The sequence below is a fragment of the Uloborus diversus genome, chromosome 3, assembly GCF_026930045.1.
Source record: "Uloborus diversus isolate 005 chromosome 3, Udiv.v.3.1, whole genome shotgun sequence".
In the NCBI taxonomy this organism is placed as follows: Eukaryota; Metazoa; Arthropoda; class Arachnida; order Araneae; family Uloboridae; genus Uloborus; species Uloborus diversus.
In genome coordinates this window covers 125,334,654-125,406,742 of record NC_072733.1, presented here as the reverse complement: position 1 = coordinate 125,406,742, position 72,089 = coordinate 125,334,654, and the positions used below count along the sequence as shown (strand labels likewise).

At 32.5% G+C, this 72,089-nt stretch overlaps 1 pseudogene; it reads right to left on the bottom strand.

Annotated features, from left to right (window-relative positions):
• Positions 1-31,844: 31,844 nt before the first annotated feature.
• On the bottom strand, positions 31,845-45,964 carry LOC129218628 (flavin-containing monooxygenase 5-like; annotated as a pseudogene).
• Positions 45,965-72,089: the final 26,125 nt, after the last annotated feature.

Here is a 72,089-nt window from a genome sequence, read left to right as displayed (position 1 = left end):
ATTCATCTCTCGATCAGGTTTATTTTAATCCTTTTAATAAACTGTAAAGTACGAAAGAGTTTCATTAAAAATTAATTTTATACTAAGCATGTCAGTATGATTTTTTTTTTTTTTTTGTTCAAACGGAGATACCGTCAGTAACGGATTTTAGGGGGGGGGGTACAGGGGGCCCGTGCCCCCTAAAAGGATGAATTAATTTCACTATTTTACTTATTACATTTTAATTGACCTTTCTTTTGCATTTTTTTAACACAGTGAATTAAAAGGAACACAAAACACACACAGCATATTTTGAATAAAAGCATTTTTGTTTGCTAAAGATGTATTTCTGGAGTCATAGGCCCAGAGTTGCAGAATGCATTTAACACACTGGTTTCGAATTCAAGGGACCATATTATCGCTATTCGTCCACTAATTCTTCTTTGATGGAATCAATAAAACATTAAAAAAAAAATGTATAGGCCCACCTAAAAGAGTCATTTTTAGCCAGGAACCTATTTGCGAAATATTATAATAAATTTCTTTTTCAGCTTATAAAAAATGCAAAATGAGAGAAATCATTTGGTAGTTTCTTGGAAAAACAATGATTTTTAATGGAAACGGCATGTAGTATCAATATGTTATCTCAACTGTATCATGTCTTTAAGAACAAATCAGCAACTGTTCTGAAATTCACACAGAAATGGCTTCTGAATTCTTCAGTAAAACTCATATGTTATGTAGCTATGATTTCCTTTATAAATTAATTTAAAAAAACTCAAATGAGGCATGGGTTTAGTCAATAACCTTGCCCACATGTTATAATCATTGTGACAATGTTCCTAAACAAAGCCGCTCATTGTCTAGCATCTCGGTGACATTATATTGGGTTTAGTATTTAAAAGGTTTGAAACGTTAAAGATGTTTTCCGTCCACATTCAAAGTATATAAGTGCATAATATTCGTGTACTTAGAAATAGATTCATTGACCTGAAGGAATCCTAAAAAAAAAAAAGAAAGAAAACACGCACATTTAAAAATAAAATCATTAAAACTTTGTTATGAAACGTCGAAGGCGGGGGGGGGGGGGGTATTCAATTTCCCGTGCTGCCTCCGAAAGATTTTTCTGTATCCGCCCCTGGATACCGTAACACAAATTGCAATTAAAAACCCTCTACCCTTTTTTCCGAAAGCGAATTCAGTATTCAGAGCTTTACTTTTAATCTTCTAGTTTTAGCCCCTTAGTCCAGGATCTGACAGCACATGGAGTAGGAAAATTTGAGTAGGGAGATTTTTTTAAGTGTTTAATTGGTGTCTTAGAAAGTATTTTGGACTTAGTTGAATAATCTTTATCTGGTACATTTCCCTGCTACGACGTCATCAGGCCCGCTGCTAGGCGTCTGAGCGCCCGCGTGCGAAACCTATTTTGGTCGCCCCCCCCCCCATATCATGGGATATTCGGCCCCCTCCCCCGAGGGTCATGAAAATTTATTTATTTATTATTATTATTATTATTATTTATTTATTTTATTTATTAATTTATTCATTTTTGAAGTAGGTTGAAAAAAACTTATTAGCTTGATTTACCCAGCGAACTCCCCTCCCCCCCCCCCCAAGAAAAAAAGAAATCTCTTTGCCTGTGCAAAATTTTCCATGTTCTATGCTTCATAACACACGAGATACATAAGTTGTTCTTTTATTGCTACGTGAGAAAGCAGAAGATGAATGACACTTTGCCACTTTTGCAATTTATAGATTCTTCTCTCAATTAGCTTATTTTGGTGATTAGCTAGCACATAACGCTTACTAGTAATCAACCTGTTGCTTCAGTATCTTAAATGAAACTTTTCAGTAAAAAAAGAATAAAATTAAGTCATATTTTTGATTTAATATTTCTCTGGAGAGGGAGCTTGACATGCATAAGATAACTTAGGAGTTTAAATGTCGGCAATGAAGGTAATAAGCAAGTAATAAGCTTAGTAAGCAAATAATATGTTTAGTTTATGATCGAAAATATGAAAAACAGATCCGTAATTAATGAGACATGAAACAGTAACAGAAATAAGTACAGCAATTAGTTGTATGTTTATTTTGAGAACTTTTTTTATGCTACATTTCTATTACAAAGTTTCAAACCCACTAAAAATGTTTTAAAACAGTTACAAAAACCAATATGATTATGAGTGGTGTAGAAAATGAGTCAATACTCATATCAAGTAGAAAACATAAGGGAGTAAGTAATAGCATTTTTTGATTTGAAATGAAAAACACAAGCTATACAAAGAAAAAGAACTTCCTAGGAACTCTTACTTTTTTCGGATTGTCAAATTCGTTCAAGAAAACACAACATTTTATTCCTTCTTTCGTGCGAAATATACAAAGCAAAAGACATTTTTCCAAAAAAAAAAAAAAAAAAAGGAAGAAATAAATAAAAAATACCTGCACAGAAATTGGCATATTTTTTGCTTTCTTGCAAGTTTTTTAGTACAGAACATGTTCAATTACGAGCAACATGTGATATTTCGATTAGGTTGCATTGCTCTGAACAGGATAACCTAATGTTTAGCACATTCGGTCGGTAAAATAAACGGTTTGAAGTAAACTAAATGTTGGATAAATAAGTACATCATTGATAAAACACAGTAAAATTTATGAGAAATGCAAAAAGCACTCTGGTGAGCGAAGATCTAAAAAATGATTGCAATTGTAAAATTTTTGATATGTCAATGTCTAGCTTTTCGAGGCACGAATTTAAAAAAAAAGAAAGAGAAAAATGAAACCAGTCTTTTTTCAGATCGTTGCTAAAGTAAAATACATGTAATAAACAGAATTTATAGGGTGCGGTAGTAGAGGTATGCCTAAAAACGAATGCGACTTCACTTCTTGGGTCATTCCATACAGATTCACCAGTGGTTGGAAGTAGCGCGCTACAAGTAGCGACGCTACAGCAGTAGCTACATATTTTAGTAGTTTGTAGTGTAGCGCACTCCATTTTTAAAAAAGTAGTGTAGTGAGTAGTTCGATACAAAAAAAAAAATAGCAGTTTGTAGCGATTTCTGGAAACTACTTTAAATTAAACTTTGAAAAAAAAATCAAAGTTCAAACGAATTTGACTGGCGCAAATTTTACCCAAGTTCATCAGCGGATGCAACGATAAATGAGCCGCTCAGAAGCCAATGCGGTTAAGTCCATTTTTTGATATTTTCTGATTTTTGGAAATTTTGATGAAATAAATAATAATCTTCTTAGTTATTAAAGGATTTATTTGTTAGTTACATTTTTCTAAGTTAGACAGTCCTTTTTTTAATAGCTTCTGAATATGTTGTATAATAATTTCAGAAGCCATTGTGAATAAGTCCACCTTTTATCAATATTTTTTTACATAAACTTTGATATAAAAATTAAATTATTCTTCTTCTTTCGATATTTGTTGGCAACACTGAAAAACAAGAAATTCATAGAACAAGAAGTCATAATCCCAGACGCAGATACTTAAATTCAGATCTTTCTATTGCAAAAATGTATAACCTGTATGTCAAACAATGTAATGAAGAGCAAATTGCACAAGTAAAGGAAAAGTTTTATTAACATATATTTTCGACAAAATTTAACTTACATTTTAAGAAATCTTCAAAAGATACTTGTGCAAAATCTGATTATTTGGTAATAAAAAAACAATCTACAATAGATGAAGAAAAAAATGCAGCTGAAGTTGAACATGACGAACACTTGCGAAATGCAGAAATTGCCCGTAATAGTATGGCTAATGATCGACTAAGAGCTTGAGACGAAATATACGTGTTTAGTTTTGATTTAGAAAAAGCATTACCATTTCTGAAACTATCCACATCGGTGGCTTATTACAAGGGAAACTTATATGTATACAATCTTGGTTACCAGGATTTAAAGTCTAACGAGGGCTACGCGTATGTTTGGCCTATAACCCAAACATTGCGGGGTTCACAAGAAGTGTCATCGTGTTTAGCTAAACACATTAAATTGTACGCAAAGGATTTTCAAAACATAATGTACTCAGATTCATGTTCAGGACAGGATTGAAATATAAAAACTGTTAAGTTTACTGAAATTGGTTCAGAGTGAAGATATAAAAGCTGAATCAATTCAGCTTAAATTTTTATTAAGTGGGCACAGTTATTTGCCCAATGATACTGATTTTGCAGCTGTAGAAGCTTATGCAAAAAAAAAATCCGTATATTTAAAACCTAGTGATTGGCATCATATAATACAAAATAGTAAAAGATACAAAATAGAACCCTTTCAGAGTTGTCGAAATGAATCAACAAGAATTTCTTTCCACAAAACCATTGGAAGAAACTGTTACCAACAGAAAAAAGCTAGAAGTGGACTAACAGTCAATTGGCTTAATATGAGATGGATAAAATTGGAAAGGTCAAACCCAAGCAGCCTTAAATTCAAACATAATTTTGACGAGGATGATACCTTTCATGTAATTGATATAAAAAATTTAAAAAAAAAATAGATAGGCCAGTAAATTTAAAAAATATAACTCAACCTATATTATATCCTAATGGCAGAACAATTTCAAGAGAAACAAAAAACACATCATATGTTTATTAAAGTATATACCTCCAATTAAACACGACTTTTACAGGACATTAAGGACAACACATGAAGATCAAGATTTACATTTAAATAACTCGGAAGAAGATGGTGTTTGTTGTGATGAATAAACATAAAACTTATGACAATAAATGCTATTTTTTTATTTTTACATAAATTTCTTATCTTTTTCAGCTGCCAAAATGTATAAGTCCAAAAATTTTTAAGATGCTGTCATTATTTTAATAAATACTTACGTTTTTATTTACACATCCTGTACATATCTTGATTTTTTGCAGAGTTTACACCTCGAAAAAAGATTTTATACACTTTTCTAATTAAATTAATAAACCAAGAATTTTAAAAACTAATGTATCAAAAAACATTAATTTTCTCAATTTTTGTGTTTTGGACTTAACCACATTGGCTTCTGAGCGGCTCAAATAAGACTCATAAAAATACGAGCTGACCTCAGGCATATCATTTTGAAGCCATACGTTCTATCTCTTTGCCGCCATTAGTTTGTTTGCCATCGTAGTTTTCATATTTCGCCAATATTCGCGTTAGATAGAGCTAAGCTTAGAAAGAAATGAAAAAGAATAAGCGATAACCGCAAGTTTAGTAATTCATTTGTGTTTTCTGGCTGCCGAGAATGTCCCGTGGATGAACGTAGATTTCAATGAAATTATGGTTTCAATAGAGTAAAAGCACTTTTTCGGCGAAAACAGAGACATCGGTGATTTCACGAGTTGAAAATTTCGTGAATATTATATAAATAGATCGAAAGTTGGAAAACAAGAAATATTTCGCGAGGCTTAAATTTTCGTAATTACGACGGGCATGCGAAAATCGCGAAAATTAATGTCCCGCAAAAACAAGTACTTTTACAATATTCACTAAATAAAGAAGCTACTGTAAATGTTATAGAAGAGGATGATATATGGATGTGCCCTGGTCGGCTTACAATACATAATTACGAGCATTACATTGTTATACAGTCGAGTCCCGGCTTACGCGAGGGATGCCAAGACTCCTCGCGTATGTCGAAATTTCGCGTTGTGGAAAAATGTATGCATAAACATTTTTTAGAAACATACCAAATTTTTTAGACATTTGTAAGCACCCCTCAAACTGCTTTAAAGCATTCCTCAACTATACATTACAGTTTCTTACATGAAAAACTCAACTTTTACTGTATTTAAAAAATAAAAAAGCTGTTTTATTCAACATAAAATAGTTAAAATGCACAAAAAGAATGATTGATAAAATAAAACAACACGGTACGTACAGTATGTAGTAATAATAAACTATGTAGTAATAATAACCATAATAGTACTGTACAGTACATACAGTAATAATATTTATGAGTTAAAAAATGGAGATGATGAAGATTTTTGCTGCATAGTCAGATCGTTTTTTTTATTTAATACTTTTTAAAATACGGTTGCTTCAGATTTTCTTTTATAACGTTTCCATTAATGGCAACAAGCCCCTCTTCCCAATCTCTTTAATCCACAATGCAAGAGAGCAGCTTCCATTTTCATATACTTTACTCAGACTCTGGAAGCTTTAACATTGAAACTAAGTTCTAAACTGATACGTATATCATTTTATTTTGACTTTTAACGGTACGTATAGAAGATTGACTCATACTTATTGCGTTGCTACCGTCAACGTTTGGTAGTTGTCCAAGCATATCAAGAATCTTAATCTTCTTTTTATTGTTAGAAATTTCTTTTCCCCCCTTCTTCATAAACTTTAGATGAAACAGCTCACTAAGAGGCCATTATATTTCATCAACTTTAATGTTTAGAATGTAAAAAAAGAAAGCTGCTGAGCGGTTTTTTTATGCACTAACTACGTGATGCATAGACTAGTTTGATGTGGGAACTTTCGATGGTCAGTGTGAGGCTAATGGGATGTAATAACTCAAAAATATATATTTAGTTGTCAATAACGAAGCCGCTACTTCCTTCTAAAGAAATTCATGTTGTGGACGAGGAACTCGCTCGCGTCAGTTCTAAAATTTGTTACCCATGGAAAATTTGCGTTATTGCCAATTCGCGTAAGTTAAATCGCGTTGTAGCGGGAGTCGACTGTATTAGAGTATGATAACGGACATTTGTGGGAAAAAAAGAAATAATAGATAATTCTTCGTAATATTCCATGTTCAGATGAGCTAATTTATCAATCTAAACCTTTTTTCGTTCAATTCTCTTACGATGTGTGTGCGTATGTATTAGGGAGTCTAAAAAAGTGAAAAAGTTGAAAGTTGATTGTTCAAACTTTTTTTAGAGACTCGAAATTTCTGTTGATAAAACGTTGCCCCTATGTCCCACATGCAACACAAAAACCATTTATTCAAATTAAACTAGTATGTTGTGGACATTACGAAACTTTCTTCTATATTTTTCTTTTTTTTTTTTCTGATCCCTCCCCATGCTTGATGAGGAAGCAATATTCCCAACAAAAACAAAATTACACATGCAAAAACTTGACGACCATCCCAATGTCTGAATTATTGCAAAAGCACAGCAAAGAGCGAAAATTGAAAGTTATTTTAAAAGCCTTGCTTGAGTTAATTACAAATATTTCATTTGTCAACAAACATAAAATGGCAACAGTTAAAAATTTTAAATCATTGAGATAATATTTCCGATCATTTCCATACAATTAAAATCACGAGAAATACGCAGACTACAATTTATTACGATTTATGTTTCTTATTTTTGCATTAATAAAGCTATTTTTGTTCGCAAAAAAAAAAAAAAAAAAAAAAAAAAAAAAAAAAAAAAAAAAAAAAAAAAAAAAAAAAAATCAACACCTCTTGGAGCGATTGGCGTCAAAATTGAATCAAAGCCTGTTTACATATGGAATCGCATATATTCGAAATTTCAACCAGAACGTAGCATTACTTCTTGAGATAGGGCACTCACAATGGAAAAAAAGAACGGGCGATTGCGCTACCCCCTTTTTAGCTGTTGACACCAAAATAAAATCAGCTCTTATACCCACTAAGGGCTAATTGCCGATAAATTTTTCTTTCATTCCGTTCATTATTTCTTGAGATACAGCAGTCACAATTGACGACAAAAAACGTTCTATAGCTCAACCCCCATTTGAGTTATTGACACCAAAATTGAATCAGCACCTGTTCCTGTTGATGGCAACATATAAACCAAATTTTGTTTGATTCCGCCAGTTACTTCCTGAGCAAAAGCAAGCACGCGTAACTCAAAAAACGTCCTATTGCTCCAAACCAATGGGCCAAAACGTCCTATTGCTCCACCCAATCCCGCCAAAAACCAATGGGCACAAGTTCACATAGGGACACATATGTGTACCAAATTTCGTTCGATTTCATGCGGTAGTTTTTGCTGTAGAGCGGCCACAAAAAACTGGTCACACACAGACGTGACACACGGACACACACACACACACACACACACACACAGAAATTTTTCAAAAATGGTCGAAATGGACTCAGCACACCTCAAAACGTTCGAATCCGTCAAAATTCGAAAATTTGTACGAATCCAATACTTTCTTCTATATATTAGATATAGAAGAAAGTAAAAACATTTTGGTATCCCACACTTGGCCTAAAATTTAAAATTTTCTTCAAAAAACTGATTTTTTTCGATACATATTTTTTAAAATGTAAGTAAATTTTACGAAGTTATCAAGCTGAAAAATATTAACAGTAAAGTAAGTAATAAGCGTTAAATATAAATTTTTGCTCTGCTGCAATATTTAAGTCTCCCACATAGTACTCAAAGATATGAATTTTTTAAAGGTTATAAGTAAAGTTTTTCATTTTCATTATATTAATATTTTATTATTCATTTGCAAATGTTGATCTGAAAATGTGTTCGCTAACAATTTTTGAACTTGTTACTTTATTTAAATTTATATGTAATTTTTTAAAAGATAAAAAGAAAAAAAATCATTTTTTTTTTGAAGATAAATATAAATTTTCGGCAAAGCGTGGGATATCTAAATGTTTTTTAATTTGAATAAATATTTTTGTGGTAGATGTAGGATGTGGGGTATAGGGGCAACGATTTAACAACATAAGTTTCGAGTTTATAAAAAAGGGGTTTTTTTTTCGATGTGGCTTAGTATACAAGTGCTGGTTTACACTTTTCGATGCAAATCTGCACGTGTTGCCGTTGTTCAAATTATATGAAACTTTTTTTACAATTTTTACATAAGAGGAAAAATATAAGAGGTATGCGACTTGAGAAATCGACTTTAATTTTTTGCTGAATACCCTAGTTCAATGTGTATGCTTTTTATTTACTAATTTTTTGAAAAGTAGCGAAGTAGCGACTATATTTCAAAAGTAGTTTGTAGTTGCTACATTTAAAAAAAAGTAGTTGTAGTTGTAGTTAAATACATTTGTGACAAAGTAGTTGTAGTTCGCTACAAAAAAATGCAGTTTTTCCAATCACTGGATTCAACGGATGAGTGCGCTCGACCATTTTTAATTTTTTTTTGAAACTCAAATCCCAAAAAGATGCATATAAATGATGTTTAAAACCACTTTTATTTTTTCTCTAACCTTAACCCTTGGTTTTTTAGAGGTCATCAAAAGTCATTTTCGCAGTCAAAAATGGGACTTTTAGACCTTTGCATTTTGGCCAAAATCTATTTGAATTACATTTAAGGCAGTTAATTTTACGCGTTGATGTTAAAGTATAATAAGATGATAGTCTTACATGCTGAGTTACGTGGCTGTAACTTAATAACTAAAATAATGGCAATAGGTTAAAGTTCAAGGTCAAATGTAAAATTTTTACTCATTTCAAAGGGGTATAACTCGCGTAGGGGACGGAAACACGAAATGAAATATGGAAAAAATAATCACTGGAACCATGCTAATAAGAATATGTAACTGTTGCTGTGTGTTTGCTTACCCTTTATTGGTTACAGCCCCTCAAAGATCAGAAAAATGACAAAAAATGACATTTTTAGACCCCTGTAAACCAAAAGGGGATGGAATTAAAAATAAAATTTCTTGGCCAATTGAGTATTCCATTCAAGTACTATACATGTTATATATATTGTTTTGTGTATTTGGTTTTTAAAAAAGACACAGGTCTTTGAAATTGAGCAATTTTGCTAGTTAATTTACGCACTAAAACAGAAATAAAAAGTGTGAAAACTTCATTGCACTTTCTTAAATGGCCTATATAATACATTATACTGGAAAAACATATTTTAAGTATAAAAAAAAAAACTATTTTAATTTATAACTTAGAAATATTTGGACATGAATGAGTAGTTCATACTTGATTGACAGCTTAAGTAGTTAATTTATAGACTATCTACACACACAAATTTTCAATGCACACAAACATATGCTCTGTACATTAACATATCTAAATTGCCTTAAACATATACAAAAACATTAGATATACAAAATTTAAATTTTAAAAAGTGCGTTTTTTATTTCTTGTTTGAGTGTAGTTTTGAAAAAATGAACTCACCTAGTAGTTCTATAGTTGTAATGGTGACTCAAGTATATGGCGTTTTGGAATGCTTTACCAAGGCACACTCATAACTTGATACTTTGAAAATGTACTAGGAGCAAGACAATGACAGGGGTTCTAAATTTAGTGATCAACACAAGCTATGTAATAACTTTTTTGACAATAATGGGTATTTTCTTTTAATAGTCTTTTTACTAACACACTATTCTTCATACCTGCTAGGGGATAATAATTTTAGTGATAATATTTAAATACGGTGGCATAAAGTGGTGATTAAATGATATATTGGGAATTTTATTTGCAGAGTCAAACTTTTAAGCTGTCAATCATGTATGAACTACTCATTTATGTCCAAATATTTCTAAGTTATCAAATTAAAATAATTATTTATGTACTTAAAATATCTTTTTCCAGTATAATATATTACATAGAGCACACTATACGTAATTTAAGAAAGTGCAATGAAGTTTTCACATTTTTTATTTCTGTTTTAATGTGTGAATTAACTACAAAAAAGGCTGAATTTGAAAGACCTGTATCTTTTTAAAAAACCAAATACACAAAAAAATATATATAACATTTATAGTACTTGAATGGAATATTCAACTGGCCAAGAAATTTTATTTTTAATTCCATCCCCTTTTGGTTTACAGGGGTCTAAAAATGTCATTTTTCTCAATTTTCTGATATTTGAGGGGCTGTAATTTATAAAGGCTAAACAAACACACAATTACAGCTATATTTTCTCATTAGTGTAACTTCAGTGATTAGTTTTTGCCATATTTCACTTTGTGTTTTTATCCCCTAAGCGAATTATGACCCTTTGAAATGAGTAAAAATTTTACATTTGACCTTGAACTTTGCCCTGCTGCCATTATTTTAATTATTAAGTTACAGGTACATTACTCAGTGTGTGAGACTATTATCTTATTTACTTTAACATCAAAATGGAAAATGTTCTGCCATGATTGTTATTCAATTAGATTTGGATCAAAGTGCAATGGTCTAAAAGTCCCATTTTTGACTGCGAAAATGACTTTTGATGACCTCTAAAAAATCAAGGGTTAAGGTTAGAGAAAAAATAAAAGTGGTTTTAAACATCATTCATATGCATCTTTTCGGGATATGAGTTTCAAAAAAATTAAAAATGCTCGAGCGCACTCATCCGAATCTGTATGGAATGACCCAATTGTGAAACACATTTTATCTCATCTCCGGCTGGGGCCCGGACTCCAATGAGCAGGGATAATCATTACACAAGTCTTCTCCCCGACCTTCTGGAAGGGCAGATTATCGGCAAATGTCGTGGAAAGTTTCATTAAATTCGAACCTTATGCATCACATACGTTCATCATTTCAAAATTTTCCTGGAGGGCTCAAAAGATACATATTTGTCAATGCATATTGCAGTAGACGGTCAAAATTCGAAATCCCAAAAATCCGAAGGCACTCGCACGAAGCTTTTATAAATTGCTCAACTGTTGCTAAGGAACAGATGCATTTCGTGAAATAAATTAATTTCCTCACAGTGCATACAGGGGCGGACTGGGTCCATCTCTCTCATCTCTTGGCGCCCCCCCCCCCCTCTTCGGATTGTCCTGATCCTATGTTAAAGATTACCTTGCTTTTACGGGAAGAAGATATCGGGCTTTAGAAGACCAGCCATTTAATTTCACACCCCAATCCGGCACGTCACTACCTTTTTGGCTTGATCTCCCAACGGGGGCGGCAAAGTGACCAAACAAAACACAAGCAGAACAAGTTCTACACTGCCACTGAATAAGCCGTGAGCCCCTCTCCAGCCTCGAGGGTTGCTTTTCATTTATTTTTTCCTCTTGTCTTGATATACTTCCAAGAACATCAGGGCTATCTGGTCTGCTTGGGCTGGTAACTGAGTGAACATTGGAAAAGGTCAAAAATGGTCATGAGACTCCCTTCCGCCTGCTTTTATTGAGCACTGGTCACAGGTGGTACTAAGAATGAAGTTAAAAGAGCCTTCTTTCTTGCTGTTACTAAATTTTCTCGCACTGAATGGTCTCCTATAAGGGGGGGGGGGCATCGTTTTGAGCAAACAAAATTTTTGGAAAGTCAAAGCTGATTTTTTTTTTAATTTTTTTCCCTTGATTTACCATGTTGAAACTGATTTTGGCGCCCCATTGCCGCTTCTCAGGCGTGCGGCGCACGCCTTGCACGCCCGCTTACGGCGGGCCTGGACGTCATCAAAGATGGCGGCCGGTAGCTGTCGTAAATGCTCATCATTTCTGTAGAAGTTTGAGCAGGGAGAATGTTCAATCACATATGAGTTTATTATGTGTCTTAGAAAGTTTTTTAAACTTGGGTCGACAGCGGCCAGCTGATACATTTTCTAGATATAACGTCATTAAAGATGGCGGCAGTTTACTCTAATAAATGCTCTTATATATATATATATATATATATATATATTAGTACTTAACTGATTTGATCGAAAATTTTAGTCAAAATGCTGCAATTAGTGTTTTTAACGGGAATTGCAATGTGTTTTAGCTATTGCTATAAATTCATAGATATTTGGTTATTTTTTGTATATTACTTATTAATTGACATATGAAAAAAATAATGCAGATATCAAATGCGTTGAAACATGTTCAAATTTAAGTTTAAAAGTACAGTATAAGTAGAAAACTAATATCTAGTATAATCTAAAAAGTATATTTTAAAAATTTGTGTTACAAGTTGGTTTCAAACCGTCGGTACTACATTTGCAGAAAGAGCAACAGGTTTCTTCATTTGCTCTACAAGTTCAGGAGGATTTGGTGCGTTTGAAGCAATTACATACTGCAATAAAATCAACCGCAAATGTCTGTAAATTCTTTTTGCTCCCCCCCCCCCCCTTTTTTACGGTTGAAAAAAAAAACACCTGCCAGTGATGCAACCAGAAAATATTTGGGGAAAGGGGGGAGGCACACTTAAAACTTTCCCTATGTGAAAGGGGAGTCCCGGGGGTTCTCCCCCGGAAAAGTTTTTGATATTTTAGTCCTAAGAACACAAGTTTAAAGTGTCTCTGGTGATGTTATGGGAGAAAGTTTCGTGAGGACTTAAGAGGAAATTTTTAGAAAATAAAGTTCTAATAATGCTCTTATGGGCAATATTTATTGACGTTTGGGTAAGGGATGGGACTTAGGTACTATTTATCATCTATTTCTTTGAAAACTAGAGTGAAATCGATCACCCCTCCACCAATTTTTCGAAATTGAAGTTCCAAGACGCAGACAAACTTTGATGATGTTAGGGAAGAGGGTGCTCTGGGGCTCTCCCCCAAAAACATTTCGAAATAGAAGTCTTAAAAGACGAAGTTTTAAACACTATTCAGTGATAATAGGGAGAGGGATTTAAAGCTCTCCATTTTTCGGAATTGTAGTTTTTGCATTTTCAGATTACTGGAGCATCAGCTCACTTTATTTTAAGGGGACTGCGTGCTAAGCGCCTCAATGAATTGTTGTTTTAAAAATCCTATTTTTGGCGAATTGGATGGTATTAGAAAAAGGGAGTTTGAGGGCCTTGTCCAGAAATTTTCGGAAATTGAAGTCTTAAAAACTTCACTGTAGACCACATTTGGTAACGTTTGGAGCTCGGCAATTATTCAAAATTGCAGTTCCGAAAAAGCAATCTTAAACGATTTTTGATGTTGTCAGAAGGCGAGGTGTTAGTTCTAAACTGGAATTTTGCGAAATTGAAGCCTTGGAAACGAAATTTGAGATGCTCTTGAATGACTTTGACTGGGAGAGGGGGCTTCCAAAGCGTAGCATTTTGAAGACTTTCCTAATTTTTGGTAGTCTAGGAAAAAGAAAAAAAAGGAGGAGGGAAAAATGAGAGCAATAGGAGGTGTGAGAAGCGATTAACTGATAAACAGTTTGCAACTATAAACATTTTTAAGGCTCTTTTTAAAAGAAATTCAGATTTCTCCCCAACATTCAATATTTTTTCCTATTAAAATTACTTTGCTTTCCCAAGGCGCGTCCGTTTCTTTTCTTTAACAATATGGAATGGTTTTGAAAAAATACTGTACTAACTGTACGCAGTCTTCTGGGGGGCGGGTCCCTTCCCCCTCCTCCTTTTGGTTGCACCATTGTGGCATGGGTCTAAGCCAACAGCACAATTTTCAATAAAATGTAGTTGAAGGTTTGTGTTTTGAAATAAGATCTCAATATATGATCCTTATAGCATTTCTGTTAGTAAGCAGCAAATTCTCAATGACAATGTTCTTAGCCAGATGATTCAGCTATAACCTAAGTTAAATGTTGCACCAGATGTTGCACCAAAATCTCCAAATATTCATATTTAATAGTTGCACAATAAAGACTACAGAACAAAGTTAGCAGTATTTTTTTCAACAGTCGACACTGTTTTCCTCCATTTTGTGACCATGACGGAGAGCCATATGTTTACACGCGAGTGCTTTTAAATGCCCGCAGGAAAGTTTCCAGGCTCCCCCCCCCCCGTTTCTAATAATAGGACGAGTTATAATATTTTTAAAGGAAAAACAATTGTATGATTTTGAGCATGAAATGTGCCGCCCCTTGAAATATACCGCCTTTGGTGGTAGGACGACGCCTACAACAGGAGCCAGAAGTTGATTAACGAGGAAGCAATCAATATTCAGTAAATTATTATTTAATTTATTATAAGGACGAAACTTATTTAGGCGGCTAATGCATGTGTTCCAGTTCAGTCCCACTAAAAGTGCTTACTTATCCTGTCTCACATAAAAACACTTGTGTAAAGAATCGCTTGCTGGCTCACCACCTCATTTTACTGACATCTTTTGAAAATATGCAACTGTTTTTAAAAATAAAAGACTATTACTTAATTTCAATCGTCAGCAAAATACACGAGAAAGCAAAAAATCTCACCCATGCGATTTTATCCTATCTTTTAAAATTTTTTAGTTTTTTGCACCTATTTTCCCTGCCGAAAGCAACCAGGGGTGGACTAGGTCCCCCAAGAGGGCGTCAAGTACGTCCAAAGCCCTTTCGGAGTCCAGGTTTGTGTAAAAAGCCGAAGACGCACATTTTCGAGGGCGTAAGAAAAAAATAGCGGAAGTCGCGCATATTTCCAAGGCACAAAAAAGAAAACAAAGGTAAACAGTTTCGGAAGTGAAAAAAAAAAAAAAAATCGAAGCCGAAAGAACTCACAAAGGGGGGGGGGAGTCACACCGGTCCGTGGGCGGGTGTGCAAGTCCGCTTTCTGGAGCACCACTCGAACTTGCCGCCGCGCCGCCCGGGGCAAGAACCCCAGCATGCCCCCCCCCCCCCCCCCCCGTAGATTCGGCTCTGTCAATTACTAGGTTTCCCTAAAATAAAATCTGTGCAGGGCTGGAAGTGCTGCGAGACCATGATACCCTGTTACGCTAATTAAGACCATTTTAGCTCTTTTATACAGAGAAGTGCTCATCATGAAATATTAAAATCACTTGAAGATTTAATACATATTTAAGAAGAAATGTGTGGCTACTTCCCGATTATTAAAATCAGTAAAATATTTTGTTGAAACCTCTCCCACTTGGAAAAGTACAAATATTGTTCTTTTGCTTGATTTGTACGGAGGAAATGAATGTGTTCTAGTTCTTGGAGGGGGGGGGGGGTAAACCCCAAAATCCCTTCTGTGGCTGTTCTACTGAAAGGGGGATTCATTTATTCTTGAAAATTTTTATCAGCATTAATTTCCGAGCCGTTTTACTGTAGTTTGTGCCGCCATCTAGGAAAAACATAACAAAGCTATTTCATTATTGGATTTTAAAATTCTGTAAAACTTTGTGATATTACAGGAATGAAGTGGGCAGGCCCGTTATTTCAAATTTTTCCAGGGGGAGGGGGCAAAGGGGGTGTACTCAATGTAAATTATACCAAAAAAAAAAAGCCTCTAGAAAAAACAACGAATTGATTTCCCTTAGTCAGGTGGGGGATTAAAATTTGACAAAAAAGAAAAAAGTGGTCAATTTTCAAATATTTTCATAAAAATTAAAATTTAATTTTTTTTTCTAACACTGTTTAAATGCTTTCTTTTAATAGTGTTTTCATATATCTTTGAAAATATTTACATTACTTTACAAATTTTAGTTGGCGCATAAGCCGCAAATTTAAGTGAAATTTGCCAAAACTCGATATATTTCGCTTATTTTGCACATTGCAATATTTCCTCTTTTAGATCCCAGAATTTTTCTTTTTACAGTAAATGTGCTCTAAACAGCTCTTTTCTATGAATGTAATCATATTTTATTGCATTAACTATCCAGAACCCAACCCAAATAGGTGGTTGCACTTTGTACTCCACTCAGCAATTCCCAAGAAGAGTAGTTATTTACATTACTAATATATTTGTAAAATAACTTACATTCACAATAACTATATTGTTTTAAACAAGTTTCTACGTTCGGATCAAAGTTTGAAGTTCAACTGGTGACTCAATTTTTACATTGATGATCGCGAGCATAAAATTAGTCACATTAATCCATATCTCGTCTCATCCCAAACTACCCAACTTATCGACTCACTAACCAGTTTAATAACCCTTTCAACAGCCGTAGTGTATAAGAGGAAAACTTACTGAATTATGCATTCAACTGTTATTGTAAAATTAAATATTATAACTAAGGGAGAACTTGGTTGGAAGAAATCGAAGCATTAAAAACTGACTTAAAAAACGAGCACAAGTATATTTGATGGACATTTTCAGTATAGTATAGAAAGAAAAATGCTATATTGATCCTCCCAAAGCCGATACCTTTCAGTCATTAGCATTCCTTAACACATGCTAACGGAGTACTTTGCCTGTATATTTTTCAAACTAAAGTACTGAGCACGTAAGTTATATCTTTAAAAATTATGTCTCCATGATTCGATAAAATAAAAATTTAGAGAAAAAAACTAACTCCCGTGAATCTGTACAGTTATTTAAAGTTACAAACATCTTCAAGTCAGGTGTCTGATGATCTTTTAAACATCGTGGATCCGGTGATTCAAAGAACTTCGCCATTTTTGAGAAATTGTTATTGGTCATGGGCGTGTTGACTAAAGGCAAAATACAAAGGAATTGAATTACACTAGGGTGTACAGTACAACGCAAAAAATTACCCATCACGAAACGCTTCTCTAGCTATAAGAGAATTTCGTCCACCAATATTAAGATTTGAAGCTTCGAACTATAATAGTTAATTTGATTGACCAACGTGCTTACTTACCAACTTACCTCCACTTCAGTGATGGAGTGGAAAAAAAGGATATTTTATCATTTCTCTAGAAACTAAATATTTGCTTAAGTACGCATTCTAAAAATTCCCATATCAAACTCGGGCAGTTGAAAGATTGTGGAACTGGTCAGTGAATCTGTAGAAATTCATTTGAGGTAAGGTATTAAGACGCAGGAGATAGATTTATAAGAAAAACTTTATATTCGCCAACAGCAATGCCAAAACTGAGTTGTAAGTCCAACTTCAAACCTTGATCGAAACGTAGAAACTTATTTAAAATAACATAATTATTGTGAATATAAGTAACTTAAAAAATATATAAGTCCTGTAAATAACTACTCTTATTGGGAATTGCAGGGGGAAACACAAAGTGCAACCACCTACTTAAGGTTTGTTCTGGGTTGCTAATGCAATTAAATATAGATACATTTCCAGCAAAGAGCTGTTTATTGCACATTTATTGTACAAATAATTTATAACCGGGATCAAAAAGAAGAAATACTGCAATGTGCAAAATAAGCTAAAAACATCGATGTTTGGTTATCTTCACGTAACTTCGCTGCTAATGCGCGAACTAAAAACTGTAAAGGAATGTAACATTTTTGAAAGATGTATGAAAAGACTATTAAAAGAAAGTATTTGAACGCTATTAGAACAAAAAAAAAATTAACATTTTAATTTTTATAAAAATATTTGAAAATTGACCATTTTTTACCTTTTTTTCAAACTTTGTTTCCAATGCGCGATCTGAAGACATAAATATTAATTATTTTTATTATTTTTCTCATGTTTAGGATGTAAATACACAACTTTTTTTTGGCTATTCGAAGTTGCTTCTAGAAAATATCATTTTTTCGGCACACCCTAATGTACTGTTCAGCACATCCCAAGTTGATGTAAAATACTCACGAATCTATGATGTCACTTCCGTCCCATTACTTTCGTGACTCTACTTTCATTTTAATTTGAAATTTTATCTTTATCGGGTTAAAAATGCTAACACTAAACTTCAATGGCGCCTATCTCCTTCGAAAGACGTTTGGGACCCTTATTTTTGCCATTATGTTTTTTGTCCTGATGTGTACTATCTTCCCTTAAAGTTTTGCCCAAGAGTTCTGAAACACCCTGTATACAATTATTTTACATATTTTTGAGCAAGCATCAGTGATATTCCGGAAAAAATAAGCATTTCTTTCAAAACTGCGAATTTTATTTGAAGGTTTTTGGCTCATAACACGCAGAGTTTTCCATCAAAGCTTACCAAACTTTCAGAAAACTTGACAGCATATAAGAGAAGTAGAGTACTAAAATTTGAAATATAAATGTTGAAAATTTGATAAAATATGGACATTTAAAGCAATTAATTTTTCACTGCGCATGCACGAAAGATAGTTGAATATCTTAAAAATTCAAAAAGTTATCAGCGATCTAATGAGCCGAATTTCAATAACCCTTGGATAGGCGACGAAACGTAAGGGGTCGTTTGCAAGTTTGCAACATTTGCTTGCAATCGTTCTCTGTGATTCATGATAAAAACAGATTATTTGAGAACGATCCCTCACAATTCATCGTCTTTCCAAGAGTTATTCTAATTCGACTCATTAGATCGCTGATAACTTTTTGAATTTTTAAGATATTCATCTGGAGTTTTATGATGTGTTGGAATTTAGTTGAATGCGCAGTGAAAAATTAATTGCTTTAAATGTCCATATTTCATCAAATTTTCAAGATTTTAATTTTAAATTCCACTATTATACTTCTCTTGTATGTTGTTAAGTTTTCTGAAAGTTTGGCAAACTTTAATGGAAAACTTTGCGTGTTATGAGCCAAACACCTTGAAATAAAATTCGTAGTTTTGAAAGAAATGCTTAAATCTTCGTGAATATCAGGGATACTTTCTTGAAAGTATGTAAAATAATTCTACATAGTAATCTTACTAATTTCTGAAATTTATAGCTTGTTCTCAGCTTTTTTCGATGAATGATGATCAAAAAACACATGACATGAACAACATTACATAATTTGTTAGATAAGTATGAGAAGATTAACTTTATTTTCTAATATTCAAACGCAATACTAATACTTTAAAATTCTTAACAAAGTGCAGTTGATTTTCATTCACTTTTCAACTCCAATAACTCTAATGCGGGACCCGTAACTACCATATAAAGTCTGCACTTTGGTAGGCAGGCAAGTCTGATTGGTTTAACAAATTTCACAATTTCAGTAATTAATTTCAGAGGATGAAGTAAATAAATAGAGAAATTTACATTATTCGTACCAAACTTGAATTAAGAAATGGAAGGAAGAGCTTAATAGCTGCTTTTTATGAATAATGGTGCATTACGAAGTCGAGCGTTCAAGAAATCTGGCGCAATTTTTGCAGGGCTGAAAGAGGAATAAAAGTTTTCTTAAATGCTATAGTCAGATACACCCTGATGGGAGGTTATGGGAGGTCACTGTGACCCCCCCCCCCGGCAAAAAAAAAATCCTTATTCCACAAATTTTGCTCACGATTCGTTAAATTTGGAGAGTTTTATCTCTTCTTACAAATTGCAACGGTTTTATTGAGGGAAAACGTTTTGCAATTAATATTTGAAATATTGCAAGGCAAAATAATAAATATATCAGGATGATAAAATAAAAAAGTTTTCTTTTAAAATGGGCTTGGATGCTAAATGCAGCATTCTTTTCAATAAGAGTTGACCGTCAATCGGGGTGACTTTGCAACATACGGGCACTTTTCAAATGCTAGTTTGCATCACTTCTGAAGCTTGACAACAAACGCAAGTTTTAAACCTTTCATTGAGTGCAGTTCTTCTATCTGAACGAATAAAGAAAGTTGTCAACATTTAAAAAGAGGACAAATCCACCCCATATATGGCAAAGTCACTCCGATGACACGTTATTATTTTCCCCCCAGTTTTAATTTTTATTTAATACGTACATAGTAGGGTGTTTTTTCTTGCTTTTTCGTTTCAACAACAAAGTATGCTTATTAATGCGTTTTTAACAAACATATGTTTAGCTAACATATGAAAAGATTCTGAACTTAACCGTTCAGAATCTTTTCATATGTTAGCTATTTCTGTAGGTTTGAATAGGGTTGGTTGGGGGAAGTGGGTCACCCCCCTAAAACTGAAATATGGATAAATTATTCAAACTTTTTTGCACTAATCATGTTAAATTTCATCACAGTGATTGGTTTTGCATAGGGATTGCAATAGCGGTGTACCGGTATACCGAATACCGGTATTTTGAGTAATTTTGCAATTTCGTAATACCGGTATTTGCTGAGGAAAGTACCGGTATTTTCGGTATTAGCTGAAAATAATAAATAGTTTTAATGCAAGAATTTTCAATTTAACTTATTAAATACAGTCGGACCCCGATTTAACGAACCGCTATTTAACGAATTTCGCGATTCAGCGAATTTTTCTTTTTCCCCGACTAAAGTAAATAATAAACCCCGAATTAACGAATTATTTCAACAGCCGATTTTTTTTTTTTTTGTTAATTTAAGTTAGGAAATATTGAACTTATTTCCATAAGTTAAATCCATATTGTCCGACGCAGAAAAAGACTTTTCTTGGAAACAGTAATTTTTGACGGGCGAGGGACAACCAACGAATATTGATTCTGATGCAGAAAACGATAACGAAACTCCCATTAAAACGGTTTCTTTTTCAAATGCTTTGCATGGCCTGGAAACTATAAAAACATATTTCATGCAGCAGGATGCAAATGACACGGTATTTTCTTTTCTCCATAAAGTCGAAAGATAACTATTTCGAGTCAACTATCAAGGAAATTGTCAAAAATCTATTTACTCAGTAGTTTAAAATTTCAAATTAACTAGTGTGTAATAAGTCGTGAAATGCTAAATAAAAAGGGCACACTTTCTAATTATGAATATTTTTGCGCAGTTGCTTATTAAGGGTTTATAATAAGGTAAGTGCAGTTTTTAAAAATTTTTTTCACACCCCGATATTACGAATAACCCCTATTTAAGGTATAAAAGTTTGAGTCCCGATGAATTCATTATATATATATATATATATATACATCGGAGTCCGACTGTATTTACTTATATTTTAAATGTACATTTATTTTCCCATTATACAGAACCGAAATCAATTATTGATGTAAAAAATTTAGTTTCAAAAACATGAACTAATAGAATATCATTAAACAAAAGTATTTTGTTCACCATGTATTTATTTTTTCAGTTTCCTTGATAGATCATTTTCCCTTTTGGGAAAGTTAATTTCGAGTGTAATTTTCAATGCAACCTCCCTTGTCCGCTGAACAATTTATTCAAACCATCAATTGCAGGAATGCTTTATGATTTTTTTTCTTAAATATTTGTCTCAACTGTACTAAATTTTGACAAACACTATTTCTTGTTAGCATTACAAATGGCAATTTGTTGGCACCAGTATGGGTTTGTTGTGCCGTCTCACTATTTGGCTTCATACTTGGCAAGATAATATTTAGAAGTTATACATTGCCTTGAAAATTTGCATAGAGTAAAAGCATAAATATGTTCCACGAATTCAAAGATATTTTCAGATATTTACTAGGGCTCGACCGATGGCATTTTTTGGCCGATGGGCCGATGCCGATTGTTGGCCGATTGTTCAAAGATGGCCGATGGCCGTTGGCCGATTGTTTTCCTCCAAATGGCCGATTGCCGATGGCCGATGCTGTTGGTCGATGGCAAAAAAAAAAAAAATCTAACAGAAATAAATTGATAAAATTGTCAGGGATTTAAAGGATCATTGATTCATTCCACTTTACTTCCTTTCTACGGATAAGGAATTGTAATACTCCCCCCCCCCCCAAAAAAAAATCAGATTCCGACCTAAATTTTTATTTTACGATCATCCAATTTAAACTTCACAAGTTTTTTCTGCGCATATGTACATGCATATGTACCTAAGAACATATAGATGACCGAAATATCCATTTTGAAAGCTTCCTTATTTAAAATTATCGCAAATTCTCTTGTGATGTTTTCATGCGCGTAAACTTACGTCACTCAAAAACGTTATGAAATAGTAAGTTGAAAACTCATACGTAGGTAGTATAATCTAAAAGTTCGAGGACAAGTTGTATAAAAATTTACCGTGAATCTATCTACAAAATAGTCACCTTGAACGACTATGCACTTCTGCCACCGTTCGTATAGCTTTTAGAAGGACTCCTGGAAGACATTTATCGCAACCTCCTGTAAGGGCTCTTTCGCTGCTGCTTTGACTTCATCGTGGGGAAGAAGGCGACTTTCATGTTGAGGATTCACGGTTCGATTGGTCAATACTCTGATATGACAAACCAATAACATCACGTTTCGTCGGACTTAGCTCCGTGTGACTTTTACCTGTTCCCAGCAAAAAAAAAAAAAAAAAAACATTTGCATGGACGCCGCTTTCTTCCGTCAGGAGAAGATAAAGCTGCATCACAGAAGGTAGTGAAAAATGGCTTCCAGGAGTTTTTCCAAAAGTTATATGAACACTGTCAGAAGTACATAGTCCTTCAAGATGACCTTTTGTAGGTGGATATGCTTCGGTAATGTGAACTTTTCTGGGTAAGGTTTTATACAGCTTATCCCTCGAACTTTTGGATCGTACTACGTACAATCTGTATAGGGTGTAGTTATGCTTCTCCTTTTTTGACTGCTGTATGATGGAAGACGAAGAATAATAGCCAAAAAAAAAAAAAAAAAAATTGGAGGAAAAACAAAGAGACTGTTTAATAACCAATTGATTTTTTTTAAATTGAACATATAACTAAGATTTCAGTAATATTGTAATAATGTTTCGATTTATGTGAACTAAACATAGTTAAAAAGCATTAAATTATGTTGTTTAATCATTCAAAAAAAAAAAAAAAACTATGAAACCGTCAACAAATTACGCTATTAAAGTGGAAAGATTGCACGTAGACATTTTTTAGTCATCAAGTTAAACAAAAAAGGTAACAGATAAATTACAATATTAAATCATAATAGGAATATTTTTATACTTATTTACAGTTTATGAATAGAAAATATGGCATTTTTCATAAAATATATAACAGTGGCGTAAATTTTGCGGAAAAAAGAAATAGCCACGAAATGAGTGAGATTTTTAAAACGCAGCTACAATAAACAAACTCAATATTTACCCCAAGTTAATAACTGAATACATATACATACTACTTGATTTGATGTTAGCACACTTAATATTGAACAATTTGATTGATTTATCTTTTATGGAGCACTACAAACACGTTCAAATTAAATTTTTCAATTTAACAATAATTTTCTGAAATTTAAAAAATTGCATGGTAGAAAATCCTTGAAACTTTTCTATAACATATTATTAAACATATGATGAAAACAAAAATAACTTATTCATTGATTTTATATAAATACATAAAAATAGTTACAACAGAAAAAAAATCGATCGCTATTAATGATGCAAAATAGGTGACGCATTACAAAATATAGGTATAAAAAATAAGCAAGTATAAAAAATACGCAAAATGACATTTCTTGACCAAAATAAATAATCGCTAAATATTTAAGAAATGCTTGAAACGACGAGGGCGGATTAGGGGGTCACCCTCTAATTTTGGAGTAACTCACAATGTTAAACTTCGGCCCCAACTTCGGCTTAATTTTTTTAGTACAGAAGCGCTACCACATACGCCTCGGAAGAGTTTCTGAATCTACTTCAGCACTTCCGAAGAAAAATTCAAAATCTCTTTGTTTTCCGAATTATGTCACAATTCAAAACGTCTTTAATCAATTTCTAATTAATGCTCTAAACTCTTCCTAAACAATAGATAAAACTTGAAAAAAAAATCTCTAATTTTATGAATGGTGTTAGTTTTAAACAACTCAGAAGTACAACTTTAGTTTAATTTCAGAAATTGAGGGAGTGGGAGGAGGAGCACGCAAGTGTTCTCGGAAATACAAAAAATAGTCGCAAAAAATAGAGTTCAAAATAATAATAAACATTGAGCAGAAAAACCCTTTTAAAACTTGCACTCGAGTTTGTTTTGATGTGCAGTGGCGGATTTAAAATGTAGCAAATGTTGCAATTGCGCGAGGTCCCCATAACCATAGGGGCACCGTAGGAGTTACAACAATGCTTTTGATAAATGTTTTACAACTTCTGTGATAGAGAAATACGGCCCCAAAACGTATTTCGACGGGCCCCAATCTTGTAGCTCCGCCGAAGCGATACAGAAAAGACTGCATTACTGTGATTCATATTACAAACATCGAAAAATTAAAAATTACCGTCGGTTCAACGGGAATCGAACAAAATGAAACAAAACCGGTTTCGCCATCTCATATTTGTTTCCACGGTCTCCAATTCGGTAATTTATCACCAAATGATCGTCAGTCTGAGACGCTATATTAGTTTTGCATTGAAATAAGTAATTAATAGCCACAAAAAATCAGTTAATAGGCTTTTTAGAACATCCGATCGAAAACAAAGAGGGAAGGTCACAACTGGAACGTGCGCACTTCCCACAGGCGAAAATTTAGCCTTCTACAGCTTACCATTTTTTAGTTATGACTTATGAGAGATACATACGTGCATCCAGCCGCAAGAAACAACGCAATAATTAACGTGTTTGGTACCTGAATGCAGTATTAAAAACTCTTTCAGGGGTGACTAAAATATAAATTCATACTGAAATTTAAGTAAACAATTTTGTTTGAAAACAACAACTCCCTTTACTTTGTATTAAAAAGTAAAACAAAGGTCTTTTTTTTTTTCAAAAACATCGGCCAATTCCATCGGCTTTTCGATGTTTTTAAGGCCGATGGGCCGATGTTTCCTGCAAGTTAGCATCGGCCGCCGATGCCGATGCCGATGGCTAAATTGTTGAACCATCGGCGCCGATGCATCGGCCAGGCCGATGCATCGGTCGAGTCCTAATATTTACATAATTGTAATTGCAAGGAATTTTCAAAAGAAAGCTAAAACGAATAAAAGAAACCAACAAGATCAAATTTAGTCAACTTTATCGTAAATTTCAAACCGAAGGGCTAATAAGAAGTCAACACCCCCCCTCCCCCCTCTTTAAGAGAAATGATGTTAATATTGGAAAAGTATCGTCCCTCAGGAAAGAAATTTCAACTAGCTTTAAATTAAAAAAATAATAGAAATACACACAATACGAAAGAAAGACACACACACACACACACACACACACAAAAGGGTTTATCGAAAAATGACATGCAACAGACCAGTGCTTTCAGTGTAAAAGATTGCGCTTTTGAAAATGCTTAGACACGACGAGGCAATAATTTTTCCTTTTAGATAGGCAGCGAGAGGATTGCTTGTTTCAATCAGTGTAATTTTACCACCACCTTTAGATACACGGTCCGGCAGGTTCATGGACCTGGGCACCAAAATAGGGTAAATTTCTTCATTTCTTGCCCTTTTTTTTTGGAAATTTCCACATGAAAAATGTGTAAATTTTCTTGTGAGGAGCACCAAATTTTGCCAGGGTCTGTACATCACTTTGGCTTGATCGGGTCCTGGATATAATGAAAAGTTCAATTTTATTTTTATGGTTGGAGAGATCCCCCCTCCTCTCATTTGGAGTATTTTTGATTAGTAGAGCTCAGCGCCTTTTTGACTCGGGCGCCGTCGTATACCGCACGGCCTCGCACATAGGGATGGCGTGGCCCAGGGTGTATAACGCATTGTTAACAGTACCACCGGCCTGCGTGAATTCAGAAAGAGTAGTTTCAACTGTAGGAAAGTTGAGCACTAAAATAAGTTCCAGGCTTAGAGACTATTCAATAGATGCATTATGGTTTTTACTAGTATTGATTTTTTTATTATGACATTTGTTCCTTCATTTTATATTTTTTCACAATACGCTTTCATAATGATACAATTTTTGTACAAAATTATGAAATGTAGTGACGAAACAATGTGTTTTCAGGCACTTTTTGAGAAATTTCAAATACCGGTATTAATACCGGTATTCCGATATCACGTTCTAAAAATACTGAATAGCGGTATTGAATTTTTGGTCCGGTGTTGCAATCCCAAGTTTTGCACACATTTAGGATTCGTTGAATTTTTTTCTAGGTCATAGCACTTAGTCAAAAAAAAAAAAAAAAAAAAATCTGATTTTTTTTTTTTAACGAGTTTAAGCAACATTTTGTAAAGAAGTGTTTCCAGGTTAATTTTTATTATTTTTTTTATGATGATCAATTTTTCACGTATAATTTAACTTAAAGTTTATACAGCAACAAGAAGTTTTGTACAGAATATTATTAGTAAGTGTTTAAAAGGAAGGGTCCCACCTACCCCGTACATTTTTCCTATGCGGGGTACGTGGGTCCCCTCACTATGGGGTAAGTAGATCCCCCTACAATAATAGGGATTTTAAAATCAAAAGCATCTCTGATTAAATATTTGTATTGGTGAAACACAAGACAACTATGATGACTTAATAGGAATTAATAGTTCAGCTACAAAAACTGCTAAAGCTGGTGATCGAGGGGCACGGCAGTGCCCCAGCCAAGTCGAGCGCGAAGCAAACACTGCCGTACCATCTTTACTGGAACCATTTCGTCGCATTTTCAGGCCCCTATTTGAGAACCTTCTGATGAGACCAGAACGCAGAAATTTTCGTCATCCAGTAAGCTATAATCACACACTGGAAATCCGAAATTTCAAGTCTGTAGGTCATTTAGTTCCGAAGTTAAGCGAAAGCAAAGTTTCGCATTTATGACACTCACTCATGATCATCAAAATAGAACTAGTACTTCCCATAAACTCAGAGAGGTGAAATTTGGTACAGAGTTAAGGTTTGATGACTACATAAAGGGAAAACTATAAAAACTAGGCTAACCGCCTTTACAAAAAATATTCAACTTGGTGGGCCGCTTCATTTGATATCAAAAATCGAAAGTCTGAAGTATCTAATGAAGAACCCTCAGCTGGTCTCAGCTGTATTAGATATGGTAATGCCCCCTTCTACTCTTGGTACATCAAAAAATCGACTGTCATTGCGAAAGTCCAGCGTAGTGGGACACATCTTCAAATTTAATCTAGCCTAACTTTAGTCTACTCGAACATCACACACATTAAATGTTTCTACAAAAGAAGTGAAATCCCACCAAAAACATTCTGCAAAAAACTAGCCAAATCTCGATGGAGCTGTTTGTTTATCTCTAAAAAGTAATAAAATCTAAACAAAGTCATGACAAGTCGAAGGTTCCTTACTGCGATTTCTTTATTGTTATAGTTAATGTTGTGTGACTTAGCCGTTAAAGAGTATACACAAGGGTACAAAAACAGGTGCTCCATGACACGATTGCACCAATCTGTCGCCAGAACCGCTACCCATTGACGATGGAAAATTGCCTCTTGGAAAACGTGTAAACAAAATTGACTTGTACCCACTAACGTGTAAAGAATGTTTAACGGCCAAGTCACACAACATTAACTATAACAATAAAGAAATCGCAGTAAGGAACCTTCGACTTGTCATGACTTTGTTTAGATTTCATTACATTTTAGAGATTAACAAACAGCTCCATCGAGACTTGGCTAGTTTTTTACAGAATGTTTTTGGTGGGATTATGTATTTGTGAAACATACATGAAAGAAAATCATTAAGATTTAAGTAAGTCTAATGTTGGAAGTTGATGATACAAATTAAAAAATACTGTTGAATTTGCAAGAACGAACATAAATAGTGACACTTTTTATTGGAATAGTGCAGATGATGTTGGAATAATTACTGAGGATGAAACGATAATGGTTCTTCCTTAGCCAACTTTACATAGACGCAGTCATTTAGTGTTTCCAATTTCTTTTACAACTTCTAGTTTTGGCAAATTTACTCAAATTGATCTTAATTAACTGTATTACGTTCATGAAACACACCTTTATATGCCAAAGTAAAATATATACCTATAGGCTTTCATTAAATTTCACAAATGAAATTATTTTGTTTTTTGTTTTAAAATTTTTCGTTACACAGCTTTAAATGACAGTAAATATCTCCTAAATGGATGCATTTACAAAGAAATAATTTCACACTAAAAATTTACATACTTTATTATGTAAGACCCCTTACCCCTTTTTTACAAGGGCTTCATTTAAATTTAAAAGGGGAATGACCCACGTACCCCTTACTATGGGGTAAGTGGGACACCAATCCGATTTTTTGCAAAATATAATCGGTAAGAATATTTAAAGCATTATTTTAGAAAATAATGTTGAACTTTTATTATTAATAATGTCCAAGATAAAATAAGACAATAAGTTAAAATTCTTTTGTTTTAAAATTTTTGTAGAAGGTTTCAAAAACGAACTATTCTTAAAAAGGGTTCCACTTACCCCAACCAACCCTATTAAAAGTATTAGACGCAAATAAATTAGTCGAAATAAAGTTTGGATTCTAGCATATTGCTTCATAGGTCAGTGTTATTAATGTTTGTCCCCATTGTTTATTGTCTAGGTGAGAGCATAAAGAGTGTCATATTAACCTTTAACTGGTGAGGTGAGCGCCTCTTCCCACTAAAAAAATTAGACTTTTAAGTTCAAATGCATGTTTACATATATAGCTTTATATGTATTTGTATATCGTCTAGGGTACTGTTTTAGTTATATTTATTAATAAATAGTACAAAAATCATTGAAAATGTTCGTAGCTTAATTTGCTCAGTTTTGTGGAATGCAGAAGAAATATAACTCTGGGGTGACATACACGCTCTCTCATCACTTACGTTACAAAAAAATCACTTCTTCAATTTAGGGTTAAAATGATTAAGTACGATTAATACCAGTACTAAATACTCAACGTACATTTTTTCAATTAGCATCGTGGTTCCTAACCTTTTAGCTCCCATCGCCCACCTCTAGAGATAGATTGATACCAATAAAACCAATCAACCCCCACCCCTCTTTTCTTCCTCCAAAAAAAAAAAAAAGGAAAAAAAACAGAAGAGCATGGAGCTATTACTGCTGTGGACAGGTAAAGGGCAGTAACTGTACATTTTACACTTTTTTTTTTTTTTTGCATTTTTGTCAGCTATAATAAGTTAGCTTTATTGTACAAGCTTGCTTAGTTGATTTCCTCAGAAAAAAATGGCGAAAAAAAACGTCTAATACCAACGTGTCCCTCTTGTTAGTATTGAATTCAAAACAGAATTTCTTTAAATATCTCGAAAATTCATTTCTGCAGATACTGCCATTTACCTGCCCACAACAAAGTAAATCAAATCTGTCGTGTGCAAGTAAAGGGCAGTAACTGCAAATGTTTCATTTTTAATTTTTTTTTTTTTTTTGCATTTTTGTCATCCATTATAAGTTAGCTTTATTGTACAAGCACGCTTTTTTGGTTTCCGCTGAAATAGAGGCGAAGAAAAAAGCCATCCAATTCTAAAATTTCCCTATTGTTAGTATTGAATCCGTCACACATTTCTTCAACTATCTCGAAAACTAATTTCTGCAGATACTGCCGTTTACCTGCCCACGGCCGAAATCTTGATACCACTGAAAATATAAATGCCTATTTTCAGTTTGAAGTAAAATGTATACGATAAATAATTTCCACCCAAACACTCTGACACTAAAAAATAAACAAATAAATAAAAGTACCTTTTTTATTTTTTTTCTCCTCTTTCTTTTCCGAAACGAACTGATAGGTATTTGAAAGGAAATACTTAACTAAGATCATTGACGAAGTTTTCAAAAACAGTAAATTTTTATGAAATTATTTTCTTTTTTAAATTCGAGTCTGGGGGAATTAAAAACACTGACACTTGAAATGAAAAATTCAAAAACTGAAAATTTGAAATTCGTAAATTTGGTAATGAATCATGAAATACTTCCTTAAGGTTCAGTCGACGTGTAAGGAGGACACCCCTGAACTTTAATTCGTTCCTTTTTTCTTGTAATTCCTTGTCTGAACTCTTAACAATCGGTTTTATATATGTTTTCAATTTCGATATCTATTGGCCTTTTATTGTTGTTATTTTGTCATTTGAACACTCATCGACCCCCTATCACCCCTCTTGAATTTATAGCCTTCTTAAAGAGCCAAACCGTCCCTTAGGTGGCGAGCGCCCCAAGGTTGGGTTCGACTGATTTAGCTTGTTACCACTTTTTCTAACAGATTTCATTAGTGTTAGAGGAATCAAGTAGCAATTCTTCTGAATAAGTGAAATAACCCAGTTACCAGAGTAGAAAATAATTCACCAGCGTTTCTTCACAGATCATTAGATTTTTTGCTGTGTGATGAGAAAAACGTACGATTAGTCACACTCGGTGATTTGCGGTCACATTTTAGTTTAACTTGGGTCAAAATGTGTTCCATTAAAAGAGTGTTACAAATCACATTTCTTTTAATGGTTTCGACAGTTGTTACAAAATTGTTTCGCAACTTAAAAGAGTGAAGCTGGCAATTTAAACTATGGCCAGGAAGTGAAAGTTTTAAAAAAACAGTTTACTATTGTATTTAAGAAATATTTTTTTCTAATTAACGCCAGTCACTGTACGTAACAAAATTTCGTTGTATGGCATTAATATAAACGACGCGTATTTTAATTAATGCATATATTAAGATGAGTAAACTATATTTTAAAAATTACGAATATACTAGTAATGTTCTGTAAAACATTCAAACTGAACATTTGAAGTTTTGATGCTTTAATACATTGCTTTTCGAAGAAAAAAGTTTATGAATTATTTTAAAATATTTTAACTTCTCTTTTTGTTTGTTTTTTCTGAGAAAATTATTTCGTTCTAACGTTAATTTTCTAGAACGCATTAGTAATAACTTTTTTTAACTTGCCAAAAATGGCTGGCTAAAAATTATTATTTTGAGAACTTATCGTGATATTTTAAAACAAAATTTTTTTCATTCAGTCTCTTTTAAGAACAATTTCCTAATTCCACACAAATAAACGTCTTTTTGGTGGAGTGCTTTTACAAATTTACAGCTTAGAAAATATTTAACGTAATAGTTAGTACTGCAGTAGTTTTGCTGTTATATTTTTTGTTTCTACTTGATTCCAAGGTCACAAAAAGGAAAAAAAAAGTGCCGCCAAATTGTTTAAATACAATACCATCACGCCATCAACAAGCATGTATTTTGCAAAGCAAAGTAACATAGTTATATATCATCATTGATAAGTTTTGTTTAATGCAACTTTACTGCATCTTCATACATGGTTAAACAATGATAAGTTTGAGGAATAAAAGTTATTTTATTCCTAACGTTAGGAATAGTAGTTGTTAATATAATTTATATTAACAAGTACTAAATGTTTTAATTAGTACTTACGTCATAACAAGTTCTTTTAAATTTTATTTGAAATTGCTTTGATACTGATAATCCTTGGATAATATGTCCCGTAGTCCACTCAAAATAATTTTTCTCATACAATATGTAACATTGAAGGCTATTAGGTTATTGAGCAATAACACAAAAAATCTTGTGCATTTTGGTGTTCCCATATGTTAATAAACAAAATCTGTAAAATACATTTATTTATATAAAGTTATTTACTTACGCATCACATACATGTTTCCTGATATTTTTCGAAAATTTATTCATTAGCTTCAATTTATATATGCTGTAAAAAATAACTTTTTAAAAAAGTACAAATGCTAACAACATTACGACGATATAGTTTGAACAAATTCATAAGAAATGAGACTACGTCTATACACTACGACAAGTTTTGATGGAAGAATGAACTGGTACAGCTATATAGAACTAACTGATGCTACAACTAGATGAATTAATAATGTAGCAAAATATAGCTTTAACAAATTCATAACAGATGAGACTATATCCATACATTACAACAAGTTTTGATGGAAGAATGAACTGATACAGTTATATAGAACTAACTGTAGCTATAACTAGAGGAATTAATAATGTAGCAAAATAGCTGCTTAAGAATCCAGTCCAGACAATGAAAAAAGGTAGTATCAACGTAGCAACAATGTATTTTAGAAAAAAACTTCTCCATGACATATAATGTGGTAGAAGCATAGCTGCAAAATAGTATTTCATGGTAGAGTCTTTCCATGAAATCCACAATGTTATGAGGAGCATATTAATGATATATTTTACGATAAAATCCAATCTAGTTTTTTTCTTCTTTAAGGGAGGATTTTGCAACAGCGGTGCTTTCATCCTCTCCTTTACGCCTAAGATTGCTTTTCGAGCACCTTTCCATGGATGAGGTCCTTGAAGTCTGTACTGATATGGCACAGATGGACCAAACACTAACTCCTTGAAAAGAAGAGGATCAGTAATCAACAGTTTAAAAAGATTTGGCTTTGCACCAAACTGAGACGCTATATCATCCATATACGGGATAAAATCCACTCTAATTGACATCTTGTCTCCAGGACGATATCTATTTACATTGTCATGATGTCTTTTAACGATTTCCTTCATCATAACTTCTTTGCTTGGTAGTTTCAACTTACCACGAAAAACCTGAGCCACCCACCTACACTGAATTTCACCAAGAGGAAAGCCGGGACCAAATGGCAGTACAAATCCAATGAACACTATTGTCTGGTGTTTTAAATTTGGAGACCACATGCATTTATATAAATTTACTCTACCGTCTTTTTCTGTAGTGAGGACATCATTGTCTTTCAAATATGGGAAATACCATTGATATCCTGTTCCCATAATCACTGTATCAACTTCTGTTACAGTATCTTCGCCTTCGAAGACGACTCCTTTTTCAGTGAAATGCTTTATATTCTTTTTCAATACAATACTTCCAGTCAGAAGCTTTGATGGCAGAACATCATTTACAGATGGATCTTTGCACAAAACGGGATACTGCGGGCGTAAGTTATAGAGATCATGGTTCATTTTGCTGCTGAGGAAGAACTTTTCAATGAACTTGCTGGAGAGACTAATAGGTAAGATTTCTTGAAAGAATGTTATGCACCGACGCAACAAAGCATAATCCATTGGCACGCCACTTGGACCAACTCTAGGAAATATCCAAGATCCACTCCGCGTGCTTAAATATACCTATAAAGTAGAAATATATTTTAGAAAACTATATTTTAAAAATTACGAATATACTAGTAATGTTCTGTAAAACATTCAAACTGAACACTTGAAGTTTTTATGCTTTAATGCATTGCTTATCGAACTGTAAGAATTTTTTAAAAAGGAGGCTCAATGTCTTTGATTGAGTGTTTCCCCCCCCCCCCCCCCCCATGAATTGAGACAGTCTCAAATGCAATGTCAGAAATAAAATCTTTATTTATTTCAGACGAACGTAAATCAATTGACGGTAAGGAATTTTATGCTCGAATGTAATTCAAGAAAATATTTCAAGTTTAAAAAGATTTAAAATTGTGCTAAAGCATTAAACGTGCTTTACAACGCTTAACTTTCAAGGTGATTTTCTCAGACTAGAGTCAAAATTCTGAGTAGTCAACAAATGTAGTAAACAAACAAATCTTAATAGAATCATAGTTTAATATTCATTTTTTTTTTATTACGTTGTGAGAGTGGATTTAAATTGGACTAGGTCACGCCTTAAAGACGAAAAACTAATTTATTGTGGCTATGTTTACTAAAAACCAGGGCTGTGGAGTCGTAGTCGGAGTTGAAGTGTCGGAGTCGGACTGATTTTGGGGTAAAGGAGTCAGAGTCGTTCGAAAATATGCCGACTCCAACTCTGACTCCGGTTTTTTTATTTCTTTAATTTTCACTGACTCTCCTTGCATTTTTTAAAAAACTGACTACCCATTAATTTGATTACATGCTACTAATAAGAAAATGCTTGTCATTGTGGCAACCAGCTGGCTTGATTGTTTATCGAGCTTTCTGTAACAGCTACCTACGCCGTTTCCTAGTTTGCTTATTTTTTAACTTTATTCAAGTGATAGCAACTGTCATCAAACAGTTTTGTTGCCTAACATTTCCTAAGTAATCACTTTCAAATAAAGATAATAATATATTTTTTACCTCGATCTCAGTTATAAAATAGTGAAAGGAATGTATGAATCTCTTGAGCAAGTCGGGAAACTTCTGAGGGTGCTGTGCTTAGTAAGTTCAAATAAGTGTTAGCTTGGCCTGAAAGCGCAAATCCATAAGATCAGATAAAATATAAATGTTTTTTTTTTAATATAAAGATTTTATCTAAGAAAGCTTGTTTATTACTAAAAAGTTCAAAATGAAATCAGTACATGATTTCTTGGTTGCAACTAGGGATGCGTCGTTCATGAACGAACGGTCAAAAAGAACGAATATTTAAAGTGAACGGATCCGTTCGTTCACCTAAAAAATGAACGATCGTTCTTTTGAACGGTGAGCAGTTTTTAGCACTGAATTGATGCACTTATGATAAAATCGCTTTTTATATCATTTATCTTCAATTTTTAATTCTTAATCAACATCAAATTTCGTTTTTCTCAGTGCATTACAATATATTCGTGTCGAACTTTTTTACTTTCTGCTTTATTCATAATTTTTCTTTAACCGTTGCAGTTCATTTGCAATTTTCCAATGTATCCACTAGAAGTGTTTTCTTGTTTAGGTTACTAACAAAATGTTTGGAATTTCCACTTTCTGTCCACGCACCTGCTAAAATCCTTCTCACGCTTTCTGTCGCCAAAATTATTTCTAAAGATACCTTTCATTACTTTTCTGGCGACCCTTTTGGCTTCTATAACATCCCTGCTATCAGTTACCATCCATATTATTTTGGATTTATTTTTAACTTGGCGATTTCGAAGTCGCTTATTTTACATTCAATATCCAGAGATTTTGAATGAGGATTAATACTGTCTAATTTTTCTACAATTTAAGAAAGTGTTGCGGGTTTTTTTTTTTTTTCTGTTCTCATTGGTACTGTGAAATAATAATTTTGAAGCTCCCTAATATTTAGGTAAGTCTCTTTTTTTAAATTAAATTACTCGGAAGTTCGGCTGAGTTAACAATATATTTTTTGTTACTTTTCTTTCGCTATTGGTAATACTATATGTACGTATACAGTGCTGTAGCTGGGGAAAAAATATTTGAAGGAACACGCCTCTTTCTTTTGGGTAGATGTCATGGTTGACAGATGTTTGTTTTGCGGAGAAAAAGGTCAGTTTCAATAACTTACGACAGTTTATACTTGAAAAGCAGACGTTTTATGAAACAATATTTTTATTAAGTTTATGTATATTTAACGTACATAGTTTTAATAAACAGTTCTTTATTCTCGTGTTTTATATTACAGCTTGCTTCTTTTCTTTTCTTTTTTTTTTTAGTTCTCTTTTATTTATTTCGTGATTTATATTTTTTAAAATGTAACCGAAAGTACGCATTTAATATTATTTTTTTTTTATTTTCATTTGTGACCATATTACACTTGGAGATATATTTCTATTTAGAATTAGTGCACAATTTCACGTAAGTTCAATTTTGCACATTTTCTGACATCACAAACAGTTTATTTAATTTTATGTAGTACTAGCAACATTTAATAACTTAATTTTTTGACATGCTGAAACGGAACCTGCGATTTTTGGAATGGAAAATATATCTTAGCATTCAGCAAGTGAGAAATATCTTACAAAATGAACTGTAATTGCTTTATACATCTAAACCTGAATAAAGTTTTGTTGATTCATTTTTCATAGGCATATTTTCTTACTTTTAGATGGTTTTAGTAATTTTTCCTTCAAAGAATATTACTGATCTAATGAAACAATTTCAAATGTACGTGAGTATGTCGTGCAGAGGGATCTCCTGCAACAACGTTTTTAAATGAACGAAGTAGTTCAAATGAACGAGTTAAATGAACGGATCAAAAGAATGAAGGAACCTCTGATGAACGGATCATTAAAAAGAACGACATTGCCCACCGCTTGTTACAACACTCAATAATTGTAGTTAATCCTAAAATCTTCTTATTAAGGTAAATTCTAATGCTGCCAATAAAACTAAAATTAAAAATTGAGCCAAGAAATGTAGCTATAGTGAAAGCTATTCGTACAAAGCTGTATACCGCCGCATTTTGGGTAAAATTTGCTCCAGATGAACATGTACCCGACCTCTCTCCGCAATATAGTGCAAATATTTTTGTTGAAATTTAAGATTTAGGGGGGTATTTTTGGGGAAATGTTTCAGAATTAAAGTATTTCAATTTTTATAAACTCTGAGAATAAGTTGAGTTGGTACCCACCAGATGTATGTCACCCAAGAGGGAGAAGGACCGCCCCCTGTCAAGAAAAGTTTTTGACTAAGCAAAAAAGAGAAAAAAAATCCCTCAAGTTACAGCTTTCAAAAATTGAAAGCACAGGATTTGATCAACATCTGTTAGTTAAACTTAACATTAAAGGGGAGCAAATTAATCATATTCATTTTTTTAATTAGATTTTTTAGTAATCTCAATTTAAAAATCGCAGCTATTGGATAATTTTATTTTCAAATTGAATTTCTAGCGTTGTATACATCTTAGGTTTACAATAAAATACAACGCGAAAATTTCATAAAAAGGAATTAATATTTCAATCTCCCAGCTAAAAACAATGTTTTGAAAAAAGATTGTATCATTTAATGTCGATATGAACGTTAGGGTGGGCCGAAAAAATTGAAATAACATAATTGATCAGCGTTAGTGGTAAAAAGGTGCCATTTATCGTTTGATTTAAGTTTTCAATATTTTCTTCTGATACATTTTTTTATGCGGCATCGAACCCGCTAATTTCGATTTTTATCGCTTTCTCTCAGTTTCTCTTTCTTTAATGTAAGTGTCCACATTATTAAAAATTCTTGGCGATAATGCCAAAAAGAGGCTTTTCCACATCTAAAAAGTGTTCAAAATCTTGTTTCGATCAAAATGTTTTATCAAAGAGATCACTTACTTTTCGATTTTTTTAGCATTTATTCTGTAGTGTAAAAATGTGTTCAAAACATATAATTCTGTAGCAAAAAGGCCAAGAAAGTGCCTTTTATCATCTAAGTATTAAAAAAAAAATGATTTTACCAAAACAAGGGGAAAAAATCCTGTGGCACCGGGTTCCAAATTTTTGAATGTTGTTGAATTTTTCAGCCTTTGTCTTTAAAATCTAAATATGCTTTTAAATGTAATAAAAAAATAGAGTGAGTTTATTGCGGGCAGAAGGGCTGCTGTTGCAAGCGCGAATTTATGTCAGCAAACGGGATCGGTCATAGCCTGCTTCAAAGAAATTGTCATTCAAACTCGTACTAAATGACCAACTCCTCTTTTTTATGACTCTCTGACCCTCAAGGAAAGCATTTTTGCGTTTTTTCTCCAAAGACACGTTTTCATTTTTTTAAGAAAACGCTTAAGTATTCAACAAAATTTAAAACTTTGTGGCCCAGTGTCTCATGGAAAGATTTTTAGGTGTGATCAAAATGTTAAACGCTTTGGTGAGAAAAGGAACCTTGTTGGAGTTATCAAACAATTTAAATATTTTGAACATTGTTTGCACTACAGGATAGAAGCTGAAAAAATCACAAATGAGATGACCAGACAACCTTTTTTTTAGGTGGAGAAAGACCTTTTCTTGGTATTGTCACTAAGAAATCAATATAGTATGAACGTATAGTTACATTAAAGAAAGAAAAACTGAAAATTTTGATAAAAACTGAAAATGAACGAGGCTGCCCACGAAAAAATTATTTTATTCGACCGAAATTTTGAAAACAGAAGGACATCTTTTTGTCACGATCACTAAACAGCTTATGAAGGCTTATTTTACATCATTTTACGTTGTGCATCAATCATTACGTTGTGCATCCCAGGACTGTTCTTAGCTTCGTGGGCATATCATAATTATACAAAATGCAATTTGAAAACGTCTCTAAGTAAATGCCTTTTTGAAATTAATATTTATTCACATAATATGTATAAACAGAAAGATGTTATCAAAGCTCAATATGAAACGACGTTATTTATAAAAAAAAAAAAAAAAAGTGTTTACAAAATGCAGAAAACTGTCCCAAGTGGAACTAGAACATTTGAAACATTGCAGCATCTTTTAAATGGATATAAATTAGAGTTGCATATCAGATGTACGTTGTGGTTAAAGAAGGTTATCCGGATATCTCTTTACTTTTGTCGACAAATCATGCGGAACAAGTAAGGCTCTAAAAAAAGCTCAATATATAAAATATTATTTTAAAAAGTAGTTGAAATGAACTAAAAATATTTTTTTCTTCAGTAGCGCATTTATCAGATTTCATTTAGATAACTATTGTTGCTTTTGAAATTAAAACTAGCAGCAGCAATTTTAATTATTAGTTTTTAATTCATACTAATTTTACACCATATGCAATTTTTGTTCTAGTTTATTAGAAAACTATAATACGTAAATATAGCTATCACCGTTCAGTACTGTAGATGTGTGTACTGGTCGTTTGTTCGAACTTCATAACCAAGCCAACGCTTCACTTGACACACATATACAGATTTAAATGCATAATGCACTGTTTATTATACAGAATAAAACCTAATAGCAAACTTGTTAAATTACATGTCTTTTCCCCTATTTTGAAATAATCTCTATTGTGAAAAATATGTAAATAAATAAGTAGATTAATTAGATATTTCATTAAAAATATAAGTAAAATAAACCAGTAGCACTACGTGAAATTCCGCATCAGTTTCATTTGTTAAATATTAAATTTAAAATTCAGAAAGAAAAGATTTCTTCTATTGAATTTTAAAACTTAAGGGTTTGTTTAAAAATTCAACGTTGATGGGGAAAAGATGAAAAAAAAAAAAAAAAAAAAAAACGGCTTTACAATGATCATACACAAACTCAAAAATTGTTGAATTTTTCACTTTATAAGAACACTTAGAAATTTATCCAAAAGCGAAATTAATTGTGTTGACGGTGTTTTTAAAATAGCAATTTTGAAAAGAAATCACCATTTACTTCAAAAACTCTTAGATTTTCTCTTGTTAACAATGAGAGGTGGAACACATTTAAAAATTAAGTCAATATATCGTCACCTCCGGTCAGTCAATATATCGTCTAAACAACAGTAGAATATTTCTGGGTTTAGATGTCTCACTGTTGCTCTGAGGCGCGGATATATACGTATATGGCATAGTCCATAAATTTTACTTTTAAGTCTCAGAATTTTTTTAATTTAACAAATGTTAAAATGCGGAATAAAAAGTTACACGCATATTTTTGTTTTCCCAAAAAAATTGCTGTCCCACAACACAACCCGTCAAAGATGACAACCTGGAGCGTCATTTCTCACTTGCGATTTTCGACAAATATTTGCTACTGCTTCATCTCCGGAATGGTGCAAGATATTTTATTGCAGTGTTTTTATTTGAATGAAAATCATTCAGACGATATGCACCATTTGATAATATGCGTTCTTTTTTTTTTTTTTTTTTGCTGCACCGTTTTGGAAAAAAAAATGTTTTAAAATACATTTTTGATTTCTTTTTAAAAGCGGCGGTTTCAAAATTTTTGATTTTTTAAATTGTTTATCAGTGTCATTAAGCACGACTTTCCCTGAAAATTAGAGCTTCCACATTTGAGTCCAGCAAGTTTTAGAGACACTTAAAAAAAGGAGGTTTTTTCAGAAACTATGTCTGAAAGGTGGATTTTAAAATTCAAAATTTTATTTAGTAGCTAGTGGCCATAGACTTTTTTAATTTTGTTGTACAGCTCTATTTTTATTATCAGTTGCCACTTCATCCAGGAACTTATCTTTAAAATTGAAAAACGCAGTCTTTAGCCGATTTGCTGGCTGAAGCCATTATTCGCGCATCCTTTCAGCGTAGTTCCAAAAAATTCGTTTTAGTTGTGTTTGTTTTACTAAAAATGAAAATCGAGGATAAAGCAGTAACTAAAAATGAAAAAGGGGCCATATAACTAAATTAAAAGTGTCTACTAGCAACTTGTTGCTAAATAAAATTTTGATTTTTCGACCATTACATACAGTTCCTGAACACCCCTCATTTTTTCAAATGCCTCTAAAACCTGTTAAACTCAAAAGTGCAAGCTCTCCTTTTTAAGGAATGTAGTACTCAATGATGCCGATGAACATAAAACGACTTAAAAGATTGGAATTAGTTTTTGAAATAAGTTAAAAAATTAAAAAATTGTTTTTTTTTCTAAACGGCTGTAGCAAAAGAAAAATGTAACGTATATTTCCAAATGTTGCGTATCAGCTTTAAGAGAAAATAATTATCTTTCAAGTAAAAAAAATAAAACAACAAAATATCATACACCATTCTGGAGAGAAAGCAGTTTAAAATTTTCATCGAAAATCGCGAGTGTGTAATGGCGCTTAGGTTGTCATCTTTGGCAGGCTGTGCCTAAGGGTCAAAAACTGTTTTGGGAGAAACAAAAATATTCGTGCACCTCACTTTTTTCCGAATTTTAACATACTATGTTATTGTATTGTGCAGAAAATGCTAAGAAATTTATCCAATTTCGTAGCAACTAGAATGTTTGGCATTAACTTCTAGCCAGTCAAATAACCACAACATTTGAATACTGAATTTTGAGAATTACAATAACACTGATAGAAAAGAAAGATTATTTGTGCGAGAGTTTTAATTTCACAGAAATTTTGACTGAAAATAATCCTGCTTTAAAAAGCTGAGATCAGTAAATTAGATACAGAGATTTTGGGAGTAACTTAAAATGCAATATTCATACTTTTATGCTATTTCACATAATATAATAGTTAGTGGTTCTACGTATTACCTGTTGGGCAACATTACTCGTTTCCACAGCAGCGTCTAATGCAGAACATCCAATCCCTATGACACATATCCTTTGTCCAGCAAATTCACCGACTCTTTTCAAGCTATGAGTATGCAATATTTTCCCTTTAAATTTATCCATTCCTGGGAAAATCGTACGTTTTTGGAAAAGTTATATGTCCAGTACATATCATAACTCCATCATATACATCACTGGAAATTTCACCATTAATTGTATTTTTGACTGTAACAATCCAGCGTCCAGTAACATCAAAGTCTTCATTCTTTTCAACACCGATTACTTCTCTGTTAAATATCATGTGTTTGAAAACATCACAAGCTTCACCGACATCTTTAAAGTACTGATACAACTCAGAATGTCTCATGTAGTTTGCAGAAGATTTGCTCGGAGGAAAGTTACTCAACGCTCCCATTTCCTTACTGTGGTTAATAATCGTTGTTGACATAATGGATGGAACTCCTTCGGGGGCTTCTTCACGATAGCACCAGGTTCCACCAGGGCTGGAAGTCCTTTCATAGCAGACAGGTTCCATGTTTTCTTCCTTTAGAGCTCGAACAGAAGAGAGCCCACTAAAGCCCCCTCCAATGACGGCAATTCGCTTCTTTTCATTCATTTTAAAACCTAAAAGATGTTAAGTATGCATAATTAAATCATTGCTAGCATTTTTGTTTAAAAGGAATAGTTTGTTTCATTTTTAATTTTTTTAAGAGAAAAATTAAAGAAAAACTAGAATTTGAACATGAAGAATGGCAGCTGATCAAAATCCAACTCGTCAATTGTCCAAGAGTTGAAAGGTTGAAAAAAATGCATTTTTTCGCGAATACAGTCTAAAAACAATTTAAGCAAATTAGGATGAGAAATTTATTCTCTAACTGAGCAGTGAAAAGATAAACATGACTTACAGATAGTAAGAAAAAATGAATTAGAACTTTGCTAAATCAAATAATCATAGTAAAATGGGCAATAAGTACTATATAATAATAATAAGCAGCCTCGGGGCTTAATTGTTAGCCGAAGAGGTACAGGAACCCTGTAGTTACCGGGTCTTGTTTTGCATGTAATAATTAGGTTGAATTTCCTCTAAAATGTTTAAATTTACACAAAATTGAAAATAAGCAAAGCTCCTGTGAGCTACTATACGCAACTTAATTCCTGCCTAATACAATAAGTAGAAATATATACAAGTGCTAAGTTTTCAAGGTGTATTTAAAAAAAAAACGCATTCTGAAGGCGTAACTTCATGTAATGATATAATAAGGAATGGTACAAAATACATGTTTCTTCCTTTTAAAAAGGCTGATTTATGCATTGAGCTATTGACAGAGAACTTCCGATTCTTCAGCAATAAAGCTCGCGTTCTGTTTTTCGAGCGAGTATGGCAAAACGTTTTGCATGATAAAACATTTTGTTCAATGGGAAATGACCAGTTCTTTTGCCAACACAAGCTGTGTAGATTAAGAACTCGAAAAACGCATGCCAAGGTTAATTATAACAAAACTTTAGTGTAAATGCGAAAAGAGCTATCTTTGCTATATTCGCTGCGGCAAAAAACGGACCGCCAAGTTCTGTTTCCTCTTAGTATTAGAGTTCAATGGATTTATCTTAGTTCAGTACAAATAAATACTTGTATTTACAGTAGGAAATGAATAGCTAAATTATTTGTTTTTAATGGAATAATATATAAATCAGTCATTTTAAGGGGCTAATGCTAATTTTAATTGCATATTATACCTTACTGCTATTAATGTATGAAAAATATGCCTGCAATACGCAAGGTTCCTTTTTACAACACTTAGCATATCCTCTGTGTCTTCATTGAATTTTTGTGTTTTTGTACAGTTTAATAATGTTTTCTGTTTATTTTTTACTATTTGACTGACTTGCTGTCAGGAACTATTTCATTCTGAACGTATTTTCACGAACGATCAGCTTGCTCGATCCTTAGCTTATATAGTAGATGATAAGAAAACGGCATTATAAAGCAATATGTATTAGCGTGAACTTCCTGTTAAGATGCAGTTTGATTCATTACCATTTATCTTCCTACTTTTATTAACACCGTTTAATTTATTTTATAGTAAAAAAGTAAAGTAATTAGTTTATGTATGTATTTTATGCGTCTCTTAACTTTCATCAGTAACTTAATTGAAATCAAAAAGTGCAACTGATAGGCTATGAATGTTTATAATTGAAAGCAAACTGAAATAAAAGTTTCTCTTTAAGATAGAATAAACAACAACAAAAAACACGTGCGTACAAAAAAAAAGTGCTTGCTCATTTAATAAATATAGCACGATACTATGCTTTAATGTTATGCATGAATTAATATTTGATTGATTCTTATTCATTTTTTCCGTTTAATTTTATTCACCAAGAGTCTGAGATTGACTTCACCATTGGGAAAGCTCTATGCAAATTTTACGCTGTATGAGAAGCAAATGAAATTTTCTGCACACTGTAAATAAAATTGTAACCTTATTCTATAAAGTCGATGGCAGCTTAGTTGCCTCAACTTCTCTGGAGTAACTTAACTGATGAAAGTGCTGTAAAGTTACACATCACTTGTGGAACGTTACACCATGGTAATGTAACTATAGCGTAATGTCTCACTAATTTCTGCGTAAAGTTACAACATAGTTTTCTGTGTACTTACAGAGAAATTGCTTGAAAAGTTACACATTAGAAAAAATAAAACTTTCATCTGATTTTCTTGAACGGGTACTCATTTTTAATTGTAAGTAGACTTATACGTCATGTTAACTATTCTATGGCTTAAATTATCTAGACATATTTAATGATCAAGTAATAATTTCTTTCTATACGTTTTAAATTGAAAGTATAAGAATACATTAGTAGGTTACAATACTTGAAATTTCTTTATAACAGTATTAAAAAAATCATCCCAGAAACTCATTTTTTTCAGCTGTTGCTTTTAAATATTCGTTTAGTCAGTATTTGTCAAGTTCATGCTTTTTCACAACCAATATACACCAATTATTTGTTTATTTAAAAAAAAAAGATATTTTTAATGCACTAAGAGAGGAAATAACCTGAGTGGGGTCCGAACATACAACGCGATTCTCACAGACAAGACAGGTCGCAAAACAAGAGGTTTTTACCACTCGGCCACGAAGGCCGGTTTTCGTTTCGCTAATAAGAGTTTACGTGCTCTGCGCCGATTCTGATCTTTACGTATGCGCTTTGAACTCTACTGAAACCATAGTGCAATTTTCCTCCAACAATTTGAGTTTGTAATATAATGATACTACACCCTCCAGAATTCGTGTAACGTTACACCCAATAATACTGGTAACCTTACACATTTTTTTACAGTGCATGAAGAATTACAGCCCATTTCCTTATATTACAAAAGACATTACTGAAATTTAAATTTTTACTGTGTCCATTTAGTAACTTCATTCTCTTTGAATTTGAATGTATATATCGTCTGCATCATGCTAAACTAACGAACGCGAAAATTGACACTTAAAAAAAAAATAATTATATAACCTGACGCGTTTAGCTATTATCAATGTTTAAATTTTTATAGATACCTTTAAGTGCAAAACTGTCGTTTGAAGTAGTTATAACCCGTAGATAGCCTTTTCGAGTACTACGGCAAAACCATCGAATTTGAGAAACGCGATTCGCGGTTTTGCACACATTCGTTAGTTTAGCATGGTCCGATGATATGGGGGAAGAAAATAACCTTTAATGGATAAATGCATAACAAAGTGAACAATCTAAACGCCAAAGGCGGATCTTGGTCAATTAATTCAAAATGCACGAATAACAAGTTGTTGTAGTTACTTTCATTACTGAGATAGCCATACTGAAATAAAAAATAATAATAATAAAAAAAAAACACCCAAAGTTGACTATACAATGGAGATAGGCTGGGGTTTTGAACTTTTAAACATGTTTTTCTAGAACACACTGTGCTCTTGGTTTATATTTCAAAGAGGCTTATGTTTCTGAGGCAAGTTATAGTAGCATTGAACTCAAGAAATGAGAATTAAAAACATCATATGTTTATCTTACCATAGCATTTGGTTTTTTTTTTCTGCAAATCTTCAGTTTTTAACTTTCTTTCAGATGTGAGGACACAGCTTTAAAGAAAATCCTAATTTTTTTTTTTTTTTTGAGTCGAAGTAATGGTTGTGGCTAATGACATTTTTTGTGAAATTAAAAGTTTTGAGCATAATTTTGACTATGCCTGAAACTTCCCGAATGGTTTGAAATTTGAATTTTGAAATACTCAAATAATGTAATATATGCACGAAAGTAAAGTTATTACAAGTGAATGATATTCTATTCATTGTGACACATAATGATATTCAAAAGAAACTACAAAACGAGAACACCTGGATAAATCACCAAAATAGCTTCATGGCAAGAAATATTGATATTTTTGCTGCACACCATCGTTTAACATTACAACATAAGGATTCATAACCTATACATGAATAATAAACAACAAGATAAACACAAATAATACCTCTGAGGAAATATTTAGTATTGTATATATAGATTCCTTTCTAACCATATCTATGATATTCAAATTATTACCATATATTGATATTAATATTAGATTCTAATTTTAAAAAAATGAAGTTTTTACTACTCCTCTTTTAAAATTCAAATATAGTAAAAAGACAGAGTTCGGAATTATAAAGAAAATTAAATGTGACGATAAATAAAAAAAATATAGAGGCAAAACCTCTTGCAATTTAATCTAAAAATATAAAAGGATGACAGTAACATTATAATTTTAAAAATATTATATATATATATATCAAAAACATACCTGAATATTTAACAATGTTTTTTCAAGATCCCATATTGTTTGAAAAGTAAACTTTCCTCTCTATGACAAAACCGAAGTGCTCTCTTTCAACTATGAAACTGACATGGCGGCTTATTTTACCTAAACAGCGTGCTGTTTGTTATTGTCGGCCACACAAGCCAATACGTTTCTTCCTGGTTCCACAAGATTGCTTTGAATAGGCATTGAGATGCTCATTTCGTCCGTTTTGCAAAACACCCCTTTTAATGGCTTCAAGTTTGTGGAATGCTAAGAACAGTGGTCCAATTCAGAGCATCAACATGAAACTGCTCAGGGCAATGAAATTGGGTATTCAACAGCCATACTGAAACTCTTTTTATTAATGTTGTTTTTTATTTTTATCAGGAGTGAGAAATAATTGAGCAATAGTGGGCTGAGTCAGAAATAGTGTAATATGTAGCCTCGTCCAAGAAGTGAATGTGTAAACAAACCTTTTAAATAGTAGAGGTAATCGTAAGTTTAAACTTGTTTGTTTTAGTTTTCGTTTCAAATGTAAACAGCGAACTGATTTCACTTTCAGAAACGGATAATATTTAAACTGTACAAGATTTTGATGTCTCATTGATTTGTTTTATGAATCACACGCAATTTTGAACAACTACTAGTTTGAATAAAATGGGTAAAATAAAATTAAGGATAAAGAAATATAGATCAAAGTGAAATAACAGGGCAAGGTAAAATGGTGGAATATATACTTTTTAGCGCCACCTATCTGGCAATATTTCAACTATGTAGTAACACATGTAGGCTGTTCCAGTCAGGAAAAGAGTACCTCCGAAGATCAAAGACCCGATAACACAAGCAATTGTCAAAAACTCTTTTTTGTTGTAATAAAATGATTAAGTTTAAGTTATTAACTCCTTTTTTTTGAGAGAGAGAGCTTCTAATATTCGATGTATTTTTTATTTATTTTATATTAAGATTTTTTTTAAATTTTAAATGTTTTGAACAATTAGTCAAGTGCATCAGGGCAAAGTGAAATAGTTCATTTCGTTAACTTATTCAATCATTTATTAAATCGCTTCAAGTATTAACTAATTAATTAATTAATTCATCTACATTCTTTCATTTAATATTTCTGTTATTTATTCCTTTATTGCTTCATTATCTTTCATTCATTCTTTTATTTACTGATTCGTTTGATCAAAAATGTTTTTAATAATCGAATAGAAAATATTTTATAAGAAAAATATATTTTATTTTTCACTTTACCTAATGGGGGAAAAAAGGTTCATTTCCATTTTCTTTTTTTTTATGTTACGAATTTACGGCTAAAACAAAAGGTAATGTTTCAATGCAAGTTTGTAAAAAATACATTGTTATTTCTTAATGTACTATGATTTTCAAATGAATCTCCCATTTGTTCATTTTGAGAAAGGTAAGTTATCTTAATTACTTCAATTTGGCCGACCTTTCCTTATGTAACTTTTAATAAAATTTCTTTAAGTATGATTATAAATCACTCAATTAACTCGTTGAACTACACGGTTTTTTTTTTTTTTTTTTTTTTTTTTTTTTTTTTTTGAGACAGAGTCCCTTAGACAATAATTGTTAATAGATGTTTAATAAAATGAATGCAGGAAAAGAAAAAAATAAAATACAAAAAAGTATTTTTTCAGGTTGCTTTAAAAGCATTATTTAGGAAAAATAAAGATAATTTATATTGAAAAAAAATAAAGTTTTCAAAATTTTTAACGAATATAAACATTTATGAGAACAATTGGGTTGATTGTTTCTGTTAGGTATGTTTAGTCCATACAAGTAACTAAGTTTCAGTTTTCCGGATACAAAAGGATGAGAAAACAAAGATGTGAATTATCACAGAGTGTTTTATATAGACGTCTGAAGGAAATAATTTATTTGTATTTCGATCACTTATTTCTCAAATCAAAACCTAAATGCAGTTTAGCTTGATGATTCTTTATGTTATCAATTACTAAAATTTTAAAAATTAACTTCTATACGAACATTTAAAGTAATTAAACATTCGATATTTCAGTAGACAGTTGTCAGATGTTTTCGCGAGGTATTTCGATTTTATTTTTGCACCTTAACCCTACTTCGAATGTAAAAATCAAAATCTCCACTCTATCCCATTTTAACTGTAAACGTTTGACTCACACCCTTTTTGCTCTTAACGTCAATGAATTCAACCACTGTAATCAAAGGATAATAGGCCAAGTGACCAGTCTGAACTTGAAAAAGTTGACCGAAACTGAGATACGGCTCTTTAGAGTAGGACAGGATGTTGGAAAGATGCGTGATGTTAAGAACACTAATGAAATTTTACCATAGATTAGTTACAGGGAAATATTATGTAAGCGGAAGAATCTGACTTCGTTATCGTTAGAGAAACAGTGAGAATGAAACCTTTGCTAAAGGTCAATGCTAATCTTTATCTTTCATCGTTCTCTCTCTCTCTCTGTATTCTATTTTCATAGGATGAGTGAAACTTCAAGTTGTGCTTTGGAATCCATAAAACTTTTCTTAAACTAATGCTTTGTTTCTCAAACTGATTTTAAAATCAGTATCTATCTCTTAAAATTTAGTGTTTTTGCCATCTTTTCCTTTTTTTTCATATGTTTATGTAGGGTCAGTAGCATGAAGAAAACTGTGATGCTCAGCATATCTAGCTCATTAGCTCCAGACGTTTATTAATGTAAAAATAACGAAGTACGTTTCCCCTTTTTTCTGCCATTGTAAGTAACCCAATTTATATTTGTCTTAAATTTATGGGCTATTAAAAGAAAACAACAGTGAAAGCATTCCTTCAAAAATTAATTTATTTTGAAATTATAAGTATTTCCTCCTTCAGAGAAGTATTTGCCTTAAACTGAGAGAAAAACATTTCTGGTAAATGATCAGTTACTCAAAACTAGTAATTGATATTATTTTATAATTGATTTTACTATTTGTTAAGAACGAATAGTGCATTAGTCAGTAAAACAATAGATTATCATTAAAACAATTGACGGGAAAAATTCTGCCAAAGGCATCCACTTATTCAAAGCAAGAAATAATAGTACAAAACATTAACTTGTTTAAAATTTCTAATACATTTTCTGATACAAGTGCAGTAAAAATACCTTTCCCTGGTCAAAAACATATCTGTTCTTAAAAGGTGGCCAGTACAGTTCGTTTTTTAAACCATCACTGAATCATTAAAACAACTAAAAGTACTTTTTTCATCAATTATCATGCGGTAACAAACACTCATACCATTTCAAAACACAATTTATCTCAAAGTAAGAACACGTTCTGAAAGTGAAAAAAGGTTTATCTCTGCATTTAGCGTAATAACTTACTTTTACTTCCAATGTATCCCACAAGTACGTGTTCACCCTTCAAGACAACAACTTGAATGATCTCTTTCAAAAACTACTCTACTGTGACAGCGAGGGCGACTGAGATATTATATAGGTTTCGAAATATCATACATGGTAAACCATGACCGTCCTGCAAGCAGTTTTAAATGATTATCAGCATCCAACTATTGATTCAACCATTTATAGAATGTTCCAGGTGAGAGAGTTTACTCCTGACTGCGTTTCCGAAAACAACGTTTGATTTGTTGATGCAGGCCATTTTGTGATCAGTCCACTACACACAACAAATGTGTCTTTACTTCAGTGTTTACAAATGTTTATACAACTATATAACTGAAGACAACTAAGAGCTGATATTTCTAGGACAAGTGCGTGCGATGTGGTTATATGATGACGATAATTGGCTGCAAATGTTGGGAATTAGGTTTTTGGTAAATGGGAGGAATAGCGTGTGCAAATTAATGAATCTTGAGAAACTTTTTTTTTTTTTTTGTAGTTAAGGATAGTTGGCTTCTTAAATGAACATGTTATTTCTCATTCATGGTCAAGCAAGCGAAATTCACGAACTTTCAGCAAACAGTTTAATGGGATGACGTAATCATATTTTTAAAATCTTTCTTGTGTGCATCTTTATGTTTTATTCTTTGCTATAATTGAGTATGAAAGGGTAGGTTCTGCTATAAAGCGTTTTTATTTGATGAAAATTTTGAAATCATGTTTCTGATTTTTATTCAACTGAATCGAAATTGTTTTGTTTATTTTCTTCTAACAATATTTTTTCAAAATGATGTTAAATTAGTTACAAATGTTCTATTTTACAATTTTAAGAATTTCGTGAAAAAAGCAGATGCGTTGGCGTTCCTTTAAATACGGAAATATTTTTAGAAATACGATATCCTCCCGTTTCAAAAAGTTAGTACGCTCATATAATAGCCAATGATCGAGTAACGCTCCTGACGTCATCAGCAATGAAACTCGCGCGACGGCATGATAATTTGACAATATGTTTTGGCAATGTTTAAAATGAGGGAAAGGCTTGATTGTGACAAGGCGGAACTGGATCAGGTAACTTAACTGTTATACTGGTAACAGTCATTTCAGGGGAATGAAAAAACGAAAAAGTGGTCAGCAATAAACGCTATCTACTGCAGTTAAGGGATAATCCACTGGAGTTTGGGTTAAAATTTCAACTATCAAACTATCACTAAACAGGCAATTGCTTCTTTAAAATGTAGAAGCAATTTTCTCCCGTCATATCTCTTTCCATTGATGCGAGGGTAGTGCTCTCGGCATACCCTTAAGCAGGCAAAATTAACTCTTCTTTATGTACGTACTTCAAAGTCTAAAAAATATTCCAATTATTCATGCAATTTTGTGATTCATAAATGCTTATACTTTATTCGTTTTATTTCTATAGATTGAAAATGTCTTAATCATAGACTCTTATTAAATAACATTTTCTAAGTATTTTAAAACTTTTATTTCTTTTTAAATATACAAGCACAAAAAATACTTCTGAAAACCAGACTGATTTCAAACGAGGAAAAGGGCCCGTGCAGAAATAATCAGGTATCGTGTGGGTTTTTTCGACAAAAATATAGACTACTTTAAAAAAATACGATTCATGACAAATTTAAAATATACCAACAATCACACTTCTTCTTTTATTTCAGCTCCAGTTAGTGTTGTAAGTTGAAATCAATCACCCATAACTTGCAATGATATATCTTTAAAGCTTTCTCATTTGAATAGCGATTACTTCTTTCTTTCTTTTTTCTGCTTTCTACGTTTCAAATACTCAAAAGCTAATTTTGTAATCAATAAATTTCCACATTTGGGACAGTTGTTTTTTTCTCTTTTTAACCGACTTCAAAAAGGAGGCGGTTATCAGTTCATACCGTATGTATGTTTTTTTTTTTGTTTGTCCACTCATAGCGTCTCACCTAGTGAACCGATTTTGATGATTCTTTTTTTAATGGATAGAGGATGGCTCAACTTAGGTCCCATTACTTTGTTTGACCATATTTGTTCTTTAGAAAAAAATTTATGGGCAAAAAACAGTAAATTTCCCTATTAAATGATTAAAATGATATTGTAGCAAAGTTCGCACTTGTCATCCGTGGATAACGGTGGCTCAGTGGTAGAATTCTCGTCTCCCACACGAGCAACCTGGGTTCAAATCCCGACTAGGACAAAGTGAATTTTACTAAAATTTCGTTTCTACTGTTTTCCTTATTTTCTCGAATGTTCTATTAATTTCTGTATCTTTTCAAGTCTGGAAAGTTCCAGCACTTTTTCAAGTTGTATACAAGGAGATGTAACGTTCATTCGTGGTTCTGAATTAAGATCTCGAGTTGAGACTAACGAGTATTCGCTTCATTTGGCTTTCACATTGTCTTCACTATCTTCATCTACGCGACAATATGAAACTCATTGTTATAAAAGTTTGGTGCCATATAACTGTAACATTAATAGTAATTGTAATGATAATTTTGAATAAAGGCTTTTCTAAAGCAATACAGTGATATAGAGCCGCACTTCTTACTAGGTAACTTCTTACTTTTACTGAAATATCTACATTTACACTAAAAAGAATGAAATAAAAAAATTTTGAAAAAAAAAATAGAACCGACTTCAAAATTGCTCTAAAAAGTGAAAAATAATTTTATTCTTTAAACACCATCGATAATACTTTTAAACATAATTTTTGAAGTTGGCGCAAAAACAAAAAGTAAAATCCATTGCAACCATGCTTCGTTCATATTTTTATCAAAAAATCATCCAAACTTAGGAACGAAACATTTATATCGTTACTCAAATATGCTGTCATCAATGCGTAATGCATGTGGTAGTGAAGAAACTGGACGTGGTTAAATTTATACTTGTAGTTGAGTTATGGCTGTGAATGGTTTTATCGATCGTTTTTGCGCCAACTTCAAAAATTATGTTTAAAAGTATTATCGATGGTGTTTAAAGAATAAAATTATTTTTCACTTTTTAGAGCAATTTTGAAGTCGGTTCTATTTTTTTTTTTCAAAATTTTTTTTGAAAACCTTGTTAGGATAGTTTTAAGTATTACGTGTAAATATTGTTTTTTTAATGAAACCAGGAACTTTTCCCCTGATTATTTTGGTAGCATTTAATTGCATATTATCGAAGGGACCATAAAGTGACTAGCTTTCACTTTTTTTTAATGAACATACTTTTTTTTTATGTTTAACTATGCATGGTGATGAGTTTGAAAAACTGCATGAAATACTTCTCACATATTGCTTTTATGTTTATTAATAGCGATTGAACGTTCAATTTCAGAAACTATAATATACAGTTGACTCTCTGTTTAACGACTTTCAAGCGACCACAAAAAATCATTTTAAGTAGAATACGTGATTGAACAGAATTTTTCAGAAACTACACTAGAGGGTCCGGGGCCGTGAAAAGTAGTCTTTAAATAGATAAGATAAAGTAGCTAAATAGAACGTCGTTGAACAGCGAACCAACTATACTTCGGCGTTCTCTAATGCGGCATTCTTTTTTTTTCTCATAATCCGGCATTGATCGAACAGATGGCGCTGAATTTTTTTTTTTTTTTTTTTTTTGGTTTTAGTATGAATATCTACTTTGTAGTGGCTTTGGGTGCACTAAACACATTCATAAATTTTACTGGATATCAAAATCCATACTGTACCGAACTAATTAGTTTGTGTAATTATTGAAATTTGTGAAAGACGCAACTTGGAAATAGAGTCTTTTTTAAACAGTCCCGCTTATATGTATTTTTATTCACGTAGAGTAGCTTACTCTGCCGTGGGCAGGTTAAGGACAGTAACTGCAATTTTTTTATTTTTATTTCTCATTTTTTTGCATTTTTGTCATCTGTTATACGTTAGCTTTATTGTACAAGTTTGCTTATTTTGTTTCCACTGAAAAAAAGGTGTGAAAAAAAAAAAAAAAAACTTCTAATCCCAACATTTCCTTATTATTAGTATTGAATCCAACAAACATTTCTTCAAGTATTCGGAAACTCATTTCTGCATTTACTGTCGTTTGCCTGCCCACGGCAGTATCGTAACTTGTTTGAAGTATCATAATAAGAAGTAATACCGAAAAAACGGTTTTGACATCCAGTGGCTGCATTTTCATTCTTGTTATGGACTTATCAGTCTGGAATAGTCAATAAACGAGCAGGAGCTCAGATGTCTTCAAAAGGCTTCTGGAGGGTAAATTACTTCTTATTATAATAAAACTGTACTTAATTTTTTGTTTGGTCTTCTTAAAAAATTGTATCAATGTTCCATAATTTGGTAAAATCGTTAATTCAGCCAGATCCTGGTTCCGAAGGTGCTTGTTTAAAGATCGCTTGCTATCTTGAGAAAAAATATGTAAATATTTTAATCCAAAAGCATTAGACTTTTTTTAAAAAAGTTTTATGTCTTTTTTAGTGCCAGTGATATTTGTGAGTAGAAAAACAAATACATTGTCCAATTCAGAAATTAAAAACTCAACAAATTACCTGACAATTGATTAGTAATCCAACGAGAAATTTTTACTCTCCCATTCAAGTGAAAGCCACCGGTTTTAAGATTTAATGTTATTAATTTTCATAAAGAGGTTTTAAATAAAAAAACATATATTCCAAGAAAAAGCATTTTTATATTTGTACCCTTTCATGGCTAAGAAGGAGTTAGTAATATTCGATTTTCTTTATTACAAAACTAGAATTATTTTTAAATAGATGAATTCGGAAAATTGGGAATATGATAGAATTTAAAGATACCATTTCTTTTATATTTTTTTCTAAATAAATTTAAATCAGGATTGATTTTCCTTTTAAATCCATATCAATATTTTGAAGCAATAAAGAACTTGCGAAGATCATTAATCATTAGAATTTCGATGCGTAACTAATTCTAACTCCTAAAATCAGCATGATGTTGAATCATTCAACTATTCCGAAATAAATAAAGCATTGAGTCTTTTTCGTTCTTTCTTTTTGTTTTAAAGAAAGAAAAAATATTAAATTTAAAAACTCGAGTCAAAGAAAAACATACTCTTTTGCCTAAATTCGTCGCTACATTTAAATTGAAAATTTAGCCCCAAAATAGTTACTTCGTTCGAGTACGTTAAAATTAAACATTGAAACTGATAAATTCATCAGTTTCAATGTTTTTTAGAGATTTGACGGTGCTATGCTATCAATCGAGTAGGTCTTTGCTAAAAGTGACAACAAGCGTATTTGAAACTTAATTTTTGCCTGGGTTTTTCAAAATGTTCTGTAAGTCAGCAGATGAATGTGCAAAATTTGGAGCTGATTGAATCCTCATACCTATATAAGCGAATTCACTGATCGAGTAACGCTCCTGAAGTCATTATCATTAGAATTTGCTCCATAGCATGATAATTTGAAATTATTTTTTGGTAATGTTTGACCGTACAGGGAAATGCTTTATTTTGACAAGGCGGAACTGTATCCGGTAACTTAACTGTTTTACTGGAAGGACAAATCTTAGGAGGATGAAGAAACGAAAAAGTAGTCAACAATGAACGCTACCTACTGGATTTAAGGGTTAATCCACTGGAGCTAGGATTAAACAGGCAATTGCTTCGTTCAAATGTAGAAGCAATTTTCACCCGTCATGCCTTGACGGGTGATTTTCTAGTCATAAAAGATTGCGGCATTAGGCCTCAACCTTAGGGTAGCTTTATTTGGCCCACTCAACTTAATTTGTCGTGCCAAATTTGATGACTAAGGGTTGAGTCATTATAAACACACTGAGTTATATATAAAGACTTTCTTTTATAATTAGTAGATATAGTAACAAAACGCTAAAAAGTGAATGACTGAGTTTTGTTAAATATTTAGTAGTTGTTTTAAAACAGGTATACCGATAGGAACAGATTTTCTTAATGACAGAAAATTTGAGTGCATAACGAATACCGAAAATTAAACGGATTATTATTTTATTTGTTTTTGGAAAACGTGCTCTAATTTTCATTATTAGAACTATGTAAGATGAAAATAGCCTTTTCCGCATTCCCCCTCCCCACAAAATCGTTTAAATTGTTTTTAAAATTTTATGTTTTAACGTTTTAGTGGACTAGTACTGTTACTTTTCAAAAATCAATTACTGAGTGTGCTTAGTTACTTCATGAATGTGTAACTGCGATCACAAAAATACTGGAATAAAGTTGCTTCAATAAAAATATTAGGGGGGATGTATTTCTATGATTTTTTATTTTATTCATTTATTTATCTATTATTAATATTATTTATTTATTTATTTATTTTTTATTTTTATTTTTTTTTGAAGTTTTGAAACATTTGCACATAACATAGCTCTGAAAATGCTCTTTCCTCTTTTTTTTTTAAATTTTCCAAAAACTTTCAATGATGCATAATTGGGAACTGATTTTAATAATTTATTTTACAGAAGCAACCTAACAGCCTAAGAAAAACAGAGGAAAATTAAATTTTACATCATAAACTTATTTATATATCCTGAAAACTTCAAAGTTCATTTAAAATCCGAAAAATATTCAATGAGATTATTCAATGAGATTTCCCTCATTTAAGGTGGAGTAAAATATTGTCTCTAATAAAAAACATGTTCAATGCCTCATTAGTTTATTTTGGTATCTGAAATTATGTGCATGTAATGTTTAACGAATGCCACTGTCTGCAGGCACATGTAAACTCGTCAATGGTACGTCTCTAAGCACTATAAAATAGCAATATGAGGTATAATATTGTTTTTATAAATCTTGACCTTACATTTTCAGTGATAATAGTTGAAACGACTGCGTCTCGTTTTTGTAAAAAGTTCGAAACTTTTTTGATTTTAATTTTTGGATCCTTGAATGAGGATTAAATATTTCTAATTCATGTCATCTACAGTAAAAAAGAAGAATTTTACAATCGTTTACTGATTTGCTTGTTAATGTTTTCGTTCTTTGTCTCTCTCTCTTTGCACACACACACACACACATACAATCGATAAATAGCATTTATATTTAACCAGAATTTATCATATATGATACTAATCGATTTCAACATGTGATCCTAAAAAGAGCTAAACTGATACCTTAATTCAGAGAAAGAGGTCGCCGACATTAAGCTAAAATAGAACGCTGTAACTAACGGCGGTAGATCTCCTGCCAAGCATGTCATGAAATAAAAAGAAAAAGAAAAGGGACGAAGAGATGGGTAGTTAGTTGTGCTACGCATGATAATGATTCTTCCTCTTTTCTTTCATTTCAGGGAAGATTTTTCTTCCTGGTTGGGGAAGGTCAGAGGGCTATTCAGAAATGGTTTTTTCAAGGCTACGAACCATGTTGGTTGGCTGAGAATAGCTCAATGAATCCCAGTAACGTTTCTTCCTTTACTTGCACCCTTTTATGTTGCTCTCGATTTATGAAAATGAGCAGGCCCGACGAGAGGCCACGTCAGCCTAGTCGTAAACTAGGGGTCCGAACTTTGGGGGGGGGGGCGAGGTGAGCCGGCAGCGACACTGACGCAAAAAAAAGAAAGAAAGAAAGAAAAGAAGAAAAGAAAAAAAAGAAAGGAAAAAAGGGGGGAGAGGGGACCTCAGAATAAGAGAAAACGTAAAGATTAAGTAAAATTTACTCTTTTGGTATTTAATGTTGTGGCACATAAAGGGTTAATTGTTTTCTGATAAGTAGTTTTGGGCGATTTCCCCCCTTTTCTTTCTTCTTTTTCCCCTTTCCTTTTCTTTTTTCCTAAAACGAAATTTAGATTGATTAGAGCAGTGGCGCCGGGTGTTGAAAATCAGTGGGAGATGCTCAAACACTATGTTAGGGAACAGAGTCCCTATATGAAAACTTAGGGACTCTATTAGGGAAGGGTATCCGAACAAGTTAAAATTTTCAAAAAGTAACTTTCAAGGGAATTTTGTTTCATTTTTCATTTTTAAAGGAAGTACTTACTTTAAAAGGAAATACGGAAATTACGATGTAAGAAAAATAAAACGAATATATGGAGGGGGGGGGGAGTTAATTCGATGAAAGATAAAAAGTATACCTATGGTTATTTGTTATGACGACAAAGTTATTGTACTAAGTTAATATATTATTATAGAACATCGTTTACCAACCGATGGTTCGCGAACCCCTGGATATTCACCAGAAGTATGAAAGGGGTTCGCAAAAAAAAAAAAAAAAGGTCCATATCATTCGACCGATAGAATCTCTAGACCGAATGACTTGGGCAGAGAAAAAAAAATGCTAATATGATTGCGAATTTGGTCTGCCAAAATTTATTATTTTTAAACGCATTTCATTAATTTTACTATTTTGAAACATAAATAAATATTTTTGTATAATTATTTAAAAATTTCGTATAAATTTAAGTGCTTAGGCGAGACAAGTGGACTGTATTATACGTTTTTCTTATTTTTTCCTTTTTCCAAAAATAAAAGTCATAAATTTAAAATTAAATTGATGTTCTACACTTATATTTTTGAATTCCAGAAAATACAATTAGCGATCAATACAATTGCATATAAAACTAAAAAATAAATGAAGATGTTTCAACAAGACTACATATCAGTTTGGGATAGGTAAATTAAACAAATGTTCGCTTTAATAATTTCATGCTATTAGAAGATAAAAGAATATACGTGTCAAGATTATTATTTATAGCTATTTCATACTACAGTTTCTAAAACAGAAAAAGAGTCTTTTTCTATAAACATACATCGCTAAAGATTAAAGTACAAATATTCAAAATATAATTTACCTTACAATAACTACAATACCTGTGACTCTTCATTCTCTTACAAATGATTAAAAACTAAACTTAGACACCAATTATGTACAGATAGTAAGCAAACTCTAGTAACAATAATTATAATACACGATAGTATAAAAGGGGGACGTGTAGGGGGAAATGGAGATTATATTTGTTTTCAGGGGGTCATTTTACATAAGAATCAGCAATAATTATATCAGATGCATTTTGAAGGGCTTTTTTTTTCTTATTTTTCCGCACTGTGTCATAAGGGCATATTTCAAAACTTTTAGTGCATAATTTGCAAGCATATTTTATTATTTTTTTAGTGCATAAAATCCAGACTCTAACAATTACAATTTCATTTCGATTCTGTTATTTCTTCTCTTTCCCCCCTTATTTTATGACTTACTTAGATCGCTGTTGTTGATCCAGATTCAAGAGTTTCATCAAAAGAAAAGGAAAAGAAGGTGCCCTTTTTTTTTAAAGCCGTTTAGTTAAAGTTGGCCAAACCTTTCGTACCAACACTTCGATGCCACCTGCAATATTACCATTTTAGGGACCCTTTCCTTTTTTGCGAATGTGTGAAATAGGCATATTTAAAAACGTATAAGCCATTGCCCAATCTATAATTAATACTTTTTATACATTTAAAACTTTTACAGAAAGCAAATTAATCGGAGTTCGGTTTTTGACGTCAAATACCTGTTTCTGACATGACATAACCGTCAAAAACTAGACGAAAACTCGAAAACGTTCCAACCCTGTCGTAAACTGTCAAATACTGACATTATTGGCAAATACAGTGATTATTGATAATAATTATAAACACATAAAGTTTTCTGCTCCATGCCATAAAGTATAATGCTGAAAAGTTATTCAACTATAATTTACACGTCAAATCAATACTATTAACTAAAAATTAAATTAATAAGTTTAATTAAAATAAATTTATCAATTTTAATTTATATTAATTTGTTATGCTGTAAAAAGTTGCGGATATTAAAACTGTTAAAACCAGTTTTCAAGGTAGTTCTGTTTTGATTTTTTAATACTTGCTAATATGAAAAACAATTAGTTACAGGTAATTTTATCAGCCTAAAAATCCATCTGCACCAGGATTTATGTAATGTATTTTTTTCTTTTGAGTAGAAGTAAAAGTAAGATGATCAGCACTCAATGCTTAATTATAAATTGTCTAAGTATTAGCATATTATAAGCAATTTTTTGGTAGTGGGCACCAGGTAATTTTCGCCCAGGCGCTGTTATGTCTTAGGACGGGCCAGACGAAAGAAATAGAAAGGTTTTAAGTTCAAATTAGACAAAAAAAAAAAGAAAGAAAGAAAAAGAAGAATCTAGCTCTGTTTCTTAACACTGATTCTGATACTTGAAGTGTATTTTTAGGAGAGGCTTTTTTTCTTTTTCTTTTTTTTTTTTTTCATTTTCGTGAACAAGTCGTTTTCTTATTTTTTTATTTATAAGTAAAATAATTGGAACTTAGCTGGGCCATTGTTTATGGTTACTTCTAGTAGGTAACTTTTTCATGTAAGAATGAAAAAAAAGGGGAAAACAAAAGGTTTCGAAATTGAAAAATATTTGCGTTCAAAAGTTACGTTTTCTGGAGAATAACCCATATTTAGGGAGAGGGGGGGGGAGGGAATTATAAATGTCTGTGGAACTGGGGGTAAACCCTATTTATTATAGAAAGAAAAAAAAGTAATATATGCAAAAGTAAATTTTTTTGCTAACATCAGCTATTGGGGGGGGGGGTTGTCAAGAGATAGCTATTCAAGAGAGAAAATCTTGAATCATATTGAAATAAGTATTTTTTAGAAAAAAAGTACAATCACAGCTTACTTTTTTTTAATTAGCTTAAAATAATAGTTAAAAAATAACTGATCACGTAATTATTTTTGATGTGAAAAAAGCGTGGGGAGCTGGATATCATATGTTATAGATTTCTCATCGCTGGCCTCGTCGTTAGAGTTTTGCGATGATGCAGAATCCTGGTTAACCTGAATCCCTGCAAAAATCTAAATAGCGAGCGCAATACGCTTTTTACATTAAAATTATGTGCTTGATTAGTTATTTTACAACTATTATTTTTAATCTAATTTAAAAAAAAAACTTAAGCAATGAGGCATCTTCTCGCTGCTGAACATACTTTACGTTCAAAGGTTAGTTTTTACTTTTTCGTTTATTTCGCTTCAAGAGCGTGCTCATTTAGTTTTTAAAACTATTGTACATTATTTTTCTTGATGCCTTCTACTTTTTACGTGCTCGGGACAGTTCTCCGGAAAAACCGTAATTTTATCCCTCTCGTGACAGCTCATGCATTTTGTTTAAAAGTATTAAATTTCAAAGGTAATGAAAAAAGGTTTTCGTGAACAAATTTCAACAAAATTGTGTTCATTACTTTTTGAAATTACTATTTGATGTAAAACATATGACATGACATGTGCGGGGCAAATTGTCCATTTTTTCATGGAATGGCGCCCTAACACGTCCTTAACATGCTTATTGAATTACTGAGGCATAAGATGAAGCTTTCATTTTTTTATTTCTATTTTTATATTTCAGGAGCTCAATTTTATCTATACATATAATGAGTCTGTTTTTTTTTTTTAAAAAAAGAATGTAGGCGTATTGCTTCAGTTGTCATTATTGTTAATAGTTTACTGTTTTTTAGGATACCCCCTATTTTGAATCCGGTTTCGTTTCCACCTGACTGAATTTTTATAGACCTCTGATAGGAGAGGATGAATTAATAATACAAATCAAATCACTTAGGGATGAGGGGGAAATTGTTGCACAGTAATCCGACTTTTTGAATTTTGTATCAGCAAAAGCAATAAATCTCTCATTAAGTTGTCATGGAAGCGTACACCAAATGCAATTACTGTTTAATTGAATTATTTTCTGTTGATGGTTACTTAAAAAAAAAATGCGATGGACTGATATTGTCAAAATGAAGACATTCGTCAATTAGTATCGTTCGGCTACCATATTTGATATTAGAAATGCAGTGCACTTCCAGTGTCCTCTCTATTCTCAAGAAATTTCATTAAATTAATTAAATAGTAGAGTGAGGCTTGTTGGGACAAAAAACACAGGATATTTTTTATTTGGAGGAGGGGGCACCTTCTCCCGTTTTCGCCAAGGGCGGCAAAACTGCTAGATCCGGCCCGGGTGGTAACGATCGATTAGTCGGTCTATAAATCGCGATTCTAATATCGCATCTTTGGTCAAAAAGAGATCTTTGAACGCTGTTCCTACAAGTTTTGCAACGGTTTTATCAACAATGATTCTTGAAACTGGAAAAATGGTAATAATAAAAGGTAATTAATTATTTTTTTCAGAAGCGATTTTTTTTTCAAAATTAAGACGACATTCAATGATGTGCATGTATTGCACCGTAATGAACTCAAAATAAATTCCACTTACGTTTCATTTCTTTTCGCCAACAAAACTCATACTGATAAAGCTACAGTAATGGCAACCCTTACGAAATTAAGATCGTTCTGCATTCGGGGGGGGGGGGGAGGAAATCTCATGCTTGGAAATATCTTTTATCTTTTGCCAACCCTTTTTAGGGTTGTTTTAGTGCGTAGGGAAAAAAGAGCCGGGTGAGGAAAAATTTAGGGGAAAATATCCCGCAACTGTCCCTAGAGAGACACCAAAAAATATTGTAATGGCGGAATTTTAACAAATTTGTTTATTGCTTGAGACGAATTCATTAGTTAAAGTGCTTCTGTTCATTATTTATTCATTTGTTTCTTCTAAGGCGCGAGTTTTTACCCTTTTTATCGAGCATGATAGAATAAGGAAGTTTTCTATTTTTCAATTTTATTTTTATATGATAGAGCAACATGTATGAACATCATAGGTGAAAAATTTTTTGCGATACGATAACTAGTTTTTTTTAAATTAATTTTTAAAGTTCAAGCATTGTGACGTCAAATGGTACAGGAAGTGACGTCATGCGCTCTTCCTCCGCGGGAGAAGCCGAAGGACGTGCAATTGGCTTCGAAGACGAAACGTAAGGCTTATCTCTTCGCATTTAACTCCTCGCGTTTCTGGAACATTAAACCTCTCATCCTCTCGGAAATATTCGAATACCATCATTGATGCTACTTGAGGGAGATTATTAGATTGTGCTTTTTAACGATTCCGGCCTCCATAGTGTGTTCAAAAGGATTATAGAATTTCTAAAAAATAAAAATATCAGCGCACTCAAAATGTCCGTAGCGAAAACAAGGGATCTTCGGCGGAAGGCTGCCCATTAGTGCCCTGTGACGTAAGCTCGTGACTTTTCAGAAGAGCGCACTTTTGCGCGTGGATTTTTAAAAATTCATTAAAAATTAATCACGGTGTTTTAAAATTCGGCGATGGTGAACTTTTTAGTTTTGAGGGCCAATTGACAATATCCAATAGTCAAAATATGAACATTTAATAGGTTGCAACTTCCCTATAGAATTGTTGCCATACAGGAAAAGTTCAACTTTTGAATACTATGTCTTCAGTTGAAGATGAAAATATATGAATGCTTTGGTTATCTCCGTAGCCTTTGATCGGAAAATTCGATTGAACTTCATGGAAGCATTACATGGAGCATATGCGAAAGCCTGCTTTCATCCAAAAGCGAAGTCATAACTCCCCCCTCAATTAATCGATCAAATATAGCCAAAAAGTGTTTTTTGGAGACTCAAATTTCGAAAATTTTGCCTCAGACCCATTTTGAACCAAAAATTACACTTCCTCTTTTCCGATGATGACCCCCTACGAAAGGAGCGGGATCCGCGCCTGCCTGCTTTACCATTTGAATGCGAAGAGGAGCTATCGATTAGGCTTGCCAGACGTCCCGGTTTGACCAAGACAGTCCTGAATTTCAGACCAAACTCCGGTGTCTCGGCCGGTTTACTTCATGTCCCGGAAAATGATACATTTGATAAAAGATGACAAAAAAATCTGAAAATAAGAAACTGAAGGATTATTTTTAGTATAGTTAATTTGTCATTTGTAACATTAACATAAAAAATAATATTGGATTAGCTTGTGAAGATTTTTTCAACAAAATTAAAAACGATAAAGTTCTGGCCAAATGAAAAATCGTGAAAATATTGCTCAAATTTTTATTCTTCTTTAAAATTGTTTCTACTTGCTTGAGTAAGAAATGAAATGTTTAAATTTATTTGCTTGTTTCATGGGTTTTGGTTCACCTCTGGTTTTCGTTTGTAGTTAGTAACCATTTATTCATAGCCTTTAGAAGGAATTACCCTTTAAAATAATAATCTGAAAACCAACCAAGGATTGTCAATCCACAATATACCCACCCTTCTGAATACCTGCGACACTGTGTATGTGTGTGGGGGGGGGAGGATGTCGGTGTCCCCACTTCTGGTGTCCTGGTTGAACATTTCAGAAATCTGGCAAGCCTAGCTATCGTGCTTCTCTTATATGGAGAACCAAAAATGCGCAGAAGTGCAGTTGCACTGCTATTTGTTGCAATATTTTTCATAATACCTAGACTACGATATACTTCTAGCTTTCATTGATAAAGAAAGGAATGGTTAATAACCACAAAATACAAGAAGAGTGAAAAAATATTTTTACTTAATAAAAATTTCTTGGGTGAAGCTTGTTACAGTGTGAGGTGTACACAGTTTTAAAAAAAATAAAGGAATTGAATTATGCAGCTTGACTTACGCTGTATATAAAAAAGGTAATCATGAATTTTGTTCAGAAAGAGTTTCTTATAACAAGTGGGCCTAAAAATTACCTTATATGTAACAATTAGACTTAATCATAGGCGTTTGTATTATTTTTCATAAATAAAATGAAATGAAAAATAATCACGCGTTTTGTTCCGCCCTTTTTAAGAGCAAGAAAATTCTTCAGCATTTAAACGATTAATGTAAGCAGTACATTCCTACCAAGTAGCCAGACATATAGTCCTCTTCAAAAAGTTATAAATTTAAATGTTATTCAAATTTTGTAGGAAGAAGAAAGATTACATAGTTAGAGTCTGAGACAGTTTTCTGAAGATTATTCTTTAATTCTATAAATTATTCTTTAATTGACATCTGCTTCGTGTTAGAAATAACTGAACTGTTGTGTCAGAAAAATAATTTAAAACTTTATATGGGTCATTCTCCAGAAAACGTAACTTTTGAACGAAAATATTTTTAATTTCGAAACCTTTTTTTTTTTTTTTTGTTCTTACATGAAAGTGTTACCTCCTAGAAGTAACCATAAACAATGGCCCAGCAAAGTTCCCATCGTTTTACTCATAAATGAAAAAATTAAAAAAAAAAACTTGTTCATAGAAATCAAAAAAAAAGAAAAAAACTTTTAAGGTTTAAAAATCGAGGCCAATTTAATATCAAAGTAGTAATTTTGTTAATTGTGCAAACAATCAGCTATTTTAGTGTTTAGTGGGAATATAATATCAAGCTCTCTTAATTAAAGTACGGCTTGATTGGGAGTTTCAAATGTATGTTAAAAATAGTATTTAGTAAATTTGAGGATATACTGGCAATTTATAATTTTGGTAGAATGCCTAAGATGGATGTATTTCTCCTCCGTCATTTATTTTCACCTCAGAAATAATGACATTGATAAGGTCTGTCACGGAGGTGAGGGATATTCCATTAATATAGGCCTAATAGATATTTTTTAGGGAAAAAGTTTTTTCTTCGTTGCTACAATCTGCACATGTTAAGCATAGGAAAACGTGTTCATTTTTTTTTACATTAATTTGCATCCCTGAAATTCAAGTTCACGGTGGTGAGAAGTCAAAATAACCGTACTAAGTTTTTGAAGCAAAATCTATCTTTTTGTTTTTCGACAAAAATCTCACAACTTCTACTATGGCTGAAAATAAACAATGGGGCTCCCTTGTATCATGGAAAATAAAATTTGATGTCATTACTGCCACGTGTTAACGAGGAATGGCATTTTGTGTTCAGGTAACGGAGGTGAGAATTTATTGTGTGACATGACTTCTTGTCCTGCTAAAACAAACTAAAACACAATATTAAAAAATTAAACATACTTAAACAATTTGTATTTGAGACACTTGTGAAAAGAATAATCAATAAATAAGTATATACTTTTAATTAAACAAGTTATTAAGCAACATAAATAGCCACACAAGATGGGTGACATGCCACGGAGGTGAGAATTCACATGTTGTGAACCAAAAATATACTAAAATAAAAATTATTACTAAAAAAATTGTTGGCAGGTTTAAATAGATATATATTTTTGATGAAATTAAAAATCATTGTTAAATGAATTGTTCCTTAAAGTTTTTACTGTAAAAGGCGTGTGACAGAAAAGTTACACTTTTTGAAGAATGACCTATATCTACTTTTTTCACTGTGAAAAAGGATTTACACCACACACAGAGACAAATAGAAGCAAATTAAATGTGTAGAACCTAATGTAAGACTGAAACTGTCAGATATTTGAGTAAAACATTGAGCTTCTTTATTCCACATATATCCCATTTAGAGTTTTTTTTTTTTTTTTTTTGGCTTAAGACGTCACCGGAAAGCTGCTGTCCGGAGAGGGCTCATCATTTCTTCAAAAAAAAAAAAAAAGAGTGATAATTTCACTGAATATTCTTCAAATATTACTTTTATTATGCAGTAGTTAAACAGATAAATGTATAGTACTTACTAAGTAGTCAAAACAAATTGTCCAAAATGTGCTTCTTTCTTGTGAGAAAAAAAAAACCTCTCTCTCCTCCCTCTTCAAAAAAAAAAAAAAAAAAACCGTGAGAGGAACTTTCTGGCCTCGAATTCAATTTCAGCATTTCGATGCTGCTTCATCATGTGGGGCAAATGACTGCTGTGAAGTCTTTTCAGTTTGATAAGTTTGTGACTGTGAGTTTTGGGTCTTTGTTTGCATCGACAGATCACGGATCCAGCTCATAGGGTTCGGAGCAGGCAGGGACTGGCCTGCCGGGCAACCGGCCACATGGCCGATGCGCCCCTACGCCAGAAAAGAAATTTTTTTTAAATAAATCCCTTGCAAAAAAAAAAAAAAATATCCTTTTTTTTCTTTAACTGACGATTTCTTTACCCTCTAACCTTCTATTCCAAATTCCTTTGTGCAACAGTTTTGCGATAAGACTTTTAGCTAATTACTGAGTCTTACCGCACTCTTACCTGTTGGAATTATTTTGTCTTTTCAAAAGGATCAAAATCCCTGGTATTTACAATTTTAATAGTAATAAAATTTGCCTCCACTTTTTTCCTAAATGAAAATTGTATACCTTGTTTTGTTTCTGTAACAGTGTATTAGGACTGCACTTTTTCCATCGCAATTTTAAGTATCAATTTTCTTGCTATCGTACACCTCCGATTTCATGCACACAGTTTAGGAGCATCTAGAGAGATGGCTTATCTTTATTTGGCAGAAAGCAACATCCTGTTGTGCCCTTTTGCTTTCTAAAAGGCCCTGCGGATTTTTTTTTCCTAATACAAACACCCCGTACCTGTAATAGCTAATTTTTAAACGCCAGTTGTGCCCTTTTGTCATTTTAAAGCGTTCTGCTGCTATGCTGTACCCCCCTCCTTTTTTTCAGGTCTTTAAAAGAAGTTTTTGAAGGGCCACTTTTTGTAATCGTGAATTTTAAAATTACTTAAAAAGACATTTTAAGACTTAAAAAAAACAAAAACATTTTTTGAGAAGAGAGCCCTTTAAACCGGGCTGTAGTCGGAGTCGAACTGATTTTGGGGTAAAGGAGTCGGAGTGGTTAGAAAACATGCCGACTCCGGGCTTCTTATTTTCTTTAATTTTCACTGAATTTCCTTGTATTTTTTAAAAAACTAACTATTTAATTGGTTCCATTCAATGTATAAAGGCCGATTAATAGGAAAATAACTACCATTAGCAACCAGCTGACTACCGAACTTTCTGTAATCGCTACCTACGCGGTCCTCTAGTTTCCTTGTTTTATAACCTTCTTTAACTAAAAGCAACTGTCAGCAAATCAATGTTGTTGCCTAACTTTTCTAAGTAATAACTTTCAAATAAAAGTAATAATATATTTTTTACTTCAATCCTTATATATTATTTCTGTAGCCTGTTTTTGGTTTCTACGCCAAATTTCCCTCAATTCTTGATCGATTTCTTTGATTTACGGCTAATTTTATAGCTTATGGTGCTGGCTACTGACGAAAAATAGACCCAAGGTCTAAAAATTGTTTCTTTTAGCCAAAAAACCTGTTTTAAAGAATCAGAATAAGGTTTTCGGTCAAACTTATAACTTTAATTTGCGCTAAGACCGACAGAGCTGAGTAGCTTGGTCGGCAGAGCGTTCTCTTCGTAAGCAGGAGATTACGTGTTCGGGCCCACGTCCGGACAATCTGCAACAAAAAAATTAGAGAAATATCGCGCATTACATGAACACTGAATTAAGTGAATAAGAACTATGAGGGAATAGAATAAATGAGAAGGAAATGCTCCTTGCTGATATAAAAACTTTCAGTGATTTTGTGCTAAATTACTTCGAAATTGCACTTGTTTTTTTTTTTTTTTTTTTGAAGCTTTGGCTCTGGAAAGAAAATTAAAGCATAATGTAAGCGAAAATATAAGTAACAGGTTTAAGATTTCAGACTACAATAGAATTGTTTTTTGTTCAGAAAAAAAATAATAAATCGTATATTGAAATATATATTCTTCTAATGAGTTTTTGACTCTTTGTACAAATAAATAAAATACTACCTCAATTTGAAGGGTAAAATATATATTTTTTCTTCTTTTTGCTAAAAAACAAATAGCTTATCATTTTTACTACATTCGAAAGCATAGTTCAATTTATTTTGTATTTTAACCGTGCTGTTAAATGATGAACACGTGCTGCCATCTAAGTTATAACGGTTTAAGCAGCGTGCGATAACAAATTGTTAAAATTTTCAAAAATAAAAACATTTTTCTTCAATATCTTATCTTATATATTAATCCCTCTCATTTTAAAACTTATCAGGCTGGCCAATGACGAAAAAAAGACTTACGGTCGAAAATTCAAGTTTTCGAAATCGCCTCTTGCTGTTTCAAAACCTTGATGCTGCCTGTAGTTCTTATGCATTTTTTAAAGCAAAGTTCTAATGCAGTTTTCCATTTTTTATGTCGCTTTCGGCAAAAAAAAAAAAAGCCTTTGTGTGTGTTCATATTTTAATAAAGCTTAACAGCACTGAACTTAGTTGTTCGGTTTCATTGATAAGTTTTTTTCGGTAGAGCGTTCGGCTATAAACTATCTGAACTTCGGGCAAGCTTGGGCTGTCCGACATAATATCAAATTTATATTAGTATTACGCATTACATGTGCTCATAACATACACACCTAATAAAATAAATGCAGTGGGAATGCTACTTGGTGTTTCGACTCCTTCATGCAGGCTACAGTTATCATTCGGATAAGTTAATTGTTAATCGAACTGTGTTCTTTGACTACATCCAGACCACTCAACATAATGTAAGCATAAAAAAGTATTAGGTTTACCTAAAGAAATCCTTTTCGTGCAGAAAAACATTTTTATTGTATGCTAAAATGTAGATGTTTCTAATAGCAGTGTTCGACCTTTTGTACAAATGAAAAAATACTACGCCCGATTAAAACTACGAGTTTCACTCAGTAAACCTTTAATTTTTTATTCGCGCGAATACGATATAAAGCATTAAAAGTATTATCAACTTCATTAGCAAGAAATTATTTTCTACTCATCTGCTTTCTGCTGAAAAAAAAAAAAAAACATTTTGTCTACGTTCGAAAAATTACACTTAAGAACGGACTCAGTTCAACTGGTTTTGGTTTTGAATTTTAAGTGTTCGATTAAAAGAGAAACATCTGAGGGCATTTAAGCCGTAACGGTTAAAGCAACCTTCTATGTTAAATAGTTCAATATTCAAAGATAAAAACACTTATTTTCAATCAAATTTATTACTTGTCTAGAATGTTTGTTTCAATCGCTACGTGAGATCTTCGTCATTCTTTAATCAAATTCCATGCTTTGCGAATAATTTTAAATCGTATCATGCTGGTTAATGACAAAACACAGATGCATGATCTTATTATTATTATTATTATTATTATTTTTTGGCAAAAAGCTTTTTTGCTGTTTTTTACTACGCATTCCTTCAATGAATAGCTTTCGAAAAGGAAGGCGCAATTGCTAGGTTTGTTGGGGTGTCGGGCTGTTAGTCAGAATGGCGCCAATTCGAATACGTGCCAATAAATATCTCTTTAATGTTTCTTTTTTTCCCGTCAGATGCTGACATGTGCAGGACTGTATTTGCCACAACCTGTTTTTTCACATGCACAATTATTGCTTTTTCACGAGTCACCACTCAGCCACACTTTTAATGACATTTATGTTTGCATAGAAAATATGTACGATTAAAAGGGGAGCTATGATCAAATTATCACAACGTTGTATTTAACGAGGTTTTGTTACTGATGTCTTTAAATTACACGCCTTCTCTTCTGCGCTTACTTTTTTTTTCGGTTCTTCTTCATAATGTTCTTCCTTCGAAATTCTTAAAGAGCGAAATGCCTTATGAAACGATTTGAAGCACAGTGCGGAGTTCCGCACGGGTCGACTAGTCCTTATATATTATTTCTGTAGCCTGTTTTTGGTTTCTACGCCAAATTTCCCTCAATTCTTGATCGATTTCTTTGATTTACGGCTAATTTTATAGCTTATGGTGCTGGCTACTGACGAAAAATAGACCCAAGGTCTAAAAATTGTTTCTTTTAGCCAAAAAACCTGTTTTAAAGAATCAGAATAAGGTTTTCGGTCAAACTTATAACTTTAATTTGCGCTAAGACCGACAGAGCTGAGTAGCTTGGTCGGCAGAGCGTTCTCTTCGTAAGCAGGAGATTACGTGTTCGGGCCCACGTCCGGACAATCTGCAACAAAAAAATTAGAGAAATATCGCGCATTACATGAACACTGAATTAAGTGAATAAGAACTATGAGGGAATAGAATAAATGAGAAGGAAATGCTCCTTGCTGATATAAAAACTTTCAGTGATTTTGTGCTAAATTACTTCGAAATTGCACTTGTTTTTTTTTTTTTTTTTTTGAAGCTTTGGCTCTGGAAAGAAAATTAAAGCATAATGTAAGCGAAAATATAAGTAACAGGTTTAAGATTTCAGACTACAATAGAATTGTTTTTTGTTCAGAAAAAAAATAATAAATCGTATATTGAAATATATATTCTTCTAATGAGTTTTTGACTCTTTGTACAAATAAATAAAATACTACCTCAATTTGAAGGGTAAAATATATATTTTTTCTTCTTTTTGCTAAAAAACAAATAGCTTATCATTTTTACTACATTCGAAAGCATAGTTCAATTTATTTTGTATTTTAACCGTGCTGTTAAATGATGAACACGTGCTGCCATCTAAGTTATAACGGTTTAAGCAGCGTGCGATAACAAATTGTTAAAATTTTCAAAAATAAAAACATTTTTCTTCAATATCTTATCTTATATATTAATCCCTCTCATTTTAAAACTTATCAGGCTGGCCAATGACGAAAAAAAGACTTACGGTCGAAAATTCAAGTTTTCGAAATCGCCTCTTGCTGTTTCAAAACCTTGATGCTGCCTGTAGTTCTTATGCATTTTTTAAAGCAAAGTTCTAATGCAGTTTTCCATTTTTTATGTCGCTTTCGGCAAAAAAAAAAAAAGCCTTTGTGTGTGTTCATATTTTAATAAAGCTTAACAGCACTGAACTTAGTTGTTCGGTTTCATTGATAAGTTTTTTTCGGTAGAGCGTTCGGCTATAAACTATCTGAACTTCGGGCAAGCTTGGGCTGTCCGACATAATATCAAATTTATATTAGTATTACGCATTACATGTGCTCATAACATACACACCTAATAAAATAAATGCAGTGGGAATGCTACTTGGTGTTTCGACTCCTTCATGCAGGCTACAGTTATCATTCGGATAAGTTAATTGTTAATCGAACTGTGTTCTTTGACTACATCCAGACCACTCAACATAATGTAAGCATAAAAAAGTATTAGGTTTACCTAAAGAAATCCTTTTCGTGCAGAAAAACATTTTTATTGTATGCTAAAATGTAGATGTTTCTAATAGCAGTGTTCGACCTTTTGTACAAATGAAAAAATACTACGCCCGATTAAAACTACGAGTTTCACTCAGTAAACCTTTAATTTTTTATTCGCGCGAATACGATATAAAGCATTAAAAGTATTATCAACTTCATTAGCAAGAAATTATTTTCTACTCATCTGCTTTCTGCTGAAAAAAAAAAAAAAAACATTTTGTCTACGTTCGAAAAATTACACTTAAGAACGGACTCAGTTCAACTGGTTTTGGTTTTGAATTTTAAGTGTTCGATTAAAAGAGAAACATCTGAGGGCATTTAAGCCGTAACGGTTAAAGCAACCTTCTATGTTAAATAGTTCAATATTCAAAGATAAAAACACTTATTTTCAATCAAATTTATTACTTGTCTAGAATGTTTGTTTCAATCGCTACGTGAGATCTTCGTCATTCTTTAATCAAATTCCATGCTTTGCGAATAATTTTAAATCGTATCATGCTGGTTAATGACAAAACACAGATGCATGATCTTATTATTATTATTATTATTATTATTTTTTGGCAAAAAGCTTTTTTGCTGTTTTTTACTACGCATTCCTTCAATGAATAGCTTTCGAAAAGGAAGGCGCAATTGCTAGGTTTGTTGGGGTGTCGGGCTGTTAGTCAGAATGGCGCCAATTCGAATACGTGCCAATAAATATCTCTTTAATGTTTCTTTTTTTCCCGTCAGATGCTGACATGTGCAGGACTGTATTTGCCACAACCTGTTTTTTCACATGCACAATTATTGCTTTTTCACGAGTCACCACTCAGCCACACTTTTAATGACATTTATGTTTGCATAGAAAATATGTACGATTAAAAGGGGAGCTATGATCAAATTATCACAACGTTGTATTTAACGAGGTTTTGTTACTGATGTCTTTAAATTACACGCCTTCTCTTCTGCGCTTACTTTTTTTTTCGGTTCTTCTTCATAATGTTCTTCCTTCGAAATTCTTAAAGAGCGAAATGCCTTATGAAACGATTTGAAGCACAGTGCGGAGTTCCGCAC